The following is a 72,089-nucleotide window of genomic DNA, read 5'->3' on the forward strand; positions in this document are numbered from 1 at the left end:
GTGGTACAAACTGAGACTATTGCATATATCTACAGTATATGCATGCATGTACTTGACTATTAGTGTGCACTAAAGTAGTTCATTAGCATATGTCTGTATATCTCAAAGCTTCCCTTGATGATGTATGTATATGCCTATATGATTCTAAGCTAGGCTATTGTTATCTAAGACTATTAAGCATTGTCTAGAATGTATGCATTAGGAGTAGACATAAAGTAGACTATTGCTCCCAAACAGTCTAAATCTGACCTGACAGCACATCACATCTTCGAGAAGGATTGTGTGTGCAGGGAGAGAGAGAGAGAGAGAGAGAGCGAGAGAGAGAGAGAGAGAGAGAGAGAGAGAAACATAGAGAGAGAGACAGCAAGAGAGAGAGAGAGCGAAAGAGAGAGAGAGAGAGCGAGAGAGAGAGAGAGAGAGAACGAGCGAAAGAGAGAGAGAGCGAGATAGAGAGAGAGAGAGAGAGAGAGAGAGGCGCGCGCGAATCCACTGAGCAGTGAAGTGTTGTTGGTGAGGATTCTCCAAATGGATGGAACGAAACCAGCTATGGAGGCGACGAGCGAGGAGAATCAGGATGAAAGGGAGGAGAGCAAAGGTACAGAAAAGGACTTCTCCTCTGTTTTCCCCCCTAAAGAATAAATAACCTTTGTTAATTCGTCCATATTGAGCGTTTGTCGCGTGCGCGCCGGTCGAGCAGACAGAAAGCCGCGCGCCCTTCAGCATCATTGAGCCCAGTGCGGTGCTTCATCCATGCAGTGTTTCATAGTCACTCGGTATAATTATTCACCTATTTCTAATTGTTGATTAGGTGAAAGAAAAAGAAAAAGAAAAAAAAAGCTCACAGTACTGGTTTGGTTTAGCATTGACGTAATGTTGTCCTTCTGCATAAGGGAAGAATATTGTGCGCGTGCACAAGCCAAGTGATGGTGACTTGTCAAAGCGGTGCGGCGTCGAGCAATAAAATCGTTCAATTCATGAAAGATCTCACATTTGATAGCCTGATTTAGTTAACTGTTCAGGTAAATCCGTGGTAAGAAGTATTTTGTGTGTTTGTGTCGCTTTACTCGGTGGGATTTTTATTTGTCTGAAGACTGCTGTAGTGTCGCATTTTCCTCGAGGTGTTGTTTACGTTATTTACATTGTTTACCCTTACAGCCTCAATCGTTGATTTTGTTGTTATTGGTGGTGTTTTTTTTATTTATTATTATTATTTGTTTATTTTTAAATAATTGATTACATTGTTATGTGAGTATAACCGTGTGGTTTCCACAAGCTGTGCTATAACTGTTTTATAGTACTGTCAGCAAGTGACTGAATTAATCGCCATTAATGCTTCGACGTCAAGTTTCCAGGTTGTGGTTGGATGAAAAATGAAGGAATTCACGAGCAAGGAATAAATGAGACAAAAACAAAAACAAACAAACAAACAAAAAAAACCAACCCACATCAGACACTGAAACACACCTGATCATATAGTGTTACCCTAAATTATTACATAAAGGAAATGATAATAGAGCCTTTTCAGTAGAGGTGTGTGTGTGTGTGTGTGTGTGTGTGGATATGGGTGTGGGTTGGTGTATGTGTGAATTGTGAACGCATGAAGGATATGATATCAGTTCTGTTCATATTCGGATTGTAGAAAGAGCAATTGCTCTTTGTTTTTGGAATAAATAATATTTCTCTGTTATGCAGTATAATGCATTATATAATGCAATAATGTTGCTCTATTATGCAGTACACATTAGTGTGTGTTTATGTGTTTATGTGTGTGTATGGTGGTGCAGTTGGGAAATCAACCAAAGATTTCGGTCTGAACACTTCATCCTTATAGTCATAAATCTATATCTATCTATCTATCTATCTATCTATCTATATTTATATATATATATATATATCTATATATATAAAGTCTCAAGTGCACTGGAGCATCCCTGCCCCCCTTTCTTCACCTCCAGCTTTGATTGATTTCACTTCAGCACTTTGGTTCAATATGTAGCATTTTAGCCCTTCTTTTGTTGCTCGAGTCCTTTTGTGCACGGAAATTAATATGAGACTCCCACAGTCAAGTATTCTCTTGTGTATTCCCTATGCTTAATGGATAGATGAACATATGTAGTGGAGTCGTCCTCAACCGCACCCTTTCACTACACCGTCGCACTGCCTGTTCATGTGTTCATGTATGTGTTCATGTAAAACCTTTGGCACTTTTTGTACTCCTGTTAAAAGCTACAGTACGTACAGAGTTTCGTCTCGTCTCGAAATCGGTCACATCGAGTACCACTTGCAATATCCTTGCAAATAAATAAATAAATAAATAAATAAATAAATAAAATGTACACAATAGAAATGAACACTGTCCCAAATCGGTGTAACCTCAGACACCCCCCCCCCCCCCATGATTATTAAAATCAGTCAATAGATCTGAACTTATCATCAGACCATTTAGCCAAAGAATCTTTATTCACTCTGATCACAGTGATGTATTCTTAAAAAAAAGGAAAAGAATATTGATGATTTCTCCAATGAGGCAGAATTAATCATAATTAAATTTTGATTATGAATTTGGGTTTCCTTAATGAATTTAACATAATTGTTAGAATGGTGAGCTTAGGTAAAATTAGCTAATTGACTAACATTAGATATTAAACATTTGATTAATTTGTGCATTAAATCATAAACTTGCAATTGATATGTTTTAACTGTCTGTTTATTTATTTTCTGTGGTAACACATTAACTTTTTTTAATTTCAAGCCTCAATTCATTTCATGACATTGTAAAGCTTTCTGTCTATTAAAAAACCATACAAGTGCAACTATTATGGTTCAAAATTGCCTGAATAATAGCCACCATATTGATTATATTTTAAGAATCTTTAAAGTATAAATCTAATGTATAAGCACTGGGCAATTTATATCACTTATCTGAGTAGCAATATTGGTTTACTTACATGAGTAATTACTTGTGATATTACCTTAAATGCTTCATGTAAACCAGTTGTGGGAAGCTAAGAAGAAGAAGAAGAAACAGGCAAGAAGGGATTAAACCTGATGCTGGTGCTGTATTGATGAGATTTACGGCAAGGATACGAAAAACTAACTTTGTAGATCAGACAATGTTAAAGAATTGTAGAGGCTTTTATCCAAAGAAATTGGGAGTAAATAGAAGCCAGTTAGCAATTAAGAGCCTTAACCACTGATTGATTACTGTCCTTAATACTAACACTGAACCATCTGAAAATCACATCACTCTCTGACTAATGGCCTGAGTGGTTCACTATGGAAGTATTATGTATATATATATATACATAGTACTGATATTTTTATGATTGCTTGTTGATCTGGAACTCAGATGTCTTACTGGACTGCCTACAAAAATCTGTACACACACTGAATCAACAGACCATTTTAAGTTCTTTGCGTTTATATCTTAATACGGTGTCAGCCCAACTACCTGAAAATGTGACATTATCTGACATTAGGAGGAGCTCTTGTTGCTTTATATTTTTTTTCTCTCCATCTCTTGATCTTCTTGTTTTGAGGTATTCTCTTTATTAAAATCTGAATGTCTCTAGTTCCTGACTACAAAGTCAGGCTTTCATTACCGTACACGTCCTCCTCTTGCATAACTCATGTTTGCTCTTTCATATACACTCCTTTGCTGGAGTAGGTGCTGAGCGGGATTACATCATCACTGTGATGAGAGGAAGGTAGAGGGAGGGAGCGAGGCCACACAACCCAGCAGAATGGCAGCATTATATTTGTTGCACCTATTACATCAGTGTTGTGAAAAGAGGATGATCCTGTAGTGGAGAATGTGAATGTGGGGTGTTGTATATATATTTTTTGTCACAAACTCTTCCACAACTCAGTGGCCATATATTTATTTATTAGCCAAATTGACTCACTGAGCCGAGTGAGCAAGTGTGTCTTGTGACCAGTATTCACTAAATCATTTAAACATGGGATGAACTGACAATGATTTGCTCCTAATTACAGTCCACTGGAAGATGATTTTGAATAGCAATCGTTACTTGAAATTAGTCGGTCTGATTTTAAAAGACACAGTTTAGTTCATCTAGGCATGTGACGAAAATGATCATATATGATGTCATCCATTAGTGCATTTTTATGAGTTGTCATAAGTGATGATGATTTCCTCTGATTAAATTCCTGCAAACTGTGTGCTGATCCCCTTGATCGTTCAAATCCGAGTTGAAGATCTTTTCCTCCATCGCCCTCTGCCTTTCCTTTTGCTGTCGTCTTTATCTTCTTTAATTTCTTCATCTTCTTTAATTGATCTTACGAAGGAACCCTGTTTTTCTTCCCTGTTCCTATTTTTTTGCCCATCTTTCTCTCTATTTTGAATGTGTGTGTGGGATTCTGGGAGCATTTAAGAGATCAAACACACCGAAGAGAGAGAGAGACAAACAGAGAGAGAGAGAGAGAGAATGAGAGAGGGAGGAGTGCCTCATGTGCCTTTAATTTGGAACATCTCGCTCAGGGGCACGCTGACAGACTCCATCTGCCACTGCACACTCATGAATGTGTTTAACTAGGTTTGTATGTGTGCGTGCATGACTATAGTGTGTGTTGGTATGAATAGCAGTAGCAGGCAGGTTGGCACAGCACGCCCAGTTCCTGTATTATGCCAGGCTTCTCTCTACTTATGGATTCTCTCCATCGGCCCTACTGGTGCACAATCTGCCAACCTCATTCTTTTAACACAGTTCAGGATCTCTTCATTTAAGAGAGAAGGAGGAAAATAGAGAGTGCACCTCTTTCCTTCGAGACACACCCAGCCCAGTTGGTTAACAATTTTCTGAGAAGCTGAGCAACCTCAAGTTTGAATATTCACCAGAATTACAAATAGTTCAGGCTAGGGCAAAAATCAGGGTTAGTTTTCTTAGCTTTTCTTATGACTTTGTCTGAAATCTGTAAGAATTCCTACACATGCTGGGTTGGAGAACATGAACACACTAACCATAAACCACAAACTTCACTCATCACCCTGTTAGTAACAAAGTTTTAGGCTAAAAGTTTGACATTGCATTGAGTTCTTCTCTGGCTCGCAACACTTGTGCGATTACACCTCATGGTTGTGGAGGAGAAGCTCTGCTACAGCCGACCGTGTGTTAAGCCAAGAATGAACTAAAAATGGCAACCTCCTCCCACTCGCAGCTGAACAGGCGTTCTGTGCGAGGCTTCAGCGGCCCTCGAGCTAGCTTTCTGAGATTTTATGTGGAGACTGTGGATGTTTAAAGGTGAAGCATCCAAAAAAGGCTGTCTGCAAGGAGCACTAGTCATTTTTGCCATTGTAAAGATTTCTGAAACCTTTACAATAGCTTATGTTAGCATGGTGTGCCAAATGCTCCACAGTTTATTGATGGTTTATAAGTATTAGTTCATGGATACCGTGAGAAAGTCATCAGCAAAACTGCAAAGGGTTTTAGTGCTAAAAGGTTTATAGGTACAAATAAGGCAATCAAGGCCTTCGTTCTGTATCAATAATATATTATATATATATATATATATATATATATATATATATATATATACTAAATACAAAAACATACAGGTGCAGGCAAAGATCTGTGGGGGGCACCCCAATATCCAGTTTTTGCCAGTTTTGTGATGATAGCTCAATTCTAACCTCTAAATGCTGATTGACCAAGAAATCAATGTTGAAGAAATCAATTTCTCATTAGAAATTCATTTACATATTAGGACAAAGATGAAGCATTGCAAATTCCAGCTTGATTTCACTTAACCTCAACCTCTATAGATGACCACTCCCCAACCTTTGCATCTCAGAATCTGGTTCTTAAAATGGCTTTCAAGTTCGAATTCATTCAACCAGTCATAAGTTATGAATATTTGAGTAAACCAAGCACTGTCCTAATAGGATTCATTGGGATGTGGCAGCCATGTTGTTTAGAAATCTAATCCATCCATTTTCTATACCGCTTATCCTACTGGGTCACGGGGAACCTGGAGTCTATCCCAGGGAGCATGGGGCTCTAGAGGGGCTCAAGGTACAGAACATATTTTTTTTAAAAATAATTATTGAGGTTTGGATGTGATTTAGATATGCCAAAAAATTCTAGGACTAGTTCACAAAAGATGATTTTGCATAGTGTCCAAATTGTATTTTTGTTCACACAAAGCCAAGGAATAAGAGGGGGATAAAAAAAACTTGTTTCTCACGGTTCTTAAGGCAAAAATATGTTGGTTTTCTTATTTCACTGGGTAGTAGGAAGAATTCTACACCTTCCTACCAAATTTGAAGTTTCTATGACTTACAGTCTTAGTTTCCCCATCACGTTTTAATGAGGAAACAGAATATTATTCTGTTAAAAGTCCTAACTATTTTATTAGGTACCCTAAATATTCTGACTTAAATAACCTTACCTTTAACCTTTTGTCTTTTTCAGAACTTTAACATAGATCAAGGTGGGATTCACTATTACTATTGAGCATCTATTAAAACCAAGCCTGTGTTATTTCAGTGCTTAATTAAAGTGGCTGGCATGAAACACCTCCTTACATAAGATGAAGTGTTGAACGTTTGCCATGGCTCAGACCAGCAGTAATTAGAAGAAGTTCTATGTTGGACAGGATCTTTGTGTACTTGCATTGTTCCTAGTTACCCATTTTGGTTGTTAGGTCTGAATCTCCCAGTCGTGTTGCCAATGGTCAAGATAGAAAGACTGGGCTAGTTGTTAAGAAGTAGAGTATATGTACAAGGAAGGGCAAAAATACGTTTAAAAAGCATCGCAAAATACATTACAAATTTCTGTAATGTAGAAATCGTTTTTGTAATAAGAGACATGTAACCTGTATTGCCACTTCAGTTGATATGACTAATGTTACTATTCTGGTAAATGATAGCTAATGCTGGATATCTTTCAGAAACCACACTGATAGTATCACTAAGTTCTAAAGGGTTGATCAGTTATACTGTCTGGTTTCTCTTGATCAGTTATACTGTCTGGTTTCTCAACTATCACTGTTCCACAAATGCTAACCTGCTGTTATATTTTTCGTCTTTCTGATGACAAGAGCTTAAGATCAGTCCTTGCTAAATAGTGAAAAGCATGATTGATAATAAAAGACAATATGGATGATGTGAAATCTTTTTTAACACGACAATTGTGTACATTTTGGAACATGCTGGATTGAAACTACATTGCTTATTTATTGTGAAGTCTTACCAGAGAATTTCTATGAGCACAGTAGTTCAAGTGCCATTTTTGCCATTGTTGCTGCCATTTTTGAAAATACAAAACAAAAAAGTGTCTAAATATGAATTAAAGAGCTTTTGTCCTGCCCAGACCTGTGTGTGTGTGTGTAGGAGCAGGGGTGAAGGTAGGGTGAAAGTGGTGACTGAACAGCTGTTTGAGACTGGCTGCATTGATGAATGTAGACAGAATGGCAGCTGAAGAGCTAGAGGTCAAATACGCACACTTATACACACTCCTCCAGTACTGGGACTAAAATCACAGGATGGGCCATTGATCAGTCTGCCTTGATGGTGCTGAGAGGGGGACCACTTTAAACACTTTGTACTTAATTACAGCCATTTATTAAACGCAATCTGTCCTTCAGCAAGCCTGGTCGGAATCAGCTTGTAACCTCTATCATTATAAATTGATGTGTTGAGACCCAGACAACAGTGAAGATAAAGCAAGTAGAACAATTCTGCATGTACTTAGAGTAGTCTACTTAGCGAAGGGTTTTGTGCTACAGAGATAATATCAAGTTATTGTTTATTCACTATGCAGTAATATAATGTGTGGTTGTAGCTTGAGCCACATGTACAGAAACACAGTTGCACAGAAGCATGAAGTGGGATTTCCTGTTTGATGAACAAGATATCTGCTTCATTTAGCAAGAAACTTGTCTTTATGCCTATATCAAAATGCAAAACACAAATTTAGTCGGTAACACTTTATAATAACAGTACATGAATAAGCATGCACTAATATCCGAGTTAATATTTACTTAATGATGAGTTAAGGCATGTACTAATCATAAACGAACGAAGAGCTAACCTTAACTACGACGGGAGTCTTATGAATTCATGCGTGAATAACGACTACCTTAAGTACATTAGTACATGTTTGTTAGTTAATGTATTAATTTGCCATATGCAGCTGCGTACACGAACATCATTGTCATTGGATTTCTTTCATAATTTACATTTATCCTCCTTATTGAGTGTTGAAAGACTCACTAACAATAAACACCAATAATAAACACCAATAACATCCAATGCTGTTTGTGTATGCAGCTGCATATGGCAAATTATATAAACAATTTGAAATTATGCATGTTTAATCCATATTATTTCTTATAGAGCATGTTTGATTTAGCTTACCCCTACAAGTTAATTAATACATTAACTAACAAACGTACTAACATGTATTTAAGGTGGCTGTTCTTCACGCATGAATTCACAAGACTCACGTCGTAGTTAAAGTTAGCTCTTCATTAGTTCATGATTGGTACATGCCTTAACTCATCATTATTTCATATTTAAGTAAGCATTAATTCAGGAATTAGTGCATGATTATTCATGTACTGTTATTAAAGTGTTACAGATCTTACATTTTATATGCATGCTTTAGAGAGCATTAAAGGAGATTAAACCCCACACAGGAAAAGAAATGTAATAAAAATGTTATATATATATATGAATATAAAAAAATGCAATATATGACAAGTGGAGTTCTAATAATGTCTCATTATAACAATGTGAACATATTGAACTGTGTGTATATTTTTTAAATAATATTTAATAGTATGGGGGATTACATTGGAAAGCTGGCAGGATTTATGGGTAACTAGGTCAACACTAATGCGCTGCTACAGTCATCACTGGCCGTCCTCACAGGACTGGAACGATAGCCGTCCTCTCTTTGCTGTCGATTATGTAAGTTTCTCACTTGACTTTGCTGTCAAGAGTGGCAGAAAGTATCTGATGCTAGTGTACCTCTGTTCTTACAAACTGGCCCTAGATATTTATAGATTTAAACATTCAATATTAGATCGCTGCATTTTTTTTTCCATTTTTTTTTGCAGTGCACAGAATCATTTATTATGCCCTATTTACATTGATAGTGAAAAACTCATGATCAACATCACGTCTGTTCTTTCCTAAGACGATTGCACGTGAAGATTTATATATTACAAAAATGTCTCAAAATTCTGCAAACTGTTAAATGACTTTGGTATGTTGTGATAAGGAAATCTGAATATCATATAATTATCTATATATAACATGTACTAGCATACCGTTTTTTTTAAGGATAAACATACCTTATGCATAAGCATGCCTGTGTGATACCTCAGAGGGAATATGTATGAAATAGGATTGTTTGGGAATGTAGAAAGCTAATAGCATGTTAGCAAGAGATATAACACCCAAGTGAGGTCAGGATTTCAGGATTTGTATCGGGATTGAATTTATAGCCAGGTAGGTAAAAATTATAGGGTGCATTTCCTAAGATGTACATTAAGAAAAGCATCACAGAAAACTGAGTTGCTAAAACAGAGCAGTAAATCCCATATTTTGTAACATTACCAGTGGGGGGAAAAAACCATTTTAATGGGATTATTGCTGTTTTTCTTCAGCCAGATTTATAAAATGGTGGCAAGTTATATAATTTAGCTTTCAGTAATAATCTGTAGCATCAGCTTAGCTAGTTAGATACAAGCTAAAAGCTTGTATGCTCTGTTGTAGCCAAAACAGTATTAGAGTATCAACCAGTTAAAAAATTTCTACCACAGTCAAATCTACTTGTACACCACTCAGCATTATTGTTATACTGATCCACCACTACTTCAGAATATAGCCTAATGTGTGTGATTTGTTCAATCTGTGGCTAATAGTATGTTCTAGATAGGGCACATTCTTTTGCTGATTGCAAATTACACAGAAGCACAGACCATGATCCATCAGGACAAAGAGCCATGGCGACATTCCAGTAGCTTGAACAGATGTATTTGACAGTGCTTCAGTGTTTTTTGTCGCTTGAGAGAGAATTCTTTCCCAGGAAGAAAACTGGCCTGCAGATTAATATGCACGACTCCTAAAAAAGGAATAGCCTTTGGCAGATATATGTTTGCCCTTTAAATATTCACTGCCGCTTGAATAAAAATGTTTGTTTTTATGCGACGTTGTTAACCACACAGTGGAAAGTCAATTAATTAGCATTGAAGCCAGCCAGTACTTCAGCTGCATTTTCATAGATGGATTTAGTTTTAAATTCTGTCCTTGTCAAAATGGCCTCGTTTAAATTTTTTACTTGACAATAATAAATATTGCTGGTCATTGATAGTTCCCACCCACTGCATATTTTCAAACTGCTACTCCTGCAGTGTAATAGTGTAGCTAAACACACATGGAGGTGTCAAATATACTAACTTCCCTCTTCTACATATATACATGAGTTAAAAGAAGCCTAGAATTTGCAGAGCCATTCTAAGGAACGCCATACTTTCTCCCCAGACCGCATTAAGGCTCTCTTGGACTGCTAATCATGGTTGGCTGTGTGATTGAACAACAATTGGGCAGTGCTTACCTTGCGTTCATGCTAGTAGAGCGACACGGAGCCGCACTTCTGATGAAAGCAACAAAGAAAGACATTTGAGGATCTGGGGGAGCAGGGGCTGAAAAGCAAAAAGGCACCATCTTGCCATTCCCCACCCTAACCCACACACCCACATTATCTGTGTATAAAAATAAGGGGAAAACTTTGGGACACGTTGTTATTGGAAAATAATCAGTTTCAATGTAGTAACGTTCCTCACATTAGGCCTCATCACAATGCCTGGCGGTGTTTTATTCCTTAGATATGCCAGCCATTAGGGCAGGTCGTACAATTGTATTAGGATAAACCGTTTAATGGCTTCCATTGCTAAGTAGCGGGTAAAAATTTCATCATAACTTTGTACTTCGTACCATTGGTAGTGCAGTTGTTCTTGGACTGATATAAAATGACATGGATACGCTATTGGTCCGCAAACCATTCTGACAGTGGTTTACATCTCTGTATACAGAGATGATGAACAGGATTATGGGAAATGTATGCTAGATTCCTGATTCCAGATACAGTCTACGCAGGCATCATTCACGTTTTAGATACACCCAGTGGATGGTTACCCTCTGCTGTTTATTACTACTTATTTACCAGTCTCAAGCTCATACAGATATACATTTTGCCTCGCTCTTTCCCTTTCTTGTGCTGTATCCATCTTTCTCACACTGACACTCTTGCTCTCTCACACACACCCTGGGGGTACATGTGTGTGGGAAGTGTGTGGAAACTGTGGCAACGCTGAGACAGTCAACTGCGCTCAACTGGGTCATGGGTAACATGCTTCCATGACAACCGCTTTTCACTGGCCCCTGGGCCGAAAAATGCTTTTTTGCTCACTCTCCTTCTCTCTCACTTACTCTCTCTCTCTCTCTCTCTCTCTCTCTCTCTCTCTCTCTCTCTCTCTCTCTCTCTCTTCATTTGCTTATTTCTCTCACATGCTTGCTTTTCTCATTCCACCAATTCTTGGTCCGAACTGTCTGGCACTGACTCGACTGTACTGCTCTCCAAGGGAACAGATTTTTCAGCTTTATGGGGAACTTCAGAGATAAACAGCAGAACATGCTGAAAGCCTTCAGAAAGCTGCAGTAGACGCACACTGAGCCTAGTGTTCAGCTGTGTAGAGAGGAAGTCTTTTGTATTGATTTCGGATTGTTGTCAGGCCTCTTTAAAGTGGTTTGGATACAGCATGGTGATTTTTCCATGCAGATCATTTTTTATTTTCTTCCAGGACTGTTTAGACCAGTAGTTGATCAAGACTGGAATTGGTCTTGGTTTAGACAAGAAAATGTGATCAGAATTTTCAGTAATGTGTATGACAGGTGATAAGACAATGTAATAAACAAAAAGTTATAAATTTTTTGGCCTTTTTTTTAAGCCCAAAACTGAAAGTCCAGTTTTTCAGCATTTTCGACAAAAGATCCGATAAATACATCCCTAATAGATATAGATATCGTATGATGTAAACATACCATAGTTTCATCCCACAGAATACCCCTGTAACATGACTGAAATGTATTTATAACTAAAAAATGTTGCAGTAACATTATAGGTACGTTTTGTCAGTAAACGTGGCCAAAAGAAGAAAGGCATTTTGACTCACTTTCCCATAACCCTTCAAGATTGTCTTGTTTACACAATGTTAAGCGCTTCACACAAAACTCTTAATAGCCGTTTAATAATGTGGGAATTTTTTTCAGTCCACTGACTATATCTTGTTTTATAAATCTTTGTTTCTCTCTGTAGAAACTGACAAGAGAAGTGCGTTTACATGGTAGTGCAGAGAGCCAGTCAGGCTGCAACTTTCAAGATCATGTGCACATTTGCATGGGACTTCTTTTTTTTTAGTCCCACTCTCACCCAGTCCTGCCGTTATTTTTGTGTGCTTTTCTTTAATCACAAAGAAAGCTGGTTTTATTTCCCAAGTTATAAACAAATCAGTCATTTAAACCACGGCAACAATAAGCAGAATAAAGTATTAATTGACACTTTTATTTCTGAACACAGCAAATCCTCGGTACATGGTCATGCAAGCAATGCTCTGTGTCCAACACGCTTAATGAACATGGCTTTTCGTCGTCCCATGAGCTTCATATCTCTGACTGCCCGCTCGCACCCACATGAAAGTAATGACAACCCGCTCACGCAACTTTTTTGTCGGGTGCCATGCAATCACAGTCCCATGCGCTCAGACTGTGTCTGATTAAAACTGAGGCGAACATAAAGTGATTACAGTCCTCTAAATCGTTTCTGCTCTAGATATTGAGATCTGCTCTCCTCATGCATCTGCTTGCTAATACTACAGTAATGTTAGTCGGCGTAGCCTGATCTGACCTGACTCACCCAACGTAGGCTGAAGCTAAATGCTAAATAAAATGACGGAGATGAAAGCCGAACTGATCTCTTAACTAGCAGCAGCCTCAAACGTTCACCCTAATCAACTCCTTCCCTTTTGGCCTTAACCAGGCATGGAGTCTGTCCTTCATAAGCTGCCGAAGTTCATTTTATTTGCTGTCTTGCCTTTGGAGAATGTTCCTATAGTGAGTTTGCTTTATTGATGGTGTTAATCTTAGGTACATCAGAAGAAGCAATAACGTTTTAGAGGCTGGAGTGCCTGCTGTTTTAATATGGACTACGTCGTTAGTTTCTCAGCACAGAGCCCTCAGGTACCACCGATTTACACCACACATGTTTGCAGCAGGACGCAGGAAAAATCAGAGATGTGCAACTGAGTTACAAGGTTGTATTTTCTTTTTACTGAGTGAGAAGATAAATGCATGGCAGAATGTAAATATGAGAGAAATTATGTAGACTAAATAATGATGTCCTTTTTATTAAAGAGATGATTCAGAGACTCATTGGCCCATAACATTTGCTGTAATGAATAGGTCATTGATTTCCTGTACATCGGGAAGCAGCTCTGTCTATCTAATGCACTTTCTAACTTTCTTTCCAGGGCTGAGAAAGAGCATAAACATTTCCAAAGGTGACAACTGGACCATTGCAAAAGTCATGGGACTTGTGCTTTTAGGACAGACAATACAGCCAGTTTTCTGGTGTATCACATGCCGTATCAGGATGTTTTACTTTAGTTGGTTATTTATTCATGAGAAGCAATTTACAGTAAGAGCACTAAAGTGTTTAATGGATAGTCAAACAGTGTTATTTGTGATAACAAAATGTAGCTTTGCTCACTGGTAGACACATTAGAGGTTCTTATTTTTATTTAAAAGTTTAGTCAGTGATTCAGCCAGAGGTTAGTTGAAGCTGGCTGTTTAAAAGTTAAACATTTACAGGCATTGTTATGCCTTAAAATTGTAGTTTGTGAATTGGATGGAAGCAATATTAAATTCAAACAAATACAGCCCTTTACTTCAGTGAGCACTCCACAGCTTAGGCTAGAACACCTGAGGGAGAGCTCTATGAATTGATAAGCAAGTAGAATCGCCTGCTTGTCCTGATTGTTTGGATGTTGTGGTGGTCCACATATTGTTTCTTACAGAACCTGGGGTGCCACAGATACCAGAGATTCTTCCCTAAGCAGTTATATTATTGATAGCAGTATGAAGTTGAGGAGAACTTCACCAAAAATTACAAACTTTTCAGACTTAAAAACTACTTAATGAACGTTAAATCTGAAACGGGAGGACTAAACGCAACTAGCCATAGGATTTATGAAATTTTAGCCTCATAATCATCTTTTGATATAAAATAAGTAACCAATCTAAAATGAATAACCAATATTACTATACCATAAAAATACTTCTTAGCATATGTACGGTATAGTAAAACTGTGTTGTCTGACACAGTTCAGTGGACCTGTAGACCCTGATTAATTGTGTCCATACAAATATAGATATTATTGTATATTATCTTGGATGTTGAATGTTGGACTGGTCCCATCTAGCCAAATCGCAGTCAGCTATTTCAATGAAAGAACAAATATTTTCTCAGAAATCTCTAGAACCTCTAGAGCCATAGTTAGGCCCAGTACTGGAGTTTGACTCTATATTGAGGCAGCTAGTGCGGCCGCCATATCTCAGTTTGCCTCATTACGCCATGAATATTAATTGGATAAATCAATTATGTAACGTTACTTCATGCTCTTATGCAATCACTCATCAGAACTTCTGCTCCTCACTTAACTCCCACTGCTTCTTAGACTCAACTCTTTCCTATCACACTTTCTTCGGTCAACAGATATTATGACTCGTTCCAGAAGTGGAGCCTGATCAGTGCACAAATCGCAGCTCCGTCATCCCTTTACTGCCCTACTGTTTCTAGAGCATTCAAGCAGGAGATTTTACAGCCATTAAATATTTTAACACTCATGGATTTGAATGGCGTAGTTACTCTGACATCTATCTTGGGATCCATCCAGAAAGATTTTAATAGCTTAAAGGTGGGATCTGTAGTTAGGACACATTTTAAAATATTTTTTAGTGATATGAATTTTTGTGATTTAGCTTATTTTAGGTTTAGTTGCTAAAAAACAGCAAACAGCAAATGCATTCGTTTTCTACATTTTAATACCCTCTTAAATGAACTAGAATGCTTTGCAAATGCACATTGCCATTATCCTTATTGTTAACTAAATAAAAGGCTAACTTGGATTAACATAGTAGTGATGAAAATTATTAGTATTAGTATTAGTATTACTATTAGTTTGCGTCTTACTGTAAAAACTGCATTGAAATATTTATGCTAATAAATAATTCCCATTCTGTAATTGCATAAACAGATGCAAGTGAATAAACTGCTAGTGAATAAACAGATAAAATCCATTTTTGACATTTGTATCTCATTTCTATTCGTTGAGAAAAAATATCATTATATTCAGTCATAGATTTTGAGTCATTTTTTAATTAGTTAGTTTAATTATCAGATTTGTTTTTGTCATGGTCAAAAGCACGACCATTTTCTAAGTTTTCATCCACAAAATGAATAGGAACATTCAGGCATTCTAGCAACAGGTTGTTGGGTGTGGCTTGAGAGGGAAAGGATGTATTAGTTTGGATTTTGGTTTTCCGAACATAAATAAATTCACCAAAGTTGCTGAGTATATCTTTAATAGTGTGTATTTAAATGTACACTATGTAACTTTTGGCCCTCTAGCACTTAAAAAATAAAACTGCGTGCATTTTACGGAAGAACACTGTGCTTGGTTGTGCTTCGGCTCTGCATGTCTGTGCGGATGAATATGGTTTGCGGCACCGGTGAACATATGGAAAACCAAAAAAGATGTCATCTGAGCAGGTTAGTGCCATATTTTCTGCTTTTGTTTTGACCAGACGCATAACCTGGCCTGGGAATTCAGGGCTGTAGTCACGAAGATTTTTTCTTTAGCCCCGAGTAATTCTCCACTTAGAGCAGTTTTCCACTACATAACTGAACGTCAGTAAAAGAAGACGGCGGTGTTGTAATTTTATATCTTCAGTGAACGGACGTGAGACCAATCATACAGGCTTTACAAGTAAAATACGTGGAAATACTCGTGTCTTATTGGCTGACTGATCTCAATTCTGCCAAACGCTAGCTCACACAGTGTGAGGAAAAATGGATATATTTATTTTTTAATAAAGTGGTTGAAACTGAAACACTAACATCCTCTCACGCTGAGAAGGAAAACATGGTGTGTAAATGTCTATATGAGTTCTTGTTTACGCGAACATGATATGAGCAGAGCATAAGGAAAGATAATGTACTTTGCATGGCACTGTAGCAGCTAAACCCATAACTTAATTGTGCCTCCCCTTGGATAGAGACACCACTAGCTAACTAGCCTAGTTAGAAAAGTTTTATATTTTATCAGTCTGGTAGTCCTACAAACAGTGACAACACCTGAGTCAAGTTTTATGATAAATCCAACTTTTTCTGATCATGTCATATATTGACAGCTGCGTTACCTCAGCTTCCATAAAACAAAACTTAGGCTACTAGTTGAGCTGGAAAAAATGCATGGAGAAGAATCTGGGCTCAGCCCCGGAGGATTAACAGTCTGATAAGGTCAAACAGTGTAGCAGATGTGTTTTAGTTGGAGTAGAAGTGAATTGTTCTTTCTCATAACTAAAATAAAATAGAGATTTATCCTACTGCTCATAAAACATTTGCTACTAGGCTCAAGAGATAAAACCAATTTAGACAGCTGAAAACATTGTTAATTTAGCTACCCATTAGGTTTATAATTTGCATGGTCCTTCCCTGAAAATAAAATCCAGCACTGCACATTAACAATCCATACAGAAATCACCCTTTACAATAGATAATGCTTTACAATGAACTCTGTAGAGAGCTACATGGCTATTTATCGTTTCAGTAAAATATCTGTTGAGTAAGAAAAAAGCCATCTCCCGGTCGCTTTTAAAGCCTTTTAAATCTCTGAGTTGTCACCATCTTTGAAAAGCCACGCCAGTGTTGATTCTGGTTTAATTACGAACTCAGTCGCATTCCTTTTTTGCCTGTAGACTCCGCTCCGTTTGGCATCTGTTAGTTTTTACATCAGAGGTTTCCCATTTTGCACGGTCCATGGTCTCACTCGTTGTGACATCTAACCCAGAGGTTCCCAAAATTTTCCAGGGCAAAGCCCCCCAAAAGCCGTTAAAATTTGACCGAGGCCCCCCTTTTGCAAGATGTCTTTAAAACACATTAAAAATACAGACTTCTGAATATACCCCCCCCCTTTTTTTTTTTTATTAATAATGACATCTTACATCTTTACATTACATTAGGAATTGATTGTGTGTGTGTGTGTGTGTGTGTGTGTGTGTGTGTGGTTTCTGAGAGTGAGAAAGAGAAAACATACATTTATTTATTTTTCACACCAAATTGTTGAGGCCCCCCGGGCGCCTCCTGGCGGCCCCCACTTTGAAAACCATTGATCTAACCTACGCTACTCCCACATCTTTACACGTGACAAAGTGGTCAGAGCTACTTTTTTCTGTTTATGGATATGACGAGACGCATGTGGGCGAATGACGTATGTACGCAATTACCAGCGAAATCCGTCCTGGTCTAAAACATAAATACTTATAATAGGCTTACCTTAGCGAATCAGAGTAAGACAAAAACATGGTTTGGAACATGGATTTATGATGTACTTACTCATTATTTATTTTGAACAAAAAAAAGTTACATTGTGTACCTTTAACAACGCAGTGTATCATACAAGACAGAACAGGAGGGTCGGTACACCAGATGATATAAAGTGCCAATAGCTATACACATGGTCATAGCTTTGGTTTGAACATAGGGGGGGTTGAAGTGTCAATGGATACTGTTTACTTCCTCATATTTTTAATTAATTAAAAAAAAAAATTTTAATCAGCTTTGTTATATCCGCAGTGTCATTACATAATTATCCTCTGCTTATCTATCTATCTATCTATCTGTCTATCATGCACAAGCATTTATGATCAAATGATTGTTTCATTAAAGCAAATTACTCAGGGCATAATAACAGTCCAAATGAATGCACACTGTAACTTATTAAAACTTATACATGTCATTTAGTGTGAACAACCTTGTTGCTGATAATAATGGGAATTATTCAAATAAAATTTAGTTAACATAACACAAGGCTGCTTTTTGCTAACCTGTTATATTGATAGTTATGGCTAAATTCCAATGAATTATGAATTGCTAGCAAGCTATAATATATGTGGAGTGTCTTTAGCTAGATTACACAATATTGTCCTACCTCCTTCTGAGTACATGATTGATTGATTGATTGATTGATTGATTGATTGATTACGGTCCCTCTCTGACCAGCAATGCAAAATCATGTGGAATGTCTTTAGCTAGATTACACAATATTATCCTACCTCCTTCTGAGTACATGATTGATTGATTGATTGATTGATTGATTGATTGATTACGGTCCCTCTCTGACCAGCAATGCAAAATTAGTCTGCTGGGCAGCTCTTCTCTTCATTTTCAAAACTACCTGTGCCCCTCCCAGTCAAACGGCAGAAATCAAGCGTTGTGTTGCGAGGCAATAGTTGGGCGATACCAACTTGCACAACGTAGCGGGTGCTTTGAGTATTTTTGTCTGTTTTTTATTATGACAACCTCACAGTCGATTCGGAACACCAGTAATGTGGCAACATAAATTACTTCGACATGTGTTTCAGTTGATCATGGTATAAATATCAGGGGGTTATAATAGCTAGTTCTGATTATTAGGGGGTTACCTCCCCCACACCCCTCCTCGGAAACTACGCCTCTGGCTGTACAACTGAAAGACAACATCAGTGTACAAAATGACAGTTTCAGTAAAACAGCAAGTGCTGCAGAGTACAATAAGTACACAGGAGAATATAGGTAACTAGAGACTACACGCACGATCTGCACAGAACAACAGCATCAGGATAAATATGCAAAATTCCTTCATGTGTAGCCGTATATGAGAGTGTAAGCGCATATAAAAAGAGCATAATCTCTGTATAGATATTCTCGTGTGATAAATTAATGTTGTGCAAAAGATATTGTGAAATATAGTGCTTGATGCAAATACAGTGACCTTTTCTAATGACAGTTTTCTTAGCGTTTTTCTTCATACGACTGCAGTAAAGAAGGACAAAGAAGAAGCGCCCGTTTCCACACACCGCTCGCTTCACTGCGATTTGAAAGTGTTCGGGATGCCGATGGAAAAGGGTTTCCATGGAAACACTAAAGTGGAATGTGCAAGAGCATGTGATTTTAACACCCTCTTTTATTCTCAATCTGTGTGTATGCCTCTGTGTGTGTGTGTGTGTGTGTGTGTGTGTGTGTGTTTTTAGCAGAGCTATTTTTAACAGCTATTATATAAGATTTAAATGATCATGATATCTCCCCTCTCCATCTTATGTCTCCATCTTGTCCATATCATCATTCCTGAATCTCATCCAACAAGGCGAATCTCACTTCCATCATTTTTCCTAAAATGCTTCCATCCATTTTGTCCTTTTATGGCATCTACGATTTTTTTTTTTTAATGAAATCATCACACTGTACATATATAAATTATCTGTCAACGATTACGGTGATCACAGGTTAATGTGTCAGACTTTTAGGGCTCCTGCTGATTGCAGCAGTGCTGTTGGATGCGTTAAAGGGCAGTGCTGTGGAACAGATGGTTGTGTATATTCAGGGTGACTATACGGCTTGGAAATAAATTTGCATCACTAACCAGATGACTGGGTCAAAGGACTCTTTTAAGGTGAAACGTGGGTGAAAGGAGCTTTCAAGGACTTAACTTTAAATCTGTGTTTTGACCTGGATTATAGTTCTTGGCTTTGTTTGGTTGATTTGTCATGCCAAAGATTTATCTCTGTATCTGTATTGAAAGTTACTTTCTGTGCATACCTTCTCGCAATGTTAATGTGTTGTGACACAAGAAACACGATGGTTCTTTGTATGCACCCCCCCAGAAAGTGATTTTGACTCATGTGCTTTGCTCAGCAATGAATATAAACAGTTGCTTCATTTTCTTCTTCTGCAGAAATGACTAAAATTCAGAATGCTGTGTATCCTGTGAACATACCAAGCATACCTACAATCATGGGAAGCAAATTTATCAGGGATGCTTATAACAAATTCTTAAAGTGGTACAATTTCATAAACTACATAGAGGGTTTCAGATCATATGCAAAATCCCCCATTTGACAAAAAAAAAAATCTAGTGTCTTCCTGATGGGAAATGTTTTTTTACATGAATGGCATCCATTAAATGCATTACTGTCTGTAAGAATAAGCAAATCTCTGCTTTCTATATGTGACAAACATGTACGCTGACGTTCTGTTTCAGCACTAGAGTCGCACACTGAGCTGGTATAGGAGCTGCAGATACGAATAAATATCTGTCCCAAACTGCGTACCAGCACAACATAAATTACACTGCTGTAGGTTACCTGTTACCATAAAGTCTGTACTATTGTACCATATTGCAGGGTGTCCCAAAATTCTCCATATATATATATATATATATATATATATATATATATATATATATATATATATAAACTAAGTATGAAAAAAATTGGAAGACATTATGCTAAGAAGTCTTAATTTCCCCTATGTATGGAGACTTTTGGGACACCCTGTATTTAGTATGGGACATAGCCTTTAAATCTTTTTATACTGAGCATTTTATATTAAATGCAGGGAAGAAGACTGTTAGTGTGTCCCAAATGACATACTATACACTATATACTTATACTATGCGCTATACTCTCTGCCATCTAGCGTATGAATTTTAGAAGGGTAGTATGGTCTCAAATGGCACACTTTCAGTATTGTACTAACCGGAAGTACATGTTGTTTCCCGGTCGAGGGCAAATTACGTCAAACGCACGTAATGCAATGGTGCCAGCATTAGCGAAATAGCTAAACAGATAACAAAAATGTATTGGTAGATTTTACTGTTTATGTTAATGTTTCCTTTTATGCCCAATAAGACCTCAGTATTCGTGAGACGTAGGTGTAATCATCTCTGCTTGCACAATTTTAAATCAACTTAGTAAGTAGTGGTTATACTACTTTTTTTTTCATTCAGCATCTGAGCCTGATATAGCCCCTCCCCATGTGCTACGTAAGGAAAGCTGCGACCGTTGAGTGCATGACGTGTCCATCATTCCACACTTTGTTTTTTCAGTTGAACGAGTGCATCATCCGGGAACTGAAAGTGCACGTTGTTTTTTGGGGGGTTTTCAGTGTGAACACACTAATCACACAGTGAACATCCCAGTGTCTCCATTCGTTATGCAAAGATATAAAGACATGGTTCTTCAGACAAGATCTAGGATAATACTTCTGTTTATTTCTCTGCACTGGCATCTATTGTTAAAACCTCATTCGGTTGAAATTATTCTTTCACTACCACTTAGACCACTCTAGTACTTTTAGTAGCCGGTATTAATCTTTTGTCATTTTCCAAGTGCTTTTTACTGTTGCATACTCAGCTGTTAAGCTGAATAAGACCACCTGCCAAATTACTGTAACCAATTCGTCAAGATGTCTCACTGTAAAATATCAGCTTTCATGGAAACTTACATTTTCAGCGTTTAACTGTCTGGGGGGAGGGGTGGGGGGGGATCAACACACATCCACTTTACGAAAGTTAACCAAAGAAGACATATTTGATCCCCATGCTTTCCTCCTTTTTTAGACTTGCATTAGAGCTGTGTGTGAAGTGTGTGATGCTTTTAGCATGCAGTGGATACTATGAATAATAATAATTAACCTCATTTATCCCCACACAATAACCCCAGAGCCAGAAAATCATTAACTTGGTTAACGTGTGGTGAGTAAAGTCATGCGGACTGCTGTTATGTCTCACTAATCTAACGTTGCAATATCACTTTCTCGTCTTTCCGTCTGACTGCAGGTTGCTTGGACTGCTGCATTAAATGTCTGGGTGGTGTGCCGTACGCCTCACTGGTGGCCACCATCCTGTGCTTCGCAGGCGTGGCTCTGTTCTGCGGCTGCGGACACGTGGCACTGACGAGCACCATGACAATGCTGGAGAACCACTTCTCCCACATCACAGCCGAGCATGCCACCCTCGGTGACGTGTGAGTGTGTGTCGGGGTGGGGAGATAGGGAGAAATGTGCATGCAGATTATGACGGTTTATATATACAGTGCCCTCCACTAATATTGGCACCCTTGATAAATATGAGCAAAGAAGGCTGTGAAAAATTGTCTTTATTATTTAACCTTTTGATCTTTTGTTCAAATCATTCACAAAAATGCTATGCTCTCATGGATATCAAACACAACACAGGTTTATCCAAAAAATCTTTGTTAAATGTAGGCGTATATATATATATATATATATATATATATATATATATATATATATATATATATATACAGTGTACATTTCACATTTTAATCATTTGCACGTTTAAATTGGTGGTATGGTGCATATGTATGGCAAACAAAGAAAGAGGGTAGGAGGGGGGAAGGACAGACATAGAGATGTAGAGAAGCACAGGAAATAGGAATGTATTTTAGGTAGCATTATGTATCACCATCTGCTGCAGCCTTGTATATTGTGTCTGAATACGTGTGACCAAAATGCATGTGAACATGCCAATGCTGATTTTTCAGTTCAGAACAGAATGAATAGATTTTTGTTTTTGAACTGCAGGCTAAAGACACAGGGTTCAGACTGCAAATATCCTAAATTCTAAAATCTTAATCATGGAATTTTTTTTTTTTTTTTTGCATGTCACAATTATTGGCACCCCTGCATTTTAGTAGTTTGTGCAGCCTTCCTTTGCATAACCAACATAACAGCACTGAGTCTCTTATCATGCTTGATGAGATTGGAGAATACAGAACAATGAATCTGAGATTAATCCCTAGTAGAGTATCTATCAAAATCCTGCAGGATCTATCGTTTCTACATTGTCTCTATAGACCTCTTCAGCTCACCCCACAGATTTTCAAGGGGCTTTAGGTCGGGACGGGGATGGCCATGTCAGAAGCTTCATTCTGTGTCCATAGAAGCATTTTTGTGTGGATTTAGTTAGTCCAACCATGACCCAGTTGTTCTGTATTCTCTAAACTTCCCAATGTTGATGAATGACTAGGATTTCTGTGTCACCTCATATTTGCACCCCAGTGAAACAGGAAGTCATGGATGACTGCTTAAGTGTTTCTAAAAGTTCACCTGAGTGAACTTTAAACAAATAATTAAATAAATAGAATAATTAAACTTTTTTTGTTTTACCCAGGTTTGCCCAGGGTGCCAATAATTCTGGAGTTGACTATATAACACAGATTATATAATTCACAGCTTGCATGTTAAAATCTACTTTTGTACCTACAGTATTGATGTTTGTTGCTTGATAAATAATTTTTTGTGTATGTGCTAAATTTATATATATACAGTATCTCACAAAAGTGAGTACACCCCTCATATTTTTGAGGGGTGTACTCTCACTTAGGGTTAGCAATATGGCAATATATATATATATATATATATATATATATATATATATATATATATATATATATATACAGTATCTCACAAAAGTGAGTACACCCCTCACGTTTTTGTAAATATTTGATTATATCTTTTAATGTGACAACACTGAAGAAATGACACTTTGCTACAATGTAAAGTAGTGAGTGTACAGCTTGTGTAACAGTGTAAATTTGCTGTCCCCTCAAAATAACTCAACACACAGCCATTAATGTCTAAACCGCTGGCAACAAAAGTGAGTACACCCCTAAGTGAAAATGTCCAAATTGGGCCCAGTGTGTCAATATTTTGTGTGTCCACCATTATTTTCCAGCACTGCCTTAACCCTCTTGGGCATGGAGTTCACCAGAGCTTCACAGGTAGCCAGTGGAGACCTCTTCCACTCCTCCATGACAACATCACGGCGCTGGTGGATGTTAGAGACCTTGTGCTCCTCCACCTTCCGTTTGAGGATGCCCCACAGATGCTCAATAGGGTTTAGGTCTGGAGACATGCTTGGCCAGTCCATCACCTTCACCCTCAGCTTCTTTAGCAAGGCAGTGGTCGTCTTGGAGGTGTGTTTGGGGTTGTTATCATGCTGGAATACATGCTGGGATCATGCTCTGCTTCAGTATGTCACAGTACATGTTGGCATTCATGGTTCCCTCACTCATGCAGCCCCAGACCATGACACTCCCACCACCATGCTTGACTGTAGGCAAGACACACTTGTCTTTGTACTCCTCACCTGGTTGCCGCCACACACGCTTGACACCATCTGAACCAAATAAGTTTATCTTGGTCTCATCAGACCACAGGACATGGTTCCAGTAATCCATGTCCTTAGTCTGCTTGTCTTCAGCAAACTGTTTGCGGGCTTTCTTGTGCAATCATCCTTAGAAGAGGCTTCCTTCTGGGACGACAGACATGCAGACCAATTTGATGCAGTGTGCGGCGTATGGTCTGAGCACTGACAGGCTGACCCCCACCCCTTCAACCTCTGCAGCAATGCTGGCAGCACTCATGTGTCTATTTCCCAAAGACACCCTCTGGATATGACACTGAGCACGTGCACTCAACTTCTTTGGTCGACCATGGCGAAGCCTGTTTGGAGTGGAACCTGTCCTGTTAAACCTCTGTATGGTCTTGGCCACCATGCTGCAGCTCAGTGTCAGGGTCTTGGCAATCTTCTTATAGCCTAGGCCATCTTTATGTAGAGCAACAATTATTTTTTTCATATCCTCAGAGAGTTCTTTACCATGAGGTACCATGTTGAATTTCCAGTGACCAGTATGAGGGAGTGTGAGAGCGATGACACCAAATTTAACACACCTGCTCCCCATTCACACCTGAGACCTTGTAACACTAACAAGTCACATGACACCGGGGAGGGAAAATGGCTAATTGGGCCCAATTTGGACATTTTCACTTAGGGGTGTACTCACTTTTGTTGCCAGCGGTTTAGACATTAATGGCTGTGTGTTGAGTTATTTTGAGGGGACTGCAAATTTACACTGTTATACAAGCTGTACACTCACTACTTTACATTGTAGCAAAGTGTCATTTCTTCAGTGTTGTCACATGAAAAGATATAATCAAATATTTACAAAAACGTGAGGGGTGTACTCACTTTTGTGAGATACTGTATATATATATATATATATATATATATATATATATATATATATATATATATATATATATATATATTGCCATATTGCTAACCCTAAGTGAGAGTAATACATAAATCATAGCACTGTTTGAATCAGTTGCAGTTATGATCCATTAGGAGGCAATGATTAACATATTAGGAGCACATTAGTGTTAATGTTTGTTAATATAGCGTCTCAATGTTGTTGTTTTTTAAATGAACAAATGGTGTGTGAATGAGATGTGTTTTCATTTCATATTTCATATTTCTAAACAAGCTGAAATAATACATTTGACTCGGATTTTAAAAATACGTTGTTGAATAGTAAGTTATGGATTTAAGTAAAGTAAAATAGAGTAAAATAATGAAAAAAATGGATAAGTTGATGCAATATTTTGGACATAATAGTGTAGTACTACATAATAGTAATAGTATATAAAATTCCGGACAAACCTGTGTAATTTCTGCACTACCAATAATGTGACTTATTTTATTTTTTAGGTAAAGGCCTATTTTCTCTTTCTGTGTTTTCTATCCAGTGTTCAGATTCTGCAGTACATCATCTATGGCATTGCCTCTTTCTTCTTCCTTTACGGCATCATCCTGCTGGCTGAGGGCTTTTACACAACCAGCGCGGTCAAAGAGATGCACAGCGAGTTCAAGACCACTGTGTGTGGCCGCTGCATCAGTGCCATGGTGAGAGTTGAGCACACAAATACTCGCACACACACACACACACACACACACACACACACACACACACACACACAAATACATCCTACAACTTGTGCAAATACAGGCCAAGGCCAATCCTGCAGGACTGCTATAGTACTATTTGTGCTATACAGTCTAATTGTCCTATAGTATAATATAAATTAAAGCCTTGTAGGTGTGTGTGTGTGTGTGTGTGTGTGTGTGTTTGCATGTGCAGTAGCTCTAATCCCCATGGATAAGGCTTAACTAGGTCACCATATTATTGTGTGATTGAGCATTAACCCCTATGTTCTGGTTATGTCAAAACGACCTAGTTCATGTTTTAATAAAGGATTGCAACATAAAAATTATTTTGAGACTTATACTTTCACCCGTGAACATCTGACAAGTTATATAGCAGAGGTGAAACAAAAGTGTTAAAAATGATTCCATGTCATGTTCTCTCTATCTCTTATGTGCACCAAAAGAATCCTTAATCCTTACAACATGTGAGGGAAGGTATGCGTCTATTTCAATAACTATTGATCATTTTACTAATATTTAAGGTAAAGAGATGATGTACTGGCAATTTAAAGATCACCTTTACAATTTAATTGCTATAAATGGAAATAGATGTGTACAGGACATGAGGTAAGATGGAAAAATAGGACTCTAGCAGTGCAAGTTTATAATTGGTTCTGCACACATAAAGACAATTTTCACTGCCTTCTTTGCTCATATATACCAAGGGTGCCAATATTAGTGGAGGGCACTGTATTCTCAAGAATTTCCCTTGTAAGTTCACATGGACTTCAGGCTTGGTTTTTGTAAAAAAAAGAAAAAAATATTTTGCTCCTGGTAAGTGAAAGAATAGTTTACGGATACTTTATTTGTATGACTTAGGGATTTAGCAGAATCGCCCAAATAGTGTACATCACATATGAATTTAATTAATTAAGAAAAAATATTAGCTTGTACATGTTTTTGCTGTTCATACAGATACAGATAGTGTCATTGTGTTACATCCATAATATAACACTAATCACACTAATATATGGTTTTATTGTGTGTATTAGAATTACAAATTCACTGTTTTTCTCATTTTCCCACAGTTTGTGTTCCTGACCTACATCTTGGGCTTGGCTTGGCTGGGCATCTTTGGTTTCTCTGCTGTGCCAGTCTTCGTCTTTTACAACATGTGGACCACATGCGCCGCCATGAAGTCTCCCATCGCCAACCTCACCTCTATTGACAACATCTGTGTGGATGTGAGGCAGTACGGTGAGTAATAAGGGGGTGAAACAGAATACAGCCTTGGTGCTTTGTACAATCTAATTTACATTGATCAGCCATAAAGCCCTTGGCTTGTTGCCTCTTAGAGAGAGTAAAAACAGGTGCAATAAGGGTTTATCTCCGTTCCCTAAGGGACAGTTGGCGTAAATGTGCCCTCAGGAATTCAAAATGGGATGCTAAATATTATTGTGCACGTTTTAATGTAAAGTACCGACAGTTTAAAAAAAAAGAAATATGTGGTCAGTCAGATTTAAGAAAAAAACTAATTACGTATAGTTTACATTAAAAAAATTAAGTTTCTCATCAAAACATTATTTAATTGCCTATACAAACTTAATTTAAACAAGTTTCTAATTAGTAGATTGAATTATGTGTGAGCCTGATCAGTTCACGTTGAATTAACGTAAACCAATTAGATTATGAAAACTTTGAGGGATGTTGCATTGACGGAAACTATAACTATAGTATTAAATTAACGTGATTAAATATGCATGGTAGAATAGTGTGATGGTAATGTGGCTGCTGCTGAATACCAGTGACCTGGGTTTGATCTTCAGTTTGGGTCAGTGACCTGGGTTTGATCTTCAGTTTGGGTCAGTGACCTGGGTTTGATCTTCATATCTTTGGCTTATATTCTCTAATGACCATGTGGAGTTTGATTTTCTTCAGGGCTTTGAAAATAAATGATCAAATCATGTTGGATATACAGTACGAAATCAAACTGTGTTAATGTAACTCGGTTCAATCACGTGGAACCAATGTACACATTGTTGCTTTTCTGTTTGTCTGTAAATCATGAAATGTGATGACATAAATGCAGTGCTGAAGTATATTTTCCAACAAGACAGGGTCGGAAGTTTTTCATCCAACCTGAACGTGTGGTGTTCTGTTGTATTGTCAGGAGTCATTCCCTGGAACGCAGATCCTGGGAAAGCTTGTGGGCAAACCTTGGCTGACATTTGCAACACCAGTGAGGTAAAGTTCTACCCATTATTCCAAATGTTCGTGTGAGAAGGACCCATTTAAATTTTGAAAGGGGAACAATAGATTTACATTTTATTGTATTATCTAAAGTGACCTAGAGAATTGCCTTATACCAAAAACGAAATTTCATATGTTTGGCTTATAATCTGTATAGATCATGTTCATATCACAGAAATAACAGCATGTTAAGATGTTTTAGACTTGCCAAGGGAAAGTAAACATTTTTAGCTCGTTAACATAACTGAGAAGAGGGAAAGCTGTAATGGATATAAAATCTAAACATTTTTAGTAACATATCAAAAGAGATGCCCTTGGTCAATGGGACTTCCATTACTAAGTAATTGATATAAATTCTGTGTTAAAAGTGTTGTTTTACAGTTTAATTGCTGAAAAAATGTCATATTTAAAGCATTAGACAAAATATGTTAAACAAATGTTTTAAACATTATTCGTCTTCTGTGAATAAACAAACTCTGTTAGTGAATTGTTCAGCGTGATATGGCTCTGACATGTCTTTCCTTTCCTTCCATTACAGTTTTATTTGTCCTACCATCTCTACATTGTTGCATGTGCCGGAGCTGGAGCCACTGTGATTGCACTGGTAAGATTTTTTTTTTTAATCATTTCAAACCATATTATTTTTCTACATATTCAACAAACGACATGCATTTACATCTTACCATAACATTATTGTGATTTTTGCATTTTCTGACGCACTTGGGCCTCCGGAAAAAAAACAAGTTAAGGCTGTTGTCATGGTGATTCATGATTTTGTTAATTATAGCTATGAACATCTAAACCCTCATGTTTTGTTTGCCACTTACCCATGAACGCTAGAAATATCTTCAGATACTCCGACCACTCCCACCCACTTCTACAGATACTCTGACCACTCCTACCCACTTCTACAGATACTCTGACCACTCCTACCCACTTATTCAGAAACTCTGATCACGCCCACCCACTTATTCAGAAACTCTGATCACGCCCACCCACTTCTACAGATACTCCGACCACTCCCACCCACTTATTCAGATACTCTGACCACTCCCACCCACTTATTCAGAAACACTGATCACGCCCACCCACTTATTCAGATACTCTGACCACTCCCACCCACTTCTACACACACTCCGACCACTCCCACCCACTTATTCAGATACTCTGACCACTCCCCCCCACTTCTACACAAACTCTGACCTCCCCCACCCACTTCTTCAGATACTCTGACCACTCCCACCCACTTCTACAGATACTCTGACCACTCCCACCCACTTCTACAGATACTCTGACCACTCCCACGCACTTCTACAGATACTCTGACCACTCTTACCCACTTATACACACACTCCGACCACTCCTACCCACTTATTCAGATACTCTGACCACTCTCACACAATTCTACATATATTCAGACCACTCCCACCCACTTCTACAGATACTCTGACCACGCCCACCCACTTCTGCAGATACTCTGACCACTCCCACCCACTTCTACAGATACTCCAATCAATTTTAGCCAAACATAAATTGAGGGTTAATGATGTAATGCCAAAGGATCATTGTCTAATGCGCAGTGTGCTTGTGCAAATGTGACTCCCATCACATCACCCACTTGCTCTATTCTCCTCTGCTCTCTTCCTCCTAGCTCATCTACATGATGGCCACCACGTATAACTATGCCGTGCTGAAGTTTAAGAGCCACGACCACAGCCACACCACTAAGTTCTAAGATCTTGCGCTTTTGAAAGGGAAAGCACAAAGTATAGACAATGTTTTGACAAAAAGAAGAGGTAGAAGTGGGTTGAGAGATGTAGAAAGGAAGATAGAGCAAAGAAAGTGTATTACTGACACCACGGACCATGCTGTAGCTTACTGAGGATTATATTGATCATCACAAACATGTAGTGCAGTGAATTGTGTCTTGTTGTAATCAAAAGATTTGGTTTGGTTTCTAGAGAATGTTCACTGAATTCATCCACGTCAATGACAAGTTGGTCTTAAAACCAGTGACGGCCATAAGACCCGTCATATTAACGTTAACCCAAGTCCACTAGAAACATCTCCAGTACGTGTGTGCTATAGAATCTAATGAGTAAGTAGTCTCAGGCCCAGGATCAGTATTAAGGGACTTGTTCTGTCCATTACTTTGTACTATAAATGCCCTGAGGCACCAGCAGTCAAAGCCAAGGTAGTTCAAGTACTACAACCTGAGGGAGTTTATTTAGTGGATTAGTGCTGTGAATGAAAGGTCAATAGAAGCATTTGGTGAAATGTTTGATCCCAATTCAACTTTGACATTCACTCCTCATCAATTGTTCCTGTGAAGGGCATGAATTGTACTTTTACAGATCCTGAGAGTTTTTAAGCTTTGCGTTGTGCAGTGTTTCTTGTGGATTTTACTGACTTTTGGCCATGTTTGGACTTTTTATTCACTGTCAAGTTCAGATATAGAATTGCTTCAGGACCAGTAGAGGCTCTTTTCTAAGTCTTAATTGGAAATAAACATTTAATATGCAGAACAAGAACTTCTCTGTCTTTTTATTTAGTGGAACAGCTTTAGGTGTAGGTGACTGCTGCTAGCTAACAGAACGTTATTACAAAGTTCAGTAAGTATTCGCCAGGTTCTAAGTAGGTTAGACTGTAATATTTTAGAAATAACAATCTTGCAATGTTCTAAAAACATCTGCTGTAATACTAGTTTACTTCACATTGTTATTAGAATGTTGCTCACCCAGTGTTTCCAGTTAGACAAAAAAAATAACATTACTGATATGTCAGTGTTAATATCTCTACAGTAAAAAATGTTGCAGTTTACAAACTTTATATAGAAATGTCCTCTGCAGATTGAATGTTTTTTGAACCAGAAGTTCCTAGAACAGTTCAGAAAATGTTCCGCTAACCTAAACTTGTTAGCTGGTTTAGCGCTAAGCAGCGTCCTAGCTTAGCTTGACCTGTTCACTAACACATCTCATCCTAAGTTAACACCATAGCCATGCTTCATTTTACTGCACACTTACATCAATTAAAATGTTATATACATTTTGTGTCATTGAAATTGTCGTATAGATGCTAACCGAATTTTAGCCTAACTCTTAGCACTAGCTTTAGCTGACTAACCCACTCACTGCTAATACCCCACTCCCCCTTCCCTTTCTCTTCCACCCTTTTTCTTTTTCTTCCCGTTCTTCCTCGTCCTTGGTCCTCTCTCTTGCAGGTGCACTACCTGATGATTTTGTCAGCGAACTGGGCGTATCTGAAGGGCGCGTGCCAGCAAACTCATGCCTACCAAGACATCAAGACCAAGGACGACGGCGAGCTGCAGGATGTGCAGTCACGCTCCAAGGAGGGCCTCAACTCATACTCGTAAATGGGGCAGACAACAACTTAATTCCACAACTAAACACACACACACACAGACACACACACACACACACACACACATTCAAAACAGAGCTAACTAACATGGCCTAGTAGTGTGCTACAGCAACAGTGTGTTATAGAGCAGTTACAACCATGATACGGCATCAGTTATCGATTTTACATGACGGTCATAAGACGTGTTTTACTCCATGTTGGTAAGATGCTCTGGAAATGCATGCATGATATTCAGAATTGTCATTATTTGTGTGCTTTTTGTTAATGACTAATGGCTAAAACAGAAAGTTAAAATTCCAGGTTACGACTGTTGACACTGTTGACGTAACACACACAACCTCACAGCACTTACTGTCTGCACTAACATGCTACAGACATTTTGCAGGAACTGAGTGAACGTGTATGAATGTTGTTGTTTTTTAATACTTAATAACGTATGCCTGGTTTAATATGAAACTTCTCTGATCTCGTTCTCTCTCACTCTTGGTTGATGGTTTCCTAAACAGCTTTTTTTTTTTTTACTACTACTAACATATTTTTTGTGTTCTTTTTTCTTTTTTATACTGGTACTTGATACCATGGATATAAAAATGGTAGATGCCACATTAACTATTGCTGTTGGACATAGGAGAAAGCTTGTTGAAAGGTCCAGATGTACTCACATGCAGTGTAAAATAAATTAAGTGAAACTGCCAGCAAATCAGTGGTACATGTTGTTGTAGGTTGGACAGACATTATCATAAGCCAAAAATAAGGCTAGTTATATGATCTAATAATAATTATAATTCAAGATTTCAAGTCATTTATTTGTTAATTGACAACAGAAATATCAGCGATAAGATATTTTAAATTAAAGTAAATTAGTAATACATTAAAGCACATTTCATGTACAATAATGAAAAAAATAAAACACCTACGAAAGAATATCTGAAGACTGTTCAAAGTGTTAGTCTCATTTCAACCTTGATCTGGACTATAAATATATCTTTTTTCAGTCCGTACAGGATTTCGCTGTTTGTTTTGTGATTGTTGCGACCAAAATGCTTGCTTTCGCTGCTGCTTTTTTCAAAATTTGCGATGCAATTTTGAAAGTTTTTTCGGAAACCTACTTGAATCGGCGAAATTGCAATTGCACAAAATTGTCTTTCACAGTGATGTTTGTTGGTAAATGAGACCTTTTAGCTGTACTCACGTTCAACGCACGTGATTTGAAGAGGGCTTCGGCTGAATGGGCGTCGTGATGACGTCACATGACGCGTCTTGGCCCGAATCTGTGAAAAATCTGTGGTAATTTTGAAAAATTGCAAGCTCCTCCGAATATTGCAGAGTTTGGTTGATTTTGCGTTCATTTCTGCAAAATCCTGGAATGACTGGGGTTTTTTTTGGTCCACATCAACTTTAATGTCTTGTATATGATAGAAAAAGCTGCATTTTCTTAGATAGAACAAGATCAGGGTAAAATAATTACTTGCGCAAATGACGACAATTTTTATTTTGTTTTTAAGATTTTTTTCCATAAGACCACTGTTTTACACAGCTTCTTTCTCTGAATTGTACAACAAACAAACAAAATAACAGTCATGTGATGCCCAAAACCATGGACTAAACCTGAAAAGATTGAAAGTGATAGCACTGCTTTTAAGTCTAGCTCAGCTTTTAGCATGAGGCATTTAGCGTATTTATATCTGTGCTTTATATGTTGCACTATTCTGAAATCCTTGTATATTTATTCACTCTTTAAGAATTTCTCTATCAAGGGAAACATGTGATTCCTGGAAAAATGAAATTATTACTAAATGTAACCCAAGTATCAATTATCAATAACAAAAGAAAGCAGCAACCAAGATTACATTTACATGCACATCAAATCCCGTTTAAGGTTTATATTCGGGTTGCAGCCATATTTTGAATACGATGTTTATATGCGTACAGGCAGGGGAATATTCCTGTATATGTGGTTGTTGTAAGTATACCGATCTACACATGCGCCTTTCCTTTCCCGCCGGGAGATTCCGCCTTTGCTACCCACAATCCTTTGCGGACTGAGCATGCGCATATATCTCCTTTCAGTGGATTTTCTGAATAAGGTGTTTACATGCAACAAATTTCCGATTAAAACGGGCATATTCCAGGAGTGGGAATCAGAATATCACCTTAATCTGATTCGGGAAATCGGATTGCGGCGTTTACATAACTCGATACTAATTAGAATATCGCCAAGTACCAATTAATATCAAAATATTGATGTGCATATAAACGTAGTCGGTGATGCTGAAAACAATTCTAAAGTACAGACAATTAGAATTAAATATTGGAATCAATGAATTATGAATATTAATAATAACCTAAGATTAATAAAGAGGGGAAGTGTATGAATTGAAATATGAATCTTTAAAAAATAAAAGATAAGTAATATAAAAAAAATCAGCAGTAAGAGGAAAATATTATTCAATAAAATCAACTAAAAATAAATAAAAAATAAGATCAACAATAGATTGAAAAATGCTAACATAATCAAACAGATCATATAAAACACTGCATGTGAAAATTTAAAAAAAAAAAAAAAAAAAAACTCCAGGTGGTTGTTTTTTCTTCACATTCTCCACAACTGTAAATGTTCATCCAGGAGAGAAGATCACATTCCCCTGCAACAAGCAGCACAGAAATTATTAAATATAAAAAAAAAAATTAAAAATCATGTGACATTTCTGGTAGAGAATGAGACCAACATGTGTAAAATGTCTCATAGTGATAGTGAAAATAATTTTTAAAAAAATTGAAAAAAGTATTTCACTTGCTGGACCTCCCGCCGTTTCCCATGAGAATATTTCACTTTTATAAATATGCTTTTGGTGTTATTTTGCTCTCTTCGTGTGGAAATTTTCATGGCTTGATATTTACCAAGTTTTGTGATTCGATCAGTGATTCCTTTTATTATGTGCATATAAACGTCATCCCTAAAAACTGCCATGTACAAGTACAGAATTTTCCATGATTTTATGGTATTTTATAATTGAGCTTTGCTTTCACAGCGTTTATATACATATATATATATAGTAGTGTAAATCTTTTTATCGCCGGTTTCAATTTTCTCTCTTACAACACAACTCTTCTTTCAGACATCTTTTATGAAAGCATGTTAGTGTTGTCCTCTCATACAGTGCTGAATATGAAACTTTCTTGCTGTATGTTCTGTTTCGTTTAAAGGGGACATGACTGCAGGGATGTGCCCACAAGTACATTTTTTTTCTTTTTTTGTATAAAAAGATGTGTGCCTGGATGTTTTATCGTTCCCTCGTTATTGCATGACGGAAAGACGATAGTCCTCTTTTTTGCTTTCACTCTGTAGGTGATGTGTAGTCCACTGTTCTGATGAATTATGATAGGCGGTGTTTCCCTTCTTCTTCCCTGTCGTCCCCTGAAAATAATTAGCCATTGTACGTTGATGGGATTGTAGTCTTAGATGTTTCATAGTCCCATTTGATTTGAAAAGTTTTATGAATCCTGTAAAGTGATTTTTGTAACCTTCTCTAGTAAAAACGATATTTTCTATGATCAACACATGCTGCCTTTGGTCTTTATTCAGCAAAGCCACTTTGGGAAAGTTGTTTAATCGTTACATCATAATGCATAAATTGTATTTATTACGTTATACTTTTAAACATTTTAGCTCCTTAAACATTTATTTAATGCTTATTGATTATGGATCATCTCCAGATATGAGCTAATGAGCTACAAAATTGCGGTCGTAATTTTACATACGCCTTGCAGAATCTGAAAAAAATGTAAAGATTTTTTTTAAATAAGAGGGATGAGAAAAATTACTTGTTTGTTTATTTAGTGCTGTCCTGAATAAGCTATTTCACATGACAGATGTTTACATATGGTCCACAAGACACAATAACTGAATTTACACAATTGCACCAGTTCAAAAGTTTACATTCGCTTGATTTTTTATACCATGTGTCATTACCTGGATGAACAACAACTGTTTTTATGTTTTGTGAGAGTTGTTCATGAGTCCCTTGTTTGTCCTGAGCAGTTAAACTGAACACTGTTCTTCAGAAAAGTCCTCCAGGTCCTGCACGTTCTTTACTTTTCCAGCATCTTCTGCATATTTGACCCCTTTCCAACAGCAGCTATATGATGCTGAGATCCGTCTTTTCACACTGAGGATGACTGAGGGACTTGTACATGACTATTACAAAAGGTGCAAACATTCACTGATGCTCAAGAAGGCAACACACTACATTAAGAACCAGGGGGTGTAAACTTTTGAACAGGATGATCGGTGTAAACTGTTATTATTTTATTTAAAGATCTGTTTTTCATTTAGTACTGCCCTTCAGAAGCCACATAAGAGATTTACATGTTTCCCAGAAGACAAAATAATATGAAAATATCTTGAATATAATCTTTTTATTATGACAATAAACACATATATAAGATCATTAAACCAATTTCTTACATATTTCAATGTTCAATGTTTCAAGGCTTGAAATGTTCGAATGGCAGACAATTTTGCTCATTTTAAGCATTTATTTCTAGAAAATAGCAAAACTATTCAGATAAGAATAATAAAATCTAAAGGTTACAATTAGTAGAACTGACCCGTGTGCACAGAGTTTCCTCACCCAGTCCAAAGACACGCCTGGTAGGCTGATTGGCATTACCAAAGTGTCTGTAGCGTGTGAATTGTGGCCTGAAATGGGTTGGCACCCCGTCCAGGGTGTCCCCTGACTTGTACACCAAGTTCCCTGGGAAAATGGACTGATTGGATTGATTGGTTAGACGGTGTTGGTTAATTTTCTATAACAGCAGCTCTAGACAGCAGTGCTAGCGTCAAGGCCTTTAATTATTTACCGTTTATATGGTAATAGTGGGTTTTTATTTAACAAAATTTTTTAAAAATCTAATTGTTGATATGGTGAAGCTTTCTGTAGAGATATTTACTTTTAATAATTTTAATATTTACTGAAGGGGTTTTGGGTGTCCATGTTTTGTAACAGTCAAAATTTAAAGCAGGGAAAGGCAGACATTGTGTTTTGTGGTTTCTTGGTAAGCAGGAATTGTGTTTCTTTTTGTTTGTTTGTTTATGAACATCAGCAGAAATTGAGTGAACAACTGTTTATAGTTGCTAGAACTTAAGTGATAACAGGAACTAACTTAGTCCATAGACGTTCCATGATATTAAATGTAACTATAAATTTACATTTTATGGCATTTGGCAGACGCCCTTATCCAGAGCGACTTACATTGATCTCATTTATACATCTAAGAAGTTGAGGGTTAAGGGCCTTGCTCAAGGAAGGGCCCAACAGTGGCAGCTGCATGGTGCTGGGGTTTGAACACATGACCTTCTGATCAGTAGCCCAATGTTTTAACCACTGAGCTACCACTGCCCATCTAAATGAATAAAAAGTATGATGTCCCTCTTTAATTAATAATAAAAAAAAATTTGTAATGGTTGGCAAATTGCTGTGGTAGAAGAAGAACAAAACCTTTAGGGATGCAGTGGCAGTACGTCCTGAAGTGTTTTATCCTCTGCAAACTACATGTTTAACAATGAAAAATGTTCCCTTACCTAAACATCTTTCATAACCAGATTTCTGTAAATTGAAAATACATACACCTAATAGGGACGACTCAGTAATAGATGGCTGCATATAAATTAACAATCAGACAAATCAGACATATTCTACAAAACTGAACAACTCTACAAAAGAGATCATGTAAATACTATAATCCGCTTCCTCTAGTCTGCACACACACCGCTGACTGATGATGTGGACTTTTGATGCCATCTTGTGGGGAAATTGTAACTATATGACACCATTTTGGAAATGTGATTTGTTCTTACTAACCCAGGGTCTCTAGGTGAAACCACAACAGTTCATTGTGTCAAATTAGGAGTTTACTGCTAAGTGCATACATTTGCCTCCATTTAGGACAAAATGATGAAGACAAAAAAAAAAAAAAAGGCATGTTATCCCAGAAGGACATTTAGAGTGCCAGGATTCACAGACGTGTCAAAAATGGATAAATAGTCCCAAGGTCCAAAGTGTGGTCTGGGGTGTCCCTGTGGTCTGTGACCAACCCACACGTTCTTTCTGTCATTTTAGCTGTAAATCTGTCAGATTGCTTGGTCAGTCTTTATTTAAGGTCTAATGGCACCCTGTCCAGGGTCTACCCCGCCTTGTGCCCGATGCTCCCTGGGATAGGCTACAGGTTTCCCCGTGACCCTGAAAAGGATAAGTGGTAGAGAAGATGGATGGATGGATTTAAAGTCTAGAGATTAAGGGCATCTTGGCAAATCGTCTTGTTTTTGGTTCTTTTGAAATTATTTTTATTGCCTTAAGGTTTCTATTGTTATCTTCATGCATTTACGTATGCATTTCAAATTTCTTTTGAAATGCTAATGACCTCTTCTGCATGACCAAAGTTGTAAAAATATTGCTATTTGACAGATGTAAGCTGATGTAAGTCCATTGATTCGTTGTTCATTCTAGATGTTGCGACTTCCCCATTTAACACCAGGGAGTTATTATTTCAGCCAGTGCTTAAGAATGGGAACTGCACCAAACGCTAACAGAGATCCATAAGGACACAAATCACACTGCCCCCATGCTCAGGGGTGGGGGAAGAGCAGCAAACTGAACACTTAATGGAATTGCCAAACTGAGCTAGTTTAGAAATTCTGTGAAGTCACCAATATATTTTTTCCATCCATCCATCCATCTTCTATACCGCTTATCCTTTTCAGGGTCACGGGGAACCTGGAGCCTATCCCAGGGAACAAGGCGGGGTACACCCTGGACAGGGTACCAATCCATCGCAGGGCACATTCACATACACATTCACACACAACGGACACTTTAGACATGCCAATCAGCCTACTTTGGACTGAGTGAGGAAACCCCCGCAGCACGGGGCAAACATGCAAATTCTGCACACACAGGACCACGGTGGGAATCAAACCCCCGACCCTGGAGGTGTGAGGCGAACGTGCTAACCACTAAGCCACCATGTGCCCCAATATATTTTTTATAGCAAATAATTGGAATTAAATCTAATAAGCACAGACAGTGTGTCTATGATGTACAGAATGGTAATGGTCTGCACTCATATAGCACTTTTGTCCAAAGTGCTTTACACTGTGTCTCATCCACACACCAATGGTAGCAGAACCTCCACGCAAGGCACTAACTTGCCATCAGGAACAACTTGGGGTTCAGTGTCTTGCCCAAGAATACATTGGCATGTGGAGTCACATGAGTCAGGACTCGAACCGCCAACCTTACGCTTAGTGGACAACCCGCTCTACCACCTGAGCCACAGCCAGCCTATTTTGATTGTAAGATATATTGCAAAGATTGTGAGAGGGAAAGGAGGAGTATGGAGCGGATAATGTTTGACAACTTGTTAACGCCAATCAGCCATTGCATATCTTTGGACTTTGGAGGAAACCTCCAAAGCATGGGGAGAACATGCAATCTCCGTGCACACAGGGAATTGAACCCCAAACCCTGGAGGTGTGAGGCAAATGTGCTAACCACTAAGAAACTGTACACCCCATGGACTAGCTTTAAAAAGAAAAGAAAAGGTTAAAATGATGTTATTTAACAATGAAAACATCTCATTGTTGCTACAAAGCATTCTGTAAGGAGATGTTTACTTAACATTTTTGGAAGGAGTCTCCAGTGTCAGTGATATGTAAGTAAGAGCTGTACCTTTACCTATTGCACCACAGGAAAGCCTTCAGGATGGAAGACGTTGTGCTTTAAAGTTTCTCCTTATCAAGTTGCATTTTTTCCTTAATAACTTCAAAAGAAGTTGCTGCTGTAACTGATAATAGGAGCTAACTTGTTTCATGGCAATTCCACAACAGTAAATTTTTTTATTTATTTTTTTTAAAAAGAGTTTTATTACTTACTATGTCACTTTATGCTATAATCTCGCAACTTATATACATATTTCACATATTAGTAACAGAGAGTGAGGAATTTATATGTAATCATCCACACGGTGAAAACAAAAAATAAAGTGGCATCACAAATTCACAACAAAAAGAGTTGACCTAGATTTTAATTAGATTCACACAACAATTAAAGGACCACCTTAAACATAAACATACATCTCATTTAGAGCTTCAATTTTGGCTTCGATACTTTAAGTGAGATTTTGCAGGTTAAGTTCATGACGGTACAAATGACTTGGAGATGAGTGTGTACATTTACGAATAGCTTGTTTTTGGAAGCATACATTTTCCAGCCTCTTATTTATGTGCAACATACTGACAGAAACTAGAAATAGATTCCACAACAGATATTAATTCAGAAAAAAAAACAACCCAAAATATTCTTAGTTGTGCAGCTAAGAGGAAAAACAAATCATACCAATTTGCAATAAATTAAGTTCGAAAATGGCAACATTCACCTGTTAAATTAAAAGTGATTGCTGTTTCATTAGGACCAACATACTTACTTAGTAAAATCATAATAGTAAAAAGTATGATACAATCTAGATGTAAATAGGTAAGGCCTTCCTAATGTGTAGTTAAAATGAAATCATTGCCCTTTTATAAAAAAACAGCACAGATATATGCATAAAGGACTGAGTGTTTTGTGTTGGGGGGGGGGGGGGCAAACGAAAGGTGCTAAAGCAGGGTTTTTTCATGGGGTCATGTGACACAAAGTAAGCGTTACATCCTGATCCTACTGAATGAAAAACCAAGTCCTGCACATACACATTATAAGTTCTTAAGTGTAGATCTGACACGTCATCGCAGTTGGGCAGTTATTATTATGTGTTGTCATGTGTTAGAGTCGTCAGACTGTTTATTTGTGTAATGCAGCCACATTAAGTGGATGATGCTAAAATCAGTGCACAGGAGTGTTTCATTTTCCACTAGTGTTCTTTCAAGTTTCTTTTAAAGCTGCCCAACTGAATATTTATCCATCATGAGAAAAGGCACTGTGGAGAAAAAAATAAAAAATAAATATGGTGCTCAAATGATATGTTCAGTCAAAATGTTTTTAGTACACTTCCTGGAAACCCACCCTCATGATGAGGTTTATATCATATTTCTCAAATCTGAAAACATGGATCAAACTCATAGATCAATCGAAAACGGCCATGCACTTGGCCAATGCCCCCCCCCAGACTATTAATCAACATGTACTTAAACATAAACATCCATCTCAATGCATTTACTTACGACATTTGCGCAGTCATTTAAAATTCGCAAATGCAACTCATGTCTAAATAAGGGATTAAATCAAAACACATCACATAGTGAGATAGTAAGTGGTTAAGGACACATTTAATAGTTTCAAAACTTTGTTTCAATTCAGTGTACTCAAAACTTTGACTGGTATGGTGTACATTAAACTCTATTCCCCGTGAGTGCACAACATTTCACTGGCCTGAAAAAGGCCTCTAATGCAAAAACTGCAGGACTTATTGGCTTGGCGCTACAGATATTCCTGCACACTAGCACCACCTGCCAGCCAGAGGCTCCAATAATCTGTGAAGGTTTTCGGCAATCTGGGTCATTTTGAACGTAATAGCAGTTAATCAAAGCCGTTTGTGTAATAACGCTGAACGTGTTTCAACACTCACGCAAGAGCCTTCAACAGAATTTAAGACAATGATTCTCAGATGATTTCACAGACCAGAACCAACAAGTGGTCCAATATTTTTAACGATTATAACTAAAGTCCAAACCGCTTTGACTTACTACTACTAGACGCTCAATATGCCCTGAATGACTAAACACCTTGAAAGACTAATAGAGCACAGCTCCAGTAAGTCCTTAAAAGTCTATTAGGCAGATTTAAATGATCAGTGGACTGACTTTGCCAGAACATCTAGTTGTTACAAACAACAGCGACTGCCAGAGCGTGGCTTCCTGCGCAAATCCACAACATCTGAGGGCATGACGTGTGCTTGACGATCCTCCAGTGCCAACACACGCCTTGCAGCCTCTTCAAAAGCCTCGGCGACGTTTGTTGCGTCCTTGGCACTAGTTTCGAAATACGAGTGGCCGCCGTTATCGTAACACCACCTCTGCGCCTCTTCGGTGGTGACCTGCCGCTCCAACACATCCACTTTATTGCCGAGAATGATGAAAGGGAAGCTCTCAGGCTCCTTCACGTCAGCGTAGTAGGCAAACTCCTTCCTCCAGTGCCCGAGGTTGAGGAAGCTTTGTGTGTCGTCCACGCCGAATGTGAGGAGGCAGCAGTCGGAGCCGCGGTAGAATGGTGTGCGCAGGCTGCGGAAGCGCTCCTGACCGGCAGTGTCCCAAATCTGCAGGGTCACGCGCCGCCCGTCCACCTCCAGCTCTTTGTTGAGGAATTCGACGCCGATGGTGTGGAAGAGGTGCGCGTCAAACTTGTCCGACACGTAGCGGTTCATGAGGGACGATTTGCCCACGCCACCGTCCCCAAGCAGGATCACCTTTAGTAGAGATGACTTGGCTGCCATGGTGAGGAAATTAATGTGAAACCTGAGACAAGAAAAGACAGTTAGGGAAACCATTTGTTAGCAAGAAGTTCTACTGCTTTAAAATTGGAAATGTTCCTGCTGATCTAGTGATCATCATCTACCAATACAACACAGCAGCTATGTGAACAATCCTCCCCCACTCCCCTCTCCCAACATGAAATCTAACACATGCTTTTTCTGAGACATGTGAAGCCTCCTACGAACTGCATCTTTTCAAACTGCTGCTCATGCTGCATCACAGGGCAGTGTAACATAGGACAGTGCTATCTACCCTCTTTCGCATACATGAGTTCACCGGCACCTGTGATTGGCTAGTGTCACTGTTACTGACAGGAAAGAGAGAGTATGCCATCCCTCCCACCCAGACAGCATGGACACTTTCAGTCCCCTTGGCTCCTGGCCACAGATGTCTGTAGCATCATCAGGATTCAAACTCATCTACTAATGATAGGTCAAACTCTTCAACTTGTGAACCACTCTGTTACCATTTTTATCAGGTAAAAACTTACCATTTAGGCCACACTAGGTGTACAATTACTGATTGTCACCCCGTTTTATCCTGTTCTTCAGACAAGGGGCCATGACTAACAAGTTATTATTTACATGGATCATTCTCAGCACAGCATTAACGTTGACTTGGTGTTGTGTGTACTGTTGGTACGAGTGTATGAAGCACAGCAGAGTTTTTAAATAACTTAAATGTCACTTCTGGGTTGAGTAACAGACCAACATCAATACATATCCAGCTAATCGGTCTCCCTTCAGGATTTCACAATTTTTGCAGGAATGAACCTGAAACCAAGCAAAATCAGCAATATTCGGAGAAGATTGCAATTTTTCCAATATGACCAGGTTTTCTGCAGATTTGGGCCAAGATGCATCAAGACCACATACAATTTTGCACTCAAGTCTCCTTTTAGTGAAAAGTGGACTAGTTCACAAAGACTTCATGTAAAAATCATAATGAACTTCCTTTTACTTTCACACTATCTGTTGTTACCCAGATGAGGACAGGTTGCCTTCTGAATCTGGTTCCTCTCAAGGTTTCTTCCTCATATCATCTTAGGGAGCTTTTCCTCGCCACCGGCTTGCTCATTAGGGATACATTCACATATTTAAAATCTGCATCCTTTGTTTATGTTTCCGTAAAACTGCTTTGAGACAATGTCCATTGTTAAAAGTGCTATACAAATAAAATTGAACTGACATCATCACAAAGCGCATTCAGCCAAAGCCCTCTTCAACTCAAGCTAAAGGATCAGCTAAAAAGGTCCCATCACTGCGAAAGACAATTTTGCCGATTCAAGTATTTTTCCTGCATAAAAAGCACAAAACCGCCACAAGTTACATCTCAACTTTTTTTTTGGGGGGGGGGGCAAAATCAAGCATTTTTCACACACCACACTCCACGAAATCCTGTACCGACTGGCTAACGGTGGCCCCGTGATCAGAATCTGACCCTGAAGAAGTATACAAGGACGTTTTCTCCTGTTCTGAAGGATTCTTCAAGAACCGTTTGAAGACAACCTTGTACTGTAGGTAACAATATTTTTTGAAGTATCTTACCTATTTGTTTGTAAAATATAATATGGGAATACAGGTTAACTCGCTCCTTCCACTTCAAGACTAACAGGCCGTAATTTCCAATAAGACTCAAACTTAGAGCCAACGTGAAAACCGAAACAGTCGAAGCTCCACCCTTTTATTTGGACAGACAACAGAATGATAGTGCTATCCAAAGCAATTTTGATAAACCAAAAATAAATCACGTATACGTGTACACAATGCGTAAAAATCGGACGACTCCGCTGTGCTGGATACACTCGTACCACGTCCACAAACAGTACACTACTGCGTCAGTCTCGTCGTTGAGCAGAGAATCGTCGTCCATCACTCCAACGATAACCGGTCAGTGACCGGCCCATCTCGACGATGGATGGAGTAAAGGAGGGTATGAAAAACTGTGTATACAGACACATGCACAACAGTCAGAATTTGTACACCTACAAACCAACCTATACGGTATAACATGACCAGTGAATGTATAAACCAATGCGAAATCAGTGGTTGGTCTCAAAGTCATATTAAACATAAAACACCTAGAGACAAATGATATAATCTCCTGAGGGACTTGAATGAGACAATGAGTGAGACTTCAGATGCTGGATGAATTTGTATGACAGAGGTTCATTCATGTGGAAAGTTAGCCTGGGATCATGTGAGGGGGGAAAAACCTCACACAGAATTAGCAGCCAATAACTATTCTCTTGCTTGAGAAAGCATTTTTATTTATTTTATTTTATGATTTTAAAGGCCATGTCAGTGACAAATAATCAGTCATCTTACAGATTTATCATTGCAGGGAGGAGTGAAAGTCATAACTGATAACTGAGGAGGAAGAAACACCATACTGAAAAATGATTTATATTTCCTCAAAGATATCTGTGACTTACCAAAAACAAACTGGACAGACAAACAAACAAACAAAAACAAAACATGAAAGACAGACAACACTGAAGAGACGTTATCTAGTTAAGCTAGTACATTAAAAATGAGCTAAATACGCGGTTACTGACTAGCTACTAAAATTCCCACTGAGCTAAAAACAAAAACAGCGATATCACAACTTTAATCCTAATGTTTAAGTTGTAAATGAGGAATATAATTATACACCAGCTGACTAGAAGTTAGCTTGAAAGTCGAATAGGATTTCATCAAGCTTCCTGGATTGCTTAGCATCCATGCTAGCTCTGCAGAACACTGTCTGAACAACTTCATTTATTTATTTATCAAACTCGTCATGCTCCCGAAACTCCACAGTGCGCACATATTGACAATAAGGACACTCAAATAAGGCGGCTATTTTCAAGAAACGATTTCCTTACCTTTATAGTTTAGCGACGATTATCGAAGAGCTGTGTATGCAGCGCCATTCCTCCGGTCTTGTAGGGATTTTTCCGAGTCATGGCGCCCCGGGTTTCTTCCCTCATGTTCATATGACCAAACAGACACTTTACACCCAGATTAGAGGCACACTTCTCCTTTACTGAGGGACTTCTACCCCGCTTCATCTGTTAAAATACTGTACAAATAGGTTACACAACTTAAAACAGCCAGTCAGGTGCTGAGTGTGTGAGGCAACGAGTCTTTATCAATATATATTTATATATATATTTTTAAATAGTCAGCAAACATACAGCGCCTTATCATTCATCAAGTCTTATTGACGTGCCATGTCGACATCACCAATGCAAAGGAAAAAAAAAACTTGCCTACTCATTTGCACACTGTTGGACTTAATATTGAGTTGAGAATCATCTGTAACAAGAAATGTTGTCCTCAAGAAGGCCTAGCATTGTTTTTTGTTTTTTTGTTTTTTTAATACAAGCAATCACGTGTAGGAGAGTAAAGTAATTTGAGTAATGGTTAAGAGTCAATCCAGAAGAGATGATTCTCAAAACTCTGGAGTTGGGAATTATGAGACGACTCCAAAGAGATCAGTATTTTACTTTGGAAAACAATGCAAAATGTGAAATCAAAAGTCCTACAATAAAACATATCACTAAGCTTAAGGCATCTTAATTGACCCTGTTGAAACAAACAAACAAACAAAAACAAACAAACAAAAAGAATCCTCATACAGTTTGTAATAGTTTTAATTGTTATAATGGGAATTGCATTGGTTTTAATGGAAACTATAGTAGTCCCTATGGGTCTCTACTGGTAATAGTGTCAAAATCCCTATTCATGCATACTGTTAGTCATAAGAACGTGTTTTGAACGTATTTAGTACATTTCTTGTCCTCTATTAAAATTTTTTGTTCTCTAGAATGAACCGTATTCATTCATATTTGTATATATGTAATGAATCGACTTTGCGTCCTGAAACACCACGGAAAAAAAGATCATTTAATGTATTTTCATCCCACCCAAACAGTTGGACAAAATATTCAAGCTTGACATAGACCTATGTAAAGTGCAAATAGAGTCACTGTATAACTATAAGTATGCCATAATTTTATATTCACTCTAATCATAAGTATCACCCTCTTAATAACATGCTTTATCTATCCACAAACAGTACAACAAGTAATAACCTGGGTCACAGTGCTCACAAACGAGACTCATCATATCCGATAACTAGAAATCTACAAGCCTACAGTGTACAATGCTGTGCTGTGCATTGATGCGTGAAGCTCTCTGCAGCAAAGCATCATGGGAAACTGCCCCCAGACTGCAGATTACTGAGTCACATGCTCACTGCACATGTGGCACGCTTCGTGTCACATGTCTGCAGGAAGGCGGTGGAGTTTAGGCCTGATGATCATTCCTCTATGAGCGCATTGTCTCTTGGGCTGGTCTGCTCCGGTGCTGATCTGAGTGTCTCCTATTAAATGAGAAAGATTTGTCACAGAATACGGCACTACATAACACAATGCATAGCATCTATTAATGTTCACATCACGGGCAATTACTTTCAGATAACAGTAAATCTGTCTGTTTTTGTGAAATATGCATAATTATGTTCAATTTGTGCAATTATGTTCAATTTGTTGAACATATTGTCAAACCCAGTGTGTGGATTCTCCCATTTCATTTAACCTTCCTATTCATTTTCTACATTTTCTCTTGTTAAACAGTATGTAATTGTAAGCAATTGTCAAATCATTTCCTCATAAGTGGGAAATCTTATTCAGCAAGAATAACTGATTATAATCAGCGTTAAAAAACCCACAATGACATTCAAAGCAGCTGCTCACCACATGTACAACAGGAAATCATTGTTTCAGGAGTAGTAACTATGGCAGTGCAGGAGGAAGCATTCTCATTTTAGTATGCACAGGTGGATGTTATACATAATTAACATTGCAATTAAAAGAGTGACCTTCCCATTTAAACTAAATATTTTATTGCACTTGACATGTAAAGGGCAGAGAAAAAAAATCAAACAAAAAAGTCTAGGATTTGTAGGAGTTGTATCTGCTATGACTTACAATAGAGATTTTCTATCATTCATTCATCTTCAGTAACAGCTTTATTCTGGTCAGAGTCAGCCATTTGAAAGGAGTTGACCATTTAATTGTATTTTCATGTATTTTGGGTTAGGGTTAGATGTATTTTCATCTGGGATTTATCCTAAATGTTAGTGGTTAACAGAAGTGTTCATAAAAGAATGTAGTATTTAACATGTTCATGTAAATATTATATCACCAAAAAAAAAAAAAAAACCCCAGAACATTAACTTTACACTACTACAGCTTATTTAGTAGCTAGATAATAGCCCACTAACTAGCCAAGTAGCAATTCATACAAGCATAAATATGATAAATTAATTTGACCTAGTCAGGGTGGCGGTAGATCTGGAGCCTATCCTTGGAACAATGGGCTTGAGGAAGGAATACATCCTGGACTGAATGCCAGTCCATCACAGGGAACTATGCACACCTAGTGGCAATTTAGACCAGCCAATCCACTTACCGGTGCTGGCAGGAAACTGGATAACCTAGTGAAAACACGCAAATCTCTACACAGACAGTAATCAAACCAGGGTCCCTGGTGCTGTGAGGTGGCTACGCTACCCACTACACCACCATGCCACCCATGTCCAAAAGACCCTGAATCTATTTTCAATGTCTTCAGAGTCAAATCAGAGGCACACCCAGCGGTTATGGTACCACTGCGCTCCACAGTTGGCGCAAGTCATGAAGGTCATGGCTTCTTCATCGCCACTACCTCTCTTCACCCAGGAGGGTAGGAAAAGTGTGCCACGGGAGATCTGCGTCACCCTGCAGTCCGTCCCCTCACAGCGCTGACATCGCACCTTTGTCGTGGCCGTCCCCTCCGGTCCCTGGGGCAGCTGGTGCTCGCTGATGCCCGCTGTTGTGTACCCCTGCCTGAGCTCGCGCAATTCATCACCAGCCATCTCCTGGGCAGACATCCGGGCAAACGCCTCCGGAGCCAACGTGCCAGTCAGAAGACCCTGGCGCAGGTGAAGGTTCTTTGGGTTCTTCAAGTTGGCCACCTTGCTTCTTATGCAGGATTTGTATTTGAGTGGATTGCGGCCGTGGAGAGCGTCTATGTGTGTTTCAATGACGTGAGCTAGCTGGTTTGTCAGTTCAGGATTTGTTCGATCTGGGTTTAGAGCCTGGATAAGCAGTTCTACACACTTGTTTCTCAAAACTGTGGAGTCTGTGGAGCTGCTAATCAGAGGTGGAACCATTATGGGGGTTCTCGTATCTTCTTCTAGACGAACAATCTTGGCTTTTGATGAAGCCTCTCTCACGGAAGATGAGTCACTTGACTCTTGGTCCATATTACTCTCCACACCTTTGAAACCCATAATTGTTTCGTCGTTGTTCGCTTTTCCATCTAGGTCCTGTGGGGCTGATTCTGCTTTATCGGGTTCAGTTGCTTCACATTCTTTTGTCTGACTTGTGTCTTTGATCTTTTTGTGCTCATGTAGTGAACCGTACAAATGCTTCCATTTTGAGAGCACGCCCTTTCCTCTTTTCCGAACACTGGCTACAGGGCATGACTTTAAAAGCTGATAAATGTTCTTGGCGATGTCAGTGGTCTGTAGCTGCTCTAATGTCACATTGGTGTTGTAAATGTCTGTTAGTAAACATGAAACATCTTCATAATTTCCCTCCTTGTGTAGTTTCTCTATTTGTATCGCCATACGTGTAATTTCCTTTAACTCCATTGTCACATCTAAATGAAAAGAGAATCAGCGTATTTTGTAAATTGTCATTACTAGAACAAAACAAATGTGTTACAACGTTATATTTTCTTTCATCAGGCAGTAAATGGGGCTGAACCCAAAAGGATCGCTAATGAACATGTAGTGCACTATATAGGGCGTACAAGCCATATTGCCATTCCCTATAAAGGGCACTTACTGTAAGTAGAAAGTCTGAAACCATTTGTAACGCAACCAGAGAGATTAGGCCTATTGTGCGAACTGTTTGGGTTAGTTACTAGTGTTTCAACCACATATTATCTACGCCCAAATAACGTTACCGACCATATAAAAATCAGAACAAAATGTTATTATTCCTCCGTATGTTTTTCTTTTCTTTCTTTTTTTTGCGACATACCGCAGACTACTACTAGTATTACTACTACAAAATCCTTACCGGTTTATACTGTATCAAATCCAATCCGCCATGTTTGTTGTTGTTCCCTGCCAACAATTTCCACTGCCACCGCTAGAGGGCGCAAAGGATACATTAGCAATATGCATACTACTGTGCTAAATGTTATATCAAAATTAATGCACAACCCTAGGTACCTTCTTTGGTCTCTACATGCATACAAAAACAAATAGACGAGAAGAGTGTAAGATTTTTATGCCGCTTCTTCTCACAAAACAAAAACACATTTGTCTTTTTTCTCTCCTTCATAGTTGAAGTAACCTGAGAAATTAAACATATGTTGACAGAGACATCTATTCACAGGTAAGGCATGATTACAGTGAGACACTTATAATTAAATATAATCCTACAAACCGGAATGTTTTGAGAAATACACCAGATCTTAAATAGATCATTGGTGATTTAATCAATTTTAAAGCCTAGAACCATTATACAACAGGATATACTCAACTATAATTGGTAGTTTTAGGCTAATGGGATATAAAATCGAATCGATACTGTAGACTGTGATAGCTACTGCAGACAATAAGAAGTTCGTAGTGTTCCAGTGTATGTTTCAAGCAATACAGCATTAAGCTATTTAAAGTTATGTTACGTTTATTTATTTTGTACACACTTTTATCAAAAATGTGAAGGTGAGACAGAATCCACGTCAAAGAAAAGAAGAAAGAAAGAAAAAAAAACACTGATACAGGTACTGAAAGTTAAAACCATTTGAACAGAAATCAGCGTACAGGGAGTGTATAGAACGTCATTTACACATAGGATGTACGGTTGAGAGCCATTTTGAGGTTCATTCTCCACACCGAATGGTGAGTGAGCTGAACATACATCACCAGTCAGAGCTGAGGGCCCGGGTGTGGAGGTCTAGTGGGATTTCCTGCTAATATGAAGTGAACCCCTACACAGTATTCCAGCAGGGAGTTGGTAATATCCGGTAACACATGCACAATAACATTGACAAAAGGAGAAAACAATCTTCTTACACACCTTCTTTCCAAATAGAGACATACAGAAACAGACAATGTCAGGTTCTCTCTATAATGGAAGAAACCTGAGATCTCATACAAGCACGCGCATGCACAATGACAAGCGTAGGCTTAGGAATGCACATACACACATGCACAGACACGGACATACACACAGACAGGCTTACAAGCAAACAACTATGCATCCACACACAGACTTAAAAATGCATACTAACAGGGTTTACAAGCACACACAGACACGAGCTTATAAACACATGAAAAGATACAGACTGAGGAGTATAACACAAACACACAAAATGTTTATTAAAAACACATTCAAGCAGACACACACACAAATATAAACCACACAAGCACAGACACAGACTTCTAAATACATAAACAAACATAGACTCACAAATGCACATAAACAGAGACACAGGCTTATAAACAAACAGACACAGGCTACTAAACAGACACAGACTACTAAACAAACAGACACAGGCTTCTAAAGAAACAGACACAGGTTACTAAACAAACAGACACAGGCTTCTAAAGAAACAGACACAGGCTACTAAACAAACAGACACAGGCTACTAAACAAACAGACACAGGCTACTAAACAAACAGACACAGGCTTCTAAACAAACAGACACAGGCTACTAAACAAACAGACACAGGTTACTAAACAAACAGACACAGGCTACTAAACAAACAGACACAGGTTACTAAACAAACAGACACAGGCTTCTAAACACACCGTCTTATAAACACACACACAAACAGACACACAAACATATACACAAGGGTATGAACACAGGCAAACACACACACTTTAAAACACACAAACCCAGTCTTGTTGACACACAATTACACACACAGTGACAGGCACCGAGTGACTGACACACACACACACACACACACAGTTATCTTAAGCTCCCACCTCCCTCTGTTGTACTTGGTGTATGTGGGTGTAGCCTTATGAATTTGTTCATAAATCAGAGTTTATAAATCAAGCGTCTGATTTCTTATCAGCTCTGGAGCCTTTCAGCAAGATGCACAATCACCAGGAAAAGCTCAAGGCCTACTGGCGGCTCTGACTGATGTGTCTGCAGTCTAATCTGAGCTCAGCCGGGTGTGACTTCTGCAAGCAAGTGGAATTTTACTGACTTTACGTTCCTTCACTCCACAAGAGGGCAATCAAAGCTCATGGTTTTCTCTTCCACACCATGAGGATGCAAGAGGCAGAGTCATTTCCTGCTTCACTGTGCTTGTGGGCTCTGTCCCATATGCTAGAATTCATGTTTAGTTAGTAGTTGGGTTTTTTCTGTGTGTGTGTGTGTTGTTGTTGTTTTTGTTTTTTTACTAGGACGTCAGCCATTTTAAGAGAACATGTAGAGTTAAAACTTCTTGATAGTTGTTGGATTAGAGGTTCATGCAGAATAGACTTGGTGCTCAGGGGACCATGTGTTTTCCCTTAAATTCACTGTGAGTGAGTAATTAACTGTAATGCTGGGAAATGACAGTGAGCAGTGGGATTGAGTTACAACTGTAACATTCAACTGATTCTGTAAAGACAGTCAGCTGCAACACATACATAGGGATCATATCTCAGTACCTGTTTATTAGCCCGATTGTTTATCATCTGGCTGCTTGATAGGTTATAACAGTGCAAAGTCTACTATCACTTTTCTAGCAACCTGTCTTTATATGTATTTTATGGTGGCATTCTGGAGGAAAGTACTGGAGATTAGCTGTCAGCCTTGAAACCAGTCTTGCCAATCAAACTCAAATCAAATTACACATCTGTGAGGTCAATGTAATGTAGCCACTGTGAAGCCAGCAATGTAAAGTCATCAATGCCATTCAGTTTTGCACCAAATCTGAAAATAGTTATTCTGAAAATGTAACGTTGCCCTTTAGATAATTCAGCAGTGCCACCCCTTGTCTTGCTTGACATCTTGACACGCAACTTTTCTAGTTGACTGTTAGTTCCATGCCCATTACCTAGGAAGTTGTAAAGCCTCATAAAAATCTCTGACTGTCTTCCACTGTTCTGTTTTGTAACCAATCTATTGTACGAGACGCATCAAAACTGATCCCAGATCAACATAAAAACATGCAGGATAAGCTTTGACAAAAATAATGTAAAGGCATATTAGCATAATGCTTGATTGTTTCTGCTCCCTTGTGGTTTCCTTGTGTGCTTCTTTCATCGCACATTGATGCTGTTTAAAACAAGCAGGCGATGAAGAACTGACTTGTTTGCTTGTCTAGCTCTAGTGCGCAGCAATTTTCAGTACCCTTATCTGTTTCCTCCATTCACTTCACTTTAGTTTGGCAAACTAGGACGCTGAAATGTCAGTGAAACGCAACTCTGCACAGGGGTTGGCTGCTGCCATGCACAAATAAATCATCTCAAGTGATGACAGGACGGCGTGTTGTTTCTTTTAAGACGGCACCTCAGAGCAAGTAGAGTAACTTATTTCCACAAGTCTGACAAGTATAAAACAAGACTGATGATGATGATGATGATGATTACATTACATTACATTTACATTTATGGCATTTGACTTATTATTATTATTATTATTATTATTATTATTATCATTATTATCTTATTTTTAGGATTATTGGTTCAGTTGAAGGTTCTGTTGGCCTCCTGATTAGCCAAGGCAACACAGAGCATAGAGAAAGAACAACATGAACTTTTATAACTACTGAGTTGAGTACAATTTTATCGAGTACATTGGTATTTCAGTAGTGGAAGGCGGAGAGGTTGCATGTTGCAAGAAGAGAGAGAGAGAGAGAGAGAGAGAGAGAGAGAGAGCGAGAGAAGGCCAAACTTGTTCTACAAACCACAATGTGAACATAGGGTAAGATAAGGTGAGGCGACGTGAGACAGACCTTGTGAGTCTGATCTAATGCTCAGAGACAGAAAGTGAGACATAACACAAATTCAGTAATATATAATACATTTGAATGTGAATGCTTATATACATATAATGGCCAGCATGGTGGTGCAGTGGGTAGCAGTCTTGCTTCATTATTACAGCTTTATGTCTTGAGGGTCGCTGCTTCAGTCCTGAGCTCAGGTTACTGTTTGTATGACGTTTTTGCACATTCTCCCCATTGGTGCTTAATTAAAGCTGTGCTAAATGGTCTCTTTTACTGAGATAGACAAGTATCACACCTTACAAAGCACCCATGCCCTGCAACCAACCTCAGCTTAGCATGTCATCCCCCACCCTCTTCCCTCAACGGTTAAGGCTCTGGGTTACTGCTCAAATGGTTGCAGTTCAAGCCCCGGCACGGCCAACCTGCCATTGTTGGGCTCTTGAGCAAGGCCCTTAACCTTATCTGCTTCAAGGGTGCTGTATCACGGCTGACCCTGTGCTCTGACCCCAGCTGCCTGTGTCTGGGATATGCAAAGAAAAGAATTTCACTGTGCTGTAATGTTTATGTAAAAAATAAAGGCTGCTACTTCTTTTACATGGGTTTCCTCTGGTTATCTCTGACCTCCCACAAATGCTAGTAGGTGTTTTGGCTACTCTAAATTGTGTTTTGGCTACGCTAAATAATTAGGTGTGAATTATATGTGAATGTGTGTGTGGTGCCATGCAATACACTGGCATCCCATCCATGGTGTATTCCCAGCTCATACCCGGAATAGTCTCTGGATCCACCACAACCCTGACCAGGATAAACTGGTTATTGATGATGCATGGATAAATTATTTTAACATATAGTGCATTGGAATACCTTTATACTTCTCACGCCATGGACACAGGTTTAGTTCTGTATCTATCTCAGGCCAGCTATCTAATGGTATGATAATGTTAGTTGTGCACTTGAACACAAACACTCCATAATTATGACAACTTTAAGACCAGCATAATACTCGAATACTTTTTAAAGGAATGTGACGACTCTAGCTTGCTCGGCCATTAGATCTATAGTCTTGTTTTTCTTTGTGCGCTCTTTGCTATTCTCTGTAAAGTTTACATGACAGTAAACATCATTCAAAAAGACGTAAACACTCGTTTCCAGTTCGAGTCTGAAGCTGATTTGACTACGCAGAGTCTTGTTTAGGCTTTGGATCGATAAGACCTTGCTAAATGTGTTATGACTTCAAAACATTTGATAATATTATGTGTTGTGTTATTGTTCTGAACTGTTTTTGGAAGGTTTCACGTGCGCTGTTGAGCTGATTGTCTGTCTGTGGATGTTTTGGGTGAAGACGCCATGCACTTTGGAATTCCCTTTTTCAACTTTCTCTCCAGAGTTTTGTGTTTATGTATCTTTGGCCTTCTCAACAGTGTTGATTGTGAACTGCAGGGTGGGAGGGATGTCTCTTGGCCCACATAGTATTGTGTGTGTGTGTGTGTGTGTGTGTGTGTGTGTGTGTGTGTGTGTGAGAGAGAGAGAGAGAGAGAGAGAGAGAGAGAGAGAAAGAAAGAAACCGGCTGTGTTTATAATGAAATGACTCACAAGTCTTTTTGTCCACATGAATCTTTCTTCTTTTCTGGGAACACACTGAAGAAGAAGCAGAGAAGCGGCCGCCCATTACAGGCAATATTAGCATCATAGTGTTTAACCTTCCATTAATTTTTATTGTGCAGCAAAGTGGGGAAGCAGCGTTTTGGTTGTGGTTTTATCTGAAACATGATTTTGTTTGATATTCATCAGGATTTCTCGAGTAACAGTAGTTTAAAAAAATAAAAATAAAAAACAGTCCAAAACCAAACATTTCCGTTAGAAATTTAAGAACACTATTAGCTTTGATTATCACAGTGTTAGATGTTTTTAGGTTTGTAATTCATGCTAAAACCCCAAGCATGCCTCGGACATGTATATACTAATTACCACCTTGTTGTGTTTCAAGTATCACATGAAATCCACTGAACTGGGAATTTGAAAACCAACTAAGTAACTGTTTTACACAAATGATCAGTTATCCTAATGTAGCTAAGTTGCTAGTAGCTTCCACCTGGATAAATTACATGACACAATAGTTAAATTACAGAATAGTTCACCTAATGTTAGCTAACAGCTATGTTACTAGTTTTACACAATATCACAGTTAACCTAAAGTAGCTAAGTTGCTAGTGCCCTGACTAAATGACATTAAATAATACTTAAATACCCAATGTTAGCATGTTAGCAATCTTGGCTACTCGTTTACACAATGTAATAGGCTCCTAGTGTGCTTGGTTTTAATTGCATGATTTAACACTTAGTCTAACATCAACTTGCTTGTTAGCAAACCTGGGTGGCTACTAAAGTCAAAAAGCTGCTCATAATGTATGATAGCCATTAAATATGAGGGAACATGAGGGCTAACAAATTAGGCTGCTGGTTTACATAATATAAAGTTAGCCTAATGTAGCCAAGTCGCAAGCTATGCCTGGCTATATTACATGACATAATTGTTACATTACATAACAGTTAATGAAATACTAAGTAATCTAATGTTAGCTAGCGTGCAATCTTAGCTAAATCCTAGCTGGCTCCTTACGCACACTATATGAATGAACATTTCTCATGCTTAAAAGCTCTTTCTGTGTGTTATGTTGCATATTGTAAAACATAAAATGGCATAAAAAGTCAGAAACACATCATAATTATTATTATTATTATTATTATTATTACAGCACATTTAATGGCCCTGTCCAAACCAATACAGCTAGTCGAGTCCCTTAAGATAACAGCAATGCCATTACTATGACATCATGATAATAAATCCATCATTAGGACATGTTTAACTTACATTAATAAACCAGAATGACATGACCTTATGTTGTACTGACTGAATGAGATCATATTCAAAGCATAGCTTATTCCCACAGAATGACTTTGTATTGCATTGTATTCATATATGACATCATATAAAAGAGACGCTGTGTAAATGCCTGAGTAAGTGCACTTCGTACCATAACAGCCCCTCCTACACGGAATCTCACGCAAGAGACAGTCATGAGCATGCCGTAGGCAAAGAGAGGGACAAAGGATGAACTGTCTGGAATTGGCTTTGGTTGGCATTAATTACAAGATAGCATGAACAGGTGCACAAGCTCAGATAAGAAATGATGAATTTATATATAGTGAGCTCACGATAGTGTGAAATAGTACGGATGGATATGCACCAGGAACTGGCTTGTAATTGTAATCATTTGAAGCGTGTTCAATTTTTGTAACTAATATATATATATATATATATATATATATAGACTTGTCATAATATCCATTGACCAAGGGAACGAGGACGTAGCACAAGTCCCACGCCGACACTTTTTGATTGTGCAAGTTGCAGTGTCCTCCCCCACCTCCATCAGATTTCACAACAGTCTGCACATTCCTTTTCTTCATCTCCTCTTTCTATTCTCTCTCTGTTTCTCTCTCTTTCTTTCTCTCTCTCTCTTTCTGTGTCTTTGGCTCCTCCTTATGCCTGATGGGCAAGCAAGAACACACACTGCTGCATATGCAGAGCCTGGGGAAGAAAGAGAGAGAGAGAGAGAGAGAGAGAGAGGCAGAGAGCACCAAAGGGTTGAAATGGAATGAATGAGATGAGAAGAGAGAACAGGAGGAAGGCATGAAACAGCAAGTCTTTAAGGGGGTGGGGGGTCCTCTTCAGCTGTCCTCTGACAAAAGGCTCACAGCAAGTAGCGAAGGCCCTTTGTTCATGGAGGCACGGGATGGCATACTCAATTGGGAACGTGCAATGAGTGTTAACATGATAGCCTGCACACTGAGGCGAGAATAAGTGTGTGTGTGTGTGTGTGTGTGTGTGTAGGGCTGTCAACATTTTCATTCTAATTTTATTGATGTCAAAATTTCATAATTGAGTCTCAGAAATGTGATTTTTGGTCAGGCACCAAATAACATGGCCACACCCATTTGATATGTTTACCCAGAGAAATGTTTTTTTGGTGTTGATATTTAAGTAAAAACGGAGCTTCTTGTCATCCCAGCCTACCCCTCTATCAACCACAACCTCATCATACAGCTAGGCTCAACCACAAGCTAGGCTCAAGCCAACCAGGACAGCTAGAAACCTTGGGGTGACTTTCGATGGCCACTTGAACTTTACAGAGCTACATGGTCCTGTAGGTTCGTTCTGTGTAACATCAAGAAAATCAGACCCTATCTCACTGATCATGCTGCACAGCTACTAGTCCAGGCTCTTGGTATCTCAAAACTGGCCTACTGCAGTGCTCTACTCCTGGGTCTCCCAGTCAGATCCATCAAACCCCCCTCAGATGATTCAGAATGCAGCAGCACGCCGTGTTTTCAAGCAGCCCAAATGGACCCATGCCACACCACTCTTCGTCTCCCTCCTCTGGCTTCCTGTAGACGCCTGCATCAAATTCAAGGCCTTGATGTTCCCCCTACCTCAACACTTGAGGTTTATGTTCCCTCGCACAACCTGTGATCAATTAACGACTGACGCCTGGTAGTGTCTACTCAACGAGGCATGAGATACCTTTCCAGAACCTTCAAACTGACTGTTCCTCAGCGGTGGAATGAACTTCCAACCTCAATCCGGACAGCAGAATCCGTCAGTATCTTCAAAAAGCTGCTAACGGCCCAACTCTTCCATGAACACTTAACTAAACCCTAACTTGTCACCTGCACTTACAAGAATCTGCACTTACACTGGCTCTTACACCTCTACTCTGTGCACTTTGCTCCTCTAGAAATCAATTAAAGATCTTGTATGGTAGCACCACTTGTATTGTTCTCCACTTGATACTGTATATCGCTTTGCTTGTATTTCCTCATTTGTAAGTTGCTTCGGATAAAAGCATCTGCTTAATGAATAAATAAAAGTAAACATAAATATAAATGTAAATGTAAACATGTCTGGTACAGACATCTCCTGCGTTGCAGTATTGAGAGAACAGTCAGCAACATACACAGTATTTAAGTAAGAGGGTGTGATTGACAGTGTCAAAAGCAGCGCTAAGATCAAGAAGGACAAGGATGGAAAGAGAACCAGAATCTGAGGCTATTAACAGATCATTCGTGACCTTGACCAAAGCTATCTCTGTACTGTGAAGGTTACGAAAACCAGTCTATAGGGGCTCGAAAAGATTATTAACAGTAAGGTGATTGTGAAGTCCCACAGACACGGCTGCGATCTATAGGAGACAGGGCTTTCTCGTCCTATGTTCATAGACTCTGGAATGTACTTCCTGCTCATATTAGAGATGCACAGAATTTGGGCACTATTAAGTCCAACCTAAAACCTCATTTTTTTAGGTTAGCTTTTTCTTAATGGCTTTAGCCATTTTGTATTCAAGTCTGTTTTTTGTTTTTGTATGTTTTGTGTTTTTATCTGGGTTTTTTTTTATTTTCTTGATATTTTCTTATTGTGTAAAGTGCTTTGAGAAGCTGCTTTAAAGGTGTTATATAAAAATAAAGTTTATTATTATTATTATTATTATTATTATTATTATTATTATAGTATTTGGTCCAGTGTAGGTATGGCTGTAGGTCTGACTATTGCTTGTTTCTATAATAAGAGCGAGATGTTCTTGTTTTAAAGATGTCTGAAAGGAAGCGCATTGTAACATCCACTGGACTCTAGAATAACATCCTTATTCATCCAACGTATCTCCATTGTAATCTTTGTTACTCAGTATGTTTCACTGTATAGAAAGTTTCTCCCTATTGTATTCTTCTTCTCTCTTTTCTTTCCTCTTTTTTTTCTTTCTTCCATGTATTTGCTCTGGTTTTGCTCTAAAATTGTGTTTTTGCTTTGTTGATAAGCATGTGTGCACAAAATTCAGTCCATACAGGAGTTTTTTTGTGATTATTGCGGCCAAAAATGCCCCCCCAGTCCTACAAAGCCAACACAAAAACTCTCAAGATCAGAAGGATGACTGTGCTAAGAACAATAGAACAAATAGCAGTGCAGATCAAAGCTAATGAAGTAAATTGTGCTGTTGTTATGGTTCATATATCAGCTTAGTTGCGGTTAAATGTGCTAACATGCATTTGACCCTGAGGTCGCATACACATGCTCACACCCATACAGAGTACTTAAACCAGGTTTGCTGAAAGTGAGCCCACTCAGAGCAAGAACACGATTTCATCCAGTAATGAAAGAAAGCAACCAATCACAGACCACAGAAGCTGTTTCGGATTGATAAGAATTGAAAGACAATACATTTTTTTTAATCTTTTTTTTTTTAAAGAAAAAAGTTCTTAGTTAAACAGTTAAAGTAGCTTAGAGATTAGGGTAGAGCGTATCAGCAGGCTTTAGACAGCAGGAACGAGGCAGGGCAGTTTTTCTTCCTCAAGGGTGGTGAATGATTCATTATCACTCTGACCTGACTAGCAAAGACAAACCCAGAAAGAAAAGAAAGACAGACAGACAGACACAGAAAGTAAGAAAAAAGTCAGAAACATAAAGAGGAGGAAATGTGATGTCATCAGTTTTGATCCAACCCCCTTGAAGTCAGCTGAGTGTGCAAACGCAAACACACAGTCGTAGGATAGGCCTCACCAAAAAGTATCTTGTTTCAGCTCACCCATATTTGGCAGTGCGTTGAAGAGGAGGGAGGAGGAATGAGCAATAAGTGGCCAAAATTCCACAGCATGTTTTTATCAGACCGAGGCTGCAGGCTACATGAAAACCCCAGCCATGACCTCCAATCCTGTGTGTGTGTGTGTGTGTGTGTGGTGTGGTGTGGGGCTGAACATGAGGGCAGACCAAAAGAACAGGAAAGACCAGATCTTGTTTGATGAACTTAATAAAGATGAAGTACAGGATAACAATGCTTAATCCAAAAGCGCTGCTGAATTCTCGATGGTCAGAAGGTCAACTTTCTATAATAGCAGTTCTGATAATACTGCCTGTTACAATTCAAATCACATGTTTAAACAGTATTAATGCACTCAATCTATTACATTAGTTTTTTCTATAGTAACAACTCATTCACAGGAACTAGTACACACGGTCGCATCCATATGGAAGTCTCTTACGTGGCATTAGTAAGTAATTGTTTACAATTGTTTAAAACAGAGGGGAAAAAATTCTGATTGCTAAATGGTCATTTTAATCCACTTCCCAAGTAGCTACAGTGTAACTAATGTAGTTACAAGATGGAGGAATGTAACTCTAGATCTGTGGATTGTAAGTGTGGACCATCAAATAGTCCTAGGAGAGTAGAAGGTTCAACAAAATGACACAGAATACCCCCAAAAAATCACAACTTTTTATTTATTGTTTGATTTTTCTCAAATTTCTTGCCAGTTTGGTCACCTGTCAATTCCCACCCACCAGCTAACTCTCATATATCATACAACAGCTATCAACAGGGGAGGGTGAAGGCTTCCTCCGAGACACATCAAGCCAGCCAAACGCTTCTTTGGTCACAGGAAGCGTAAAGAAAGCGTTATCTGCCCCTCTTTCGCATACAAGAGCTCACAGACGCATGCAATTGACTAGTGTTGCTGTGAATGACTACGTTTACATGCACATCAATATTCCGATATTAATTAGTAATGAGTCGTATAAATGGTACAATCCAATTGCCTGATTCGCATTAAGACAATATCCTAATTCCCCAAATTCTGATTCCAACCCCTGAAATATGCCTGTTTTAACTGCAAAGCTGTTGCATGTAAATATATGTGCATGCTCAGTCCGCAAGGAATTGTGGGTAGCATTGGCAGCATCTTGTACACCTACATACAGTAGGTGCTGTTGAACCATTTCCCTGTACACTGATCTGGAATCAGCTGCTCTTACTCAACCTTACAAAAACCTTCATCAGAAACTACAAAACTGATCTCAGATTCATACCAAATCATTTACTAACAGCACAAAATGAGCTTCAGCAGAGACAGGAAACCATGCCTCCCACTTCCCCTTCACTGCAGCAAATGCAGAAGTATTCTTTTCTGCCTCTCACATTGAGCCTTGTGACCAGAGAGAACATCAGTGGTTACACCGGTTCTTCATATTCTTGTTCTTCTTTTGCAACAGACCTCTCATTTAGGTAGCTGCCACCATCGATGTATGCAAGCCGAGCTCCATGTGCATAAAAATACCCTTAGCAGTGCATGTAACTGCAGAGTAAATTTCATTAGAATTGTATGCACTGGATTAATATTTACAAATGTTTTTATGCTTGGACTAAACTGAATCAGTGGACAGGAAACCAGATCTAAATGCAGACGTTCACTTCCTACCTTGAGCAAGACCCGTCGCTTGAAAGAGTCATTTCGAGACCTGCAGTTCCATTTTCTTCATTATCTCTCATAGTCACAGTTCTCAGAATGCTTCTCCTAGTCATTTGTCTCCATGGATCTGCAAATCAGATAAATATACGTCTCCTTGTTTAAAACCAAACTGTTTTGTTCATAGATCAAAGGCCCAAGTCGTCACAGGCAAACAGCCTTCGCAGTGTCCTTGGGCCAGCGAAATCAAGGCTGTTCTTCTTTATACACAGTAAAATCCCTGTTAAACTAACACCCAGAGTGTTCATTTGTGTCCGATTGGACATATATAAACACTATAAAGTGTAAATTCAACACTCTGGGTGTTAAATCAACACTGGGGATTTTGCTGTGTACAAGTTATCCAAAGACATGACAACAATATGCTTGTGGCAGCTTCTATTATTAGACTCATTTGTTTCAGAGTTTGCATTCTTTGTGGCCAGAGTCATGGTTTAACAGTTTGATTACTTTTGACACTCAACAGCTCCTCTCAGGAGAAAGGAACCAGCTGTATATTACCCCAAGTGTGGCGCAATTGTCTTTCACAAACTGTCTCCAGTGTTTCATGTTTCATGGTAATCTTACATGCATGTGCATTGAGTAAGAAAGCTTTGTTGAATCTTGAATACTACACTTTTACACTGCATGTAAAAGTGTCCCATATCCATTTTTCCTCATAAAGCCCGATTTATTCTTCCAATTGAACATGACTTCAGAACGTCAGAAAGTTACTTCATGGGTCAAGATCAGACATTGGTTTCCGAGAGCGAAACTTCTAGTGTGGTTGATTAATGTGTGAATCAATGAGGGGGCGCGGAAACCGGTGGAAACACCAACTACCTATTACACACTCTCCTCCTCGAATGCATTTATTCAAATTGAGTTCAAATTGTTCAAACGGTTTTAACATTCAGATCTGAATGACCTTTCTGTTAATTCATCTTGTTACTGGTGGAGGAGCATTGTTCACACGTCTGTTCATAAATCTGAGTCACTTATCCTTGGCGCAGAAAGGAACTCTGACTATCTTTACTAACTATGGTTATGGCCAGCTACTTACGTAAAAATATTATGCAGCTCATTGTGTAATATCAATCAAAAATATTCAAAAATACATGTAATACATGCTAACAGGTGGCTAATAAAGTAGAAGAATTGCTGGCACAAGCACCTTTTCAAACAGGTGTCTTATAAAGACTAGCTGCCTAGTTAGCTAGTTAAACCAACTAGTTATCAAGAAATAAGCAGCTATGTTCGCTATTTGTGCATGTGGGTTAGTGTAGAACTGTGACTTGTTCAGGCTAGTGTCAGTTACAGTTCATGTTAAAAGAATAATGTAAGCAATCTGACAAAAACAATGGATTTAAGCAGTAATTCAAAATTGAGCACTTAAGCTTGCACAAGGAACATCGTCCACGTCAGTTCATTCTTGGAGTTTAGCATGGATCTCATTGTTGGAGATGATGAAACCAAGGTACTTCAAATGTTAGCTCAAAACCTGGGTCATATCTGGGTCATTACTCAGTTTTATTAAACATTAAGTTTCATAAGTGCATATGTGACCTATAAGCTATATATAGACTTTACTGAATGTTTATGTCGACAGATGCATGTGAAACTCTTTATGAAAATAACACTTGACTTGATCCTTGCATTATAAGACAAACATAACCATGTCATGAAGGTGTTATTATAGATGTCTCATGCTGTCATTACAGTTGATGTCCGGTTGTATAGCAGTCTTATACTACTCAATATTTTTCCTAAGTGTACTCTAGTTAGCATATTTTTTTTCATGTTTTAAAATAGAAGCTGTCATAATATATGAAAATATATATGTAACTGAAAAATATGACTTCTATTATTGCATGTTATTGCTAACACGATGGCAGAATCACAAAGAGCTTGTCATGAAATTTGTCATAGCCTACCTGCTGATTATATTCATTCTTAGCATTTGGTATACAAGACATAAAACCTGACAGCTGCAGACATTCAGATGCAAGTATTCACCATCTCCATAGTATAAATGACCTTATGCATTAACAGTTTGTCTAAAGTACATATAATGCATTCGGTCATAAAATATATGCTAACTTAGAAATAACTAGCATGTGACATAAGCTGACATTATAGCAGCTATCACTGCCTCCAAATGTATATCACAGATACACGATATAAGCTGTCATTGCAACTCATGATCATCCATGACAGGGTTATATGATTGTCAGTCCTATAAGTGTAGCTAGGGCCACCCTAGAGTGAAACATTGTCATCTCTCGTCCACCCAACTAAAGCAGCTAGCTCACACAGAAGTGAAACATTCCATAGGCCACACTAATCATAAATCATAGCTATTATTTGGAAGCATATTCATTATGTGGAGGTACAACCTTGAATTTCGTCAGTTTGTTACTGTTAGCTACTGCTACTGTTAGCTAACAATATTGAATTAATCATGCTAGCATTCAATTAATCATGCTAGCATTCAATTAATCATGCTAGCATTTGCTTGAACTCAAACTCCGAAACCTGAATATAGTTCAGGACACTGACAAGGAAGTCTAAAACAATGGACGGTTTTGATTAGTTACTAAGAGGTGCTGTGTCTCAAGGAAGCTTCCTCTTTGGCTGCAGTGGCCTATAAAGCTTCATACAGCTGAACAAACACAGCAGGACTCCTGCTGAGGCAGGTGTCATTTATCGTTCTAGAGCTAGTTCAAGTCATGTGGTTGAAGCGTCACTAACACGTTCTTCTCATGTTCATACCATTAGATGCACAAAGACTCACATATACATCACTCGTGGTATTTAGGTCTGGTTTTTAAGCATAAGCAGTAGGATCATGTTGTCATCGGAGTAAGTGATAAGAGCTGAATTCCTCCAGTGGAAGAAAGCACATGTTGCTTCATGCCCTAATATGGCGCTTTTCTAACAGCTACAGGGAAGATTGTGAGTCTGAATGTGTGCTTCTGAACCGTGCAGTCCTTCTCATTTGTAACTTTGCTCTCATTCACCTCCCCCAATCCAGCAAAGCTGCAGCCGATTAAGAGGCCTCAAATACGCCTCATTGTTGAAGGTTGTGAGAATGCTGAAAGAGCACTGCGATGAGCAGCATGCTGTATGAACGCATGGCCCATCTGTTGCATTCTCTCCTTCTTTGTTTCTGCATGGGTGGCACCAAAAAGGAACTTAGCAATTTTTTCACAGACATCTGCTCTCTTCCTTCCCTCCTGCTCTCACTGTGTCTCTCTCCATTGCTCTCGCTCGCTCTCAGTGAGAGATTTAGATGCCCTATGTTCAGGGCAGGATTGTTGTTGTGGCAAGTTATTGGCTGCTCAGAATCTGTGTCTTCTGTAACGTCCAATCAGGGAAAGAGATCAGATTCCCTCTACTGGTATTTTAATGTGAAGCGAGGGGTGGAGGAGTGGGTTATACTGTAATACAATATATTATCAATAACATCAGCTCTGCTGCAACAGTGATCAAATACATGTTTTAAAGGGAACATCGACTATGAAGACTTGTATGACTTGTTAGATTAACACTGACATCCGCTATATAAATCCGCTATAGAAAAACACTCTAGATGTCAGTTTAAAAAAAATAATAAAACAAATCCTTGCACTCGTAGGCCTCCATTGCTGTTTACGTCGCAATGCATTCTGGGTAGTGACGTCAAATGGTTGCATAGACAGCACGTTCAAGGATTTTAGAATGAAAAGAGAGAAGTGATAATGACTGATGGGTGCTGATTTTCCAGAGACCCTGCAGCGATGTACACATTTATACACACAGCCTTTTGAATTTGAACCTGAGCGTAACATAAGCGAGGAGGCTAATATAGAAGACATTACTCAAAATGTACATCAAAATGAAGACGATCAGAGAGGTGAGGAGGCGAGAGTGGGGCAAAATTCATGTTGTCTGTGCAGCAACTGCACGTCTATGCCGACCGAGAACATTTGTTGTTGAAGGTAAGTATATGGATCGTAAACTATCATTTTATGATAAAACGTATTCCAATTTCAATAATTTTATATAAATCTCGCCGTCTTATATCCTTTATCCTGTTAAAATTCCGACAACCAGCGCGCTATCGCCATGTTATGAGCAAATCTATGCTATCTACACAGCTTCTGTGTGTACGAAGGTACTCATATCTTTCGAAAGCTAAGATTCTTGTGATTCGATTAATATAAACCGTTTTGAGAATCAATCACAACAGTAGCTACAATCAATGTCTCTGTCAGACCACCAACATACAAACAAACACTTACGAAACAAAGGCAACTCACCTTATATGAAGCATCGTTATAATCTACTGATCCACAACATCCTGACAAAGACAGTCTTGTTACACTGGCAAAGGTCCAAACAATCCAATTATGTAAAAATATTTAGTATAGCATTCAAAACAGATGAAAACCATGCATGTACACCAAATGATTCAAGAACAGTTTTAATTTGACTTTGGGTGTGCCTTGGCTAGGCGTTTTAGGCTAATTTTACAGGATTTACCTTAGGAGAATATACAGAAGAAACGCACTAAGAAGATGCTTACAGGTTTGATTATATTTACAGATATCCCCTGTATCACAGCACACAAGAACTAGAAAATTACAGCCAAAAGCAACACAGTGTGGCATTCTTTTCCTGCTGCGGGGGCTAGTAGCTAATTCTTTATTTTCTTTTTCCTTCTAATCTTCCTTATTCTTTCTTTCTTTCATCGATCCTTTTTTCTTTGCTTTTCTCTTTCCCCCTTTCTTTCTTTTTGCTTTCTATTTCCATTCTTTCTTTCTTTCTTTCTCCACAACCTGTCTAGTGAACCGCTGCAAAGTTGTTGTTGTTGTTGTTGTTTTTTTTTGCCACATCTCTTAAAGAGAGAAATATTAATGAACATTTAAGGAATAGCTTGTCACTGTAAGAACCAGACATATGAATACAGATCATCATGTCATAACTCACAACCCAGTGAGACAAACACTTATCTAAGCCATATCTAACTAGCATACAACAAGCCCAAAATCAGCTAAGCAGTTATTCAGAGAAGCACCAGGCCTGCATTACTTTTTATGGCAATAAGGGATTATTGCGTCATGATTCCAAACATGTTATGCCAGCAGATAGAGATTGGACAGGATGACATTGCTATAAAGAGGCCAGTAAAAAACCATATGGGTGGAGAGAGAGAGAGAGAGATGGTGAGGGGGAGGGGAAGACTAACGTCAGTGGAATGCTCAGAATCGAGGAATGCTTGCAATTAAATGCTGCTACATCCCCGACCTCATGTCTGCTTTTAGGATTTTGACTTTGACTGCATGTTTTTCTGCAGGCCTCTATTATGTAACCAGCATTTTGACATCTGGTTTTCACAGTGCTGCGCCTGTATTCTTGTCAAAATGTGCACATTCGGCCAAACTGGTGCTGTTCCAAGAATGTGGCGTTTTCTAGGGGGTTGTACAATTTTTTCCTAATGTGGTTTTGATACTGAAAAGAAATGCATTTTCAGAACCACATACTGGGAAATGAGTAAACCTTTTATATTGCACCATCAACACTTTCATCATTACATCATTAACACTTTCATGAAACAGGCCATGGATTTCTTAAGGGCCATGTAAAAAGCAATTTGCCATTCACTAATGACATGGGAGGGAACTTGTAATTATGCCACTAATCCCTGCAGTCCAATTTTACAAATACAGAACTACATAGAGGAGTGTTTTTGGAAGTCTGGCAGGCAAAATAGAGAAACCTTTATACAACATCCAGGTAGTAATACGAAGAAAAAAAACTTACTACAAATATTCCAGAAATTCCAGTTCTTTATATCCTAAAGCCTGTAACACCCCACCTCTTGTGTTCATTTAAAATATGAGTCACTTCTTAAAGGAATTATATACAGTATAATTCTGGAGCAGTTTATTTGTTTATTTTGCAAGTGATAATCCATCAATGACTTCTGATAATCAATTATCACTTTAATCGATATAGCGTCTCCTTTTTAATATAGTCCCACTACACTGTACTGGACTGAAATATGCCCCAAACATCATCTATTCATCATATATTCCTAACTGTTGATCGCTTGAATTTTTGCACATACTGTATGTAGGTGTACGTGAGTAGTGCATTATTCAAATGGTGAGCATGTTGGGACACGGTGTGGAGTCTCCAAATCACAAGCCTGTGCTAACCTGCAGTCTGGCTGATAAAAATTTACACACAACTTTACTAAAAGATAAATAAGGCCCATTGTCTTTCCCCAAATCAGGGAACTGTTGTCCTGTATAGTTGACAAAAATAGCAATCCAATAATATTTAATCAAATTGACTTTAGTTTTTGGGTTTGTTACATTCTAAAAAGGTAAGTTGGTAGGGTCCTTTAAGCAGTATTTCATTATAATGCCCATTATAATATTTTTGTGTAATAATTTGTATAATTGACTATTATTAGTGTCTTAATAATGCAAGATTAATCTGAAAATAAACGAAAGACATACAATACAGTTGAATATAGCTAGCACAGAGTTGGATTTTTTCAGTGTTTTTAGAAACGCATATTTCTAAGTCCAAGGACGGGAACAGCTCCAAGTAGAACGTCCCGGTTGTCATCTACTAATTAAAGTAATTACGTGAACGTGGCCTTATTATTACAATTGTATTACTTTTACTCAGCTCAGTGTGTTTTGTAATCTTTCCATCACTGCATCACACTGCTTACAGATTCTGCTAAAATATAAACATGTAAAAAATAAAAATAAAATCAAAAGATTGTGTGGACCTCTTCATTACAGTCATTCCTTTACACATCCCATCAAACATAGTACACAGTTAGAAAGATGGGACAGTGGGCGGGATCCGGTTATACATTAATCTGTCAGTTTACAGACACAAATGTCATATGCAGACATAAAGATAAGGAATGCATACATATGATCTCACCACTATGGAATTTTAAGGCATGTGGCACTGATACATGTGCAATAGACATGCCTCTGGACATGGACAAATTGACTGAAATAGATTAGGTGGGTTCTGCAGCTGCAGGTGATATTAGGTATTTCACCAACCACAGTGTAGAATGACTACTGCGTGTTACTGAAGAAACCACATGAAGTTTGGTTCATATTTTGACAGCTTGCTTCACTAAGATTTGTGCAGATGTACAAATGAATAACAATCTCATGTCGTCTCATGCATCAGTCACAGAAACTAGAATACCCTGTGCTGTATTTCACAATTCAGTCTCGCTTTGGTTTTCCAGTACTGCCACTTATTAAAGATGCAGTCAGTGATTTTGGCAGAAGCTCCCTCCCAGGCCACATCCCAAAACACATGCCTAGGCTAGAAGGCCTGAATGCTATTGTGAGAGAATACAGTTTTTGAATTGGCAGGCAATTAGGTGGATAAGTAATCATATCACTCCTTGCCTTGATTGGTTGGATGCAGGTGGACTATCATTTGATTTATCTCTCATTTATCATCGAAGCACCACAAAGACCAAAATTTTAACTCTTTTATTGACAACTGCCAAACTCCACAAATAATATAATTATTATTAAATTTTATTTAAAACATAGTTAACATTAAAATATAGTATAATGCAGCATAGGTTAAAGTAACCTATATATTGACTTGACTTTTGCATTTAAGAAAAACATTTTATTTAACTTTGTTTTAACTACACTAAAATGTATTTAAAGAAGCAGCAAATGATACCTTGCAGCACATATTCTCAAATGTACAACATTTCTGCTTCTTTATACTGCAGCTGGACCAGGATCATATGTCTCTGTAATCTCAACATGTACTTAGTGTCTCGATTAGGCTGACCAGAATCGTCTGCTTTTAACAAGAAACTTTTAAGGGTCATTTGTTTTGCCATTGTCTGTTCAACCACACGATTGTACAGTGACTATTTGCCAGCAGGACTTAGTATTTTTCAGCTTGAATTCTGCAAGAAAGAGGAAATTTGATCTTTGGATTTGACTAAAGTAGTATCTGACTGGGTAAAAGAACATTTTCATTCCAGACTTGAATAGAGTGCATATGACTGAATGACAGGAATTTTAAATTTTCCAATTGAATTACGATTTTCTGTGCATGTCAGCAAAAGTTTCGGCCTATAAGACCAACCACAGAGACCGGGCCCTCAAACAAACCCCTGTAACGAATGGCGTTAGTATTATTTAGCCAGGATGTTTGACTTTGTTGCCATTCAAGCCTCGTATCTTTTTTGGTTATTGCGTAATCAGATAATGTTGATCTCAGTCAGAATCTACTGGACTGGAATGAGGGCCCTGCAGGCTGAGCTGTCTCTACACGTTACTGTAAACCTCCAAAACAAACACATGCACACACATGCATACACAAGACACATGCAATCAGACACAACTAGAAGAAATAGTGAAAGGCTATTAATTTTACTGAGATGTGATGGGGAAGTAGTAGACTCTCTGCATTGAAGGTGTGGTCTGGGATCATGGTGAAAGGCCACTGAAACTAGATGTTTGAAATTCCTAAGAAGTGCAGCTTTCTTCAGGATTCACTACAAATCTAGGCTAAAACACAAGAAGGAAGATTTCTGAATTAACAAACATGTTTGACAGGCAAGTTGAATCAGCTTCATTCAGTCAGCTGTGTATCATGATTGGTTGGATGCTGGCGGTTCACCTCATTTGTTGTTTTGTCTTGTTTACAAGTCTGAGTTTTTCCTCTAAAAAGATATTTTATCGAATATGAACCAAACATTACAAAAAGTGGTAAAAAAAAAAAAAAAACACACAAAATATTACAAAAAGACTTAAAAATCGCTCACCGCATCTTTAAATATAGTCTAATACATCGAATTCATAAAATGACATTAAATGATTGTCAGATTAATTATAATGCCTGGAGAAAGCATGATTTAATATACTTCATACCCCTAAATTTTTTTTATAGAAAACAATCCTTCAATTAAAGACTAATTATATTATGCAGTATATCTTTTGGACATAAAAAATTCAGTAAACATCCACAGATGCATGGATACATTGTGTTTCACTATTGCATGTTAGTTTGTTTGGCTCTTTCGGAATGTCTCACCTTAATGAACCTCGTTTGCACCCAATTGTAAATGAAATCTATTCTGATGAATATGGAAGGGTGTATGCGAGTTAGCACGTAGCCAATCACAAATAATAACCCTTATCAGATATGTATCAAGTTGTTATGATTTTGATAAGATCTATTAAAGATCTTTTGGCAGAGCTGTAATTTTGTAAAGCTTTATTAGCTGGCCTTCCATAATTGTATCTTGGTCATGTGCCACACATTTAGGTGTGTTTTGTTTTTTTCATTTAAGTTACACACTACATTAACACAAAGTTAAAGGAATAGTACGTCTACTGGCACACAACCAGTTGCTTTGGTTTTGAAAGTTAAATACTGTGAACGTTAGGGCTGGGCAGAAATATTCTCTGTCTCATTATCACAACAGGAAATTGGTCACTGTCTAAAGATTTGAATAGAGCGATAAAACTAAACACTGCCTATCTTTTAATGCTGTTCATACTGACCTATATTCTGTGGCCGTATTACCTTAGAAAGAGACTCTCTAGGCATTTTAGAGACGTGTTGAGGTTTAGCTGTTTTATCAATGATGTATCATGTGTGAGGTTACCTCTGTGGTTAAATTTCTGTGATTGTGACTAGAAGGTAGACATCTTGTATATTTTATGAATCTTTTCATACAGATTTCACACCATAAAGTCTTATGATATTATTGCTATCAAAATACTAGCATGTTATGTTTATGTTTAGCTGTTGCAAATTCAACTTATTTCACAGGGAGACTGATCTTGAAGAAGTATTTTGACATATAGCTTGAACATTGTCAGGTCTGACACTCACCAATAATCTGCTTGAACGTTTAAGTGAGCCTTGTATGCATTTTACTACATGCCACATTTCCTGTGACATAACCATGTCAGATCAGACACTGTCATAGTGACAGTGCAGCAATGTCTGTTATATTCGTATTGAGATTTCACTTTAAAACTCTTTCTTGGCCTGTCGTTATGTTTACGGTTATATAGTCACTGTGCTGAGAATGACATATCCCTAGGAACAGTCCGAGGTTAATCATTACACCGGATAAATTATTTAACAGACAGAATTGTCAGGACACCACACCCTTTAGTTACTCAGGGCTCATGGGAACACTTTCAGAAGCTAACACATACACACACACACACACACACACACACACACACACACACACACACACACACACATGTTTTACTGTAGCTTTTAAAAACGCTACCTTCAGTATGTGAGTAATTCATACCTGAGCACAAAATGTAACTTAAACAATAACCAGTATCAAAATACGGATGCAAGTTTGGAGATAGTTGAGTGCTATCAAAATGTTTTCATCCTCTTAAGGCAAATTCCATAATGAAAATAGAAACCTAATCCATACCAACAGTAGATAGGTGCATATTCTTATATTTCAGACATAACCTAAATGGTCAAATAGTATATGCTAAGATATTAATAATAGCAGAATCAAAATGATATCAATTCAAAATTCCTAAATGTTATTCCTAAGTGTTCTTTAATATCTTGTTTGCCCACCCTTTGCCTTTATCCAACCACTTTTGCATTCTGTCAGTTTGCTCAACATTACATTTTTGTG

The 72,089-nt window shown here is 38.3% G+C and overlaps 3 protein-coding genes across 4 annotated transcripts; 1 reads left to right on the top strand and 2 right to left on the bottom strand.

Annotated features, from left to right (window-relative positions):
• Window positions 1-436: 436 nt before the first annotated feature.
• gpm6ba (glycoprotein M6Ba) lies at window positions 437-35,104 on the top strand. Of its 2 annotated transcripts, none has more exons than XM_053615409.1 (7): window positions 437-595; window positions 21,961-22,147; window positions 25,737-25,893; window positions 27,003-27,171; window positions 28,085-28,158; window positions 28,703-28,768; window positions 29,816-30,695. In XM_053615409.1, exons 1-7 carry the CDS (start codon window positions 526-528, stop codon window positions 29,897-29,899), a joined length of 807 nt encoding a protein of 268 aa, XP_053471384.1. In that variant the 5' UTR covers window positions 437-525; the 3' UTR covers window positions 29,900-30,695. The 2 variants fall into 2 exon arrangements, with proteins under 2 accessions (XP_053471384.1, XP_053471383.1); XM_053615408.1 differs by lacking the exon at window positions 29,816-30,695 and adding an exon at window positions 31,385-35,104 and having other exon boundaries at window positions 439-595.
• A 4,497-nt stretch (window positions 35,105-39,601) lies between these two features.
• On the bottom strand, window positions 39,602-49,642 carry rab9a (RAB9A, member RAS oncogene family). The gene is made up of 3 exons (XM_053615758.1): window positions 49,188-49,642; window positions 44,937-46,438; window positions 39,602-42,052 (listed from the first exon to the last, which is right to left on the bottom strand). Exon 3 carries the CDS (start codon window positions 42,028-42,030, stop codon window positions 41,422-41,424), a length of 609 nt encoding a protein of 202 aa, XP_053471733.1. The 5' UTR covers window positions 42,031-42,052; window positions 44,937-46,438; window positions 49,188-49,642; the 3' UTR covers window positions 39,602-41,421.
• Window positions 46,432-49,146, bottom strand: LOC128602162 (transcription elongation factor A N-terminal and central domain-containing protein). The gene is made up of 2 exons (XM_053615757.1): window positions 48,951-49,146; window positions 46,432-48,762 (listed from the first exon to the last, which is right to left on the bottom strand). Exon 2 carries the CDS (start codon window positions 48,752-48,754, stop codon window positions 47,699-47,701), a length of 1,056 nt encoding a protein of 351 aa, XP_053471732.1. The 5' UTR covers window positions 48,755-48,762; window positions 48,951-49,146; the 3' UTR covers window positions 46,432-47,698.
• Window positions 49,643-72,089: the final 22,447 nt, after the last annotated feature.

The sequence above is a fragment of the Ictalurus furcatus genome, chromosome 26 (genome assembly GCF_023375685.1).
Source record: "Ictalurus furcatus strain D&B chromosome 26, Billie_1.0, whole genome shotgun sequence".
In the NCBI taxonomy this organism is placed as follows: domain Eukaryota; kingdom Metazoa; phylum Chordata; class Actinopteri; order Siluriformes; family Ictaluridae; genus Ictalurus; species Ictalurus furcatus.

What these genes read in the sequence shown, in the direction of transcription:
- gpm6ba (XM_053615408.1), top strand. Translation starts at nt 526, where the DNA reads ATGGATGGAACGAAACCAGCTATGGAGGCGACGAGCGAGGAGAATCAG. An exon ending in TGAAAGGGAGGAGAGCAAAG is followed by an intron (nt 596 to 21,960) that starts GTACAGAAAAGG and finishes GTCTGACTGCAG; the next exon opens with GTTGCTTGGACTGCTGCATT. An exon ending in GCCGCTGCATCAGTGCCATG is followed by an intron (nt 25,894 to 27,002) that starts GTGAGAGTTGAG and finishes ATTTTCCCACAG; the next exon opens with TTTGTGTTCCTGACCTACAT.
- LOC128602162 (XM_053615757.1), bottom strand. Translation starts at nt 48,754, where the DNA reads ATGGAGTTAAAGGAAATTACACGTATGGCGATACAAATAGAGAAACTA.
- rab9a (XM_053615758.1), bottom strand. Translation starts at nt 42,030, where the DNA reads ATGGCAGCCAAGTCATCTCTACTAAAGGTGATCCTGCTTGGGGACGGT.